At 46.6% G+C, this 71,415-nt stretch overlaps 1 protein-coding gene across 3 annotated transcripts; it reads left to right on the forward strand.

Moving 5' to 3' along the window:
- Window positions 1–2,499: 2,499 nt before the first annotated feature.
- On the forward strand, window positions 2,500–47,148 carry NTN4 (netrin 4). 3 transcript variants are annotated; one of them, XM_062015273.1, is made up of 10 exons: window positions 2,500–2,580; window positions 6,051–6,580; window positions 22,639–22,926; window positions 32,391–32,517; window positions 33,742–33,930; window positions 40,183–40,399; window positions 41,107–41,222; window positions 42,403–42,471; window positions 43,871–44,041; window positions 45,408–47,148. In XM_062015273.1, exons 1-10 carry the CDS (start codon window positions 2,526–2,528, stop codon window positions 45,542–45,544), a joined length of 1,899 nt encoding a protein of 632 aa, XP_061871257.1. In that variant the 5' UTR covers window positions 2,500–2,525; the 3' UTR covers window positions 45,545–47,148. The 3 variants fall into 3 exon arrangements, with proteins under 3 accessions (XP_061871257.1, XP_061871265.1, XP_061871273.1); XM_062015281.1 differs by having other exon boundaries at window positions 41,110–41,222; XM_062015289.1 differs by lacking the exon at window positions 2,500–2,580 and adding an exon at window positions 3,257–3,433.
- Window positions 47,149–71,415: the final 24,267 nt, after the last annotated feature.

Raw genomic sequence — 71,415 nt, forward strand, 5'->3', positions numbered from 1 at the left:
CTGAGGAGACAGAGGGCAACCCCCAGGCCTGCCAACCCTGCTTGTTCTCCTCTAATTTACTAGGCAGAGAACATCATCACTCTTTAAAGACTTTTTCAGTGTAATTGAGAAATGCAAGCACCAAAGACAGGTGATCTTCACATTTCTGGGCCTTTCTGTCTACCTGGCTACCTACAACTACCTTGCAGGAATGACGGCTGGAAACATCCCACGAGCTTCCTTAACCAGCACTACTGTATGAACCCAAAAGCCTATGATTCTGAGGAAAGTTTAGGGCGAGGTGAACACTCCCCTCCTTGCAACTATGGAATTTTTCTCCTCCTGCACCTCAAGAGACAATACTGACAGACAAAATAAAACTGTGCTAAAACCTCTCTGCATGGTTCCTATCCTCTGGTGAACTCCTGCTAGCCGTGCAGAGCAGTGGGCAGCCATGACTGCCCTGGGGAGATGCCCACAGCTTGTGGCCATGCTCAGCTCCGTGGGGGCATTCACTGAGCCACCAACTTGGTTGCACTCATGGATGCATGTTCATGCCAGTGACCGAGAGCCAGGAAGAGGATGTCAGGTGGATCTGAGCTGCCTATGGACAGAGTTGCAGACAGTGGAGCCTCCAACAAGTAAACCAAATTCATCTAGGAAGAGCAAAGAGATTTTGTCAGGTTGCAGGGCATGAAAAAAGATGCAGATCAATTTTTCAGCTTATGAGGACGAAGGCACGTGAACCAGCAATATCACGAAGGACCAGGCTTGCGCTACAAAGGTGAGGGCAGTTCATCAGCACTCAAATCTTTGGATATTCAAGCTGACTTTTGGATGTTCTGCCTGAGGTTATCTGGAAATTTTCATTTGTTCTCTCCATTTTTCTATGCAATATATCTGTTTTGGCAATATCTTGATTTTGTTTTACAGTTTTCCAGCCCATATCATCTCCTTCTCTCCTGCCTCAGGGACTTACTTCTCCAGAGCTGTCCTCTGCCCCAGCCAGCCCCATCTCTCCTTTCAAGGCAATTAGTCCTCCTGCTCATGAACCTCAACCTGCCCTATGCTCCTGATACCAAGCTGGTTGACACAGTAGTCTGAGCTCTTTCTCTGGGCCACCCAGACTTGTCACTCCATGACAGACTTATCACTTGGCAATTTTGATGTAGGAGGAGCTATGAGTGATGAGTTAGAGTGGAGAAAATTCCTCATCTGTGACTTGCACTTTTCCTTTCCTAGCCCTGCTGCAATCTGGCTGTAACAACACAACCCCCCTTGTGATTCCTCAGCAACACATCACCCTGTCACGAGACACGAGGCAGAAGTCCTCCAGGACATCTTTTCCCTCCATGGCTACTGCTGTGAGGAGGCTCAGAAGCGTGGATGCAGCCCTCGACATGACAGGCAGGCCACAGGACAAACTCCTGAGTAGCCTTCAGGTAGCTGTGGGGGCTCTACGGGTGCCTGAGGGCTGGAAGTCCGTGTCTAGACGCATTCATCTGGAGGGCAGAGAAAATGACAGTGGTGACGCAAGCAAAGTGCTTCTCTGTACCTTTTAAGGTATAGCTATAAGGATAAAACCGCTCCGTGAGTCACATCTTTGACTGCTATCAGTAGATTATGGACTAAATACCTCTCATGCAGCATTCTGGTGATGACATAACGCTGAGCAGCCCCAAATGTGCAGAGTGCTCTTGAAAAGCACTGCAGAAGGCAGCATGATGGCGTTGAGATACCATTACGCTGAGTTTTTTAAAAGAGAAGTTCTGATGTTGTCAAAGTTCAAAGTGCAGAGAAAGAAGTACGAAGCATTCGGTAACACAGCCTCCTTCCCTCCCAGGTTAGGTGCAGCTAAGTGAAAATAAAAACACGGCTGCTCAGAAGCGCACCACCGTGTTCTCCTCAAAGGGTCACCTCTGACACACGTAACCGCACCTTTTCCTAGTTTGAGAGCCCCAAACTTCTGTTAGAGTAGGGTGGCAAGTTCTGTGGAACCGATCAGACTACAGGGGACTTGCCGGCTCTCCAAAACCGTGGCTCACTGTGGGCTGAGCCAAGGACTGCCGAGCAGCAGCCGAGAAGGGAAAACCTTTCACGCTTACGTGTGGCTGCCGGCACAGTCAGCAAAGCCCGAGACACGTTCCAAGCTCTGCGCGACCCGGTGCCGCTCTCCGTGCGGAGGACGGCTGCGTTGCTCCCACCCGCTCCGCTCCGCCAGGGCGCGGGTGTCTCTCCCCGTCACCGGGCTGCGGGGGTGCGTGAGGCGCCCTCGGCTGCAGTACCGCGCCCGGCCGCGCACCGGCGGCCGCCCCCCGCGGCGGGGCCGCCCCGGCGGGGATGGCGGGGGGAGCGGAGGGCGGGGCGGCGGCGCGGCGGGGCGGGGCGCGGGGCGCCGCGCGGCGGGCGGCGGGCGGCGGGGCGGCGCGGTGCGCGGCGGGCGGCGGGGCGGCGCGCGCCCGCCCGCCGGTGCCGCGCGTGGCGCTGATGCCGCGCGGGGCCGGTCGCGCCGCGGGGCGGCGGGGCGGGCGGCGGGGCGCGCGGCCATGGGGCGCGGGACGTGGCTGGCGTTGCTGCTGGGCGCCGCCGCCGCCGCTGCAGGTGGGTCGCGACCGGGCGGCGCGCGGCGCGTTGCGGCGCGGTGGGCGCGGGGCCGAGCGTGCCCGCGCGGACGTGGGTGCGGCTCGCGTGTCTGTGCGGGCAGGGGTGCCCGTGGGTGTCAGGCAGCGGCGTGCGCACCGCACGCACACCCGAACGCCTCTGAACGCGCGTGTCCGTGCACACGCACATAGGCAGTGCGTGCGCCTGCATGTCCGTACGCGCCCTGCACGCGTGTGTCCGCGCGTGCCCCGCGCGCCGGTGTGCGGCACAAGCACGCGTACGGGGACGGGCCGGGGCTGCGCCCCCCGGCCCGCCAAAGACAAAGGGGGTCCAGCCGCGTCGCGCCGCGCCGAAGCCGCCTCTGCCCGCCGGGGCTCCGGCGGGATGCGCGGCGTGGTCGAGGAGGCTCGTCCCCGAGACAGGGGAGCCGGGGGATGCCGTGGGAGAGCGGGGCTCGGGCGCTGAGCGCTGCGGGGACAGCGGAGGAAAGACACCGCGGGCTCCGCGAGCGCTGTCCCGGGCGGCGATGCCCCGACACGTCGGGAGGCAGCGGGCAAGGCGGGTTTCAAAGCCTCTTCCCTCAGCATAAACACTTTGCGCTCGGATCTGCCGGTAACGGGGTCCTGCCGCGCCGCTGCGGGGACGATTTGGCATAAATATTTTGCATAACGCTTCCATGGCCGGGTGCAAGCCCAGTGCCAATTTTCTTCTTTAAAAAGAAAGAAGAAGAAAAAAAAAACCACATTGGAAACAAACATTTAATCAGACACCAGATAGAAATGAAACATCACAAGGCAAGTGTTGCTCATGAGCTTAAGCAGGAAGCATATGATTTTCCATGGATGTTTTACAGGTGAGTCATGGTATTCGTTGCATGCTCTTACTCATTTGTGAAGATCCCAGTCTGGTGGCCTGTACAGTAGATAGGATGGGAGTACTGAGTTAGGCAGGTTTGCTAAGTGCAACTAAGGAAAAGCATCTTTTCCCAGACTGCAGCAAAGCAGTCAAGAGCTTGTGGCTGACGGCATGGAGACCTTTGTGCTCTCATTTATCCTTTTCCTGAATTCCTGGGGCAGCCAGCATTAAGGCTAGAAAGCTGTCTCTTTTCATAACAGGCAATGCTCTGCATCCCTCCTGCAACTGTTTCCAAATCAAGTGAAAACAAACACCCTTTCAAAGAGGGTTTCCTCTCTCCCCTTCCCATTCCCGGGACAGGAAGCGGGATCTGTGCCAGCAGCATTTCTTAAAGCCTACGGAAGCCAAGGTCCCTGGCCTCAGGTGAGGAAGGGACCCTCTGTCCGTGGCCTGAAGACAACTGCAGCCCGTAACTGTCTGTGACTCGAGCTGGAAGCAATTGAAGACTCTCAGCTCCCAGCATCTCACATGAGAATTTGGTAGTCCCAACCCCTCCTGGCTGGACTTAGGCAGAGGTTTGCCCAGGGACAGCTATGCTCATCCCTGCTGCCACCACAATCCCCAGTCATCAGGAAACCTCCCATTGACTGGATCTTCCTCCACTGCCTCCCCGGGAGCAGTCATCAGTGGTGTGCAAAAACCAACGGGATTTGATGAACACAAACATTCATCTTGACCTGTCTCAGGGAGCTGACTGAACCCTGCTCTTTTTACCTCTTCCCAAATCTGCTTTGCAATCCAGCAATTGAGGGAACCACAGTTAGTGTTCATCTATTTGTTTAGCAGCTGACTGTGCTGTGTTACACGTAGCCAAAGAATCCAGGAAAGCAGCCAAAGACATAAATTAGGCCGACTTGTGGCAAGCCTAACTGATAATATGATAATAGCGCTTACTTACCTACCCCTCAGGAGAGCTGTGTAGGTTAGTTAATGTTTATACAATGCTTTGAAAAGGATGTTCAGGAGATGTAAGTGATATTACATGAATTTTACAGTTACATTTGTTTACTTTTTCAGAGTAAAAGTGTTCTGCACAGTTAATATAGATTATCTCAGACAGTGTTACCAGGTCCCTGTGGGAAGCTAACTTGACTGAGAATTTCTTGTTCACTAAAAATTTCCCAAGGCTACTTCCAAGGATTCAGAAGTGCTTTGTAATGGGTGTGTAACAAGCACTTATGCACCCATAACAAACATCTGTTCCAAATAGTAGGTGTAGAAAACCTGTATAGACCTTGGGTGGTAGAAACATTTTCTTTCCAGACTGTTTCTTGAGGAACAGAAAGAGTGGGAAATGCTGTCAGACTCCAAAAGCTTAACCTTTGCTAGTGCATAGTATAGGTTAATTGCAGCTATGACACAGTAGACAAAAGCTGAATAAACCCCAAATAAAAGATTTATTGGATGGTAACCTGAAATGACCTTTGGACGTAACAAAAATGCCAAGAAGAAGCCATAATAATCGGTGCACAAAGCTAACTATGTATGACTGGCCTGGTGATAAAGAAGACATTATGCACCTCAAATGGTTTGGCCTGTCCACATCCAAGTCATCAGAGTTTTGGGGTTTTTTTTAATGTTAAACAGATACAGTTCATCAAATACAGCCTTGACCTACTGCTACATTTATTAATAAAGAGATGGAGAGCCCCTAATCAAACATTCCTGCACCAGAAGAGTTACATTGCAGATGGTTTCACACCAAACCCCGTGGTGATTTTCTTTTCCTTTGACACTTAAACTGTGGCTTTTTAAATTGTCATGGCTTCCAGAGAAACTTGAACAAAACCCACAGAGCCTCAGCTGCAAGGCAGCTTGCCAGCATCATTTCAACGAAGGATTGTTTTATTTTTTTTCCCATTTACACACATCAGTGACAGCTTTCCCAAACTTCAGCAGTGCTTTGATTCAACCCTGACCTCGGCAGCAATTTGGGACCATGGAGAGGTTTGGGGTAGGGATGAAGGGATAGTAAAAGGTGTGAAGATTTGTGGAGGTATTCCTACCAACTCTCACACCTCTGACACCAAATCTGCTGCATGGTGAGTTCGGCTCAGCAATGTTCTTCCTCTGTGGCCATCTTCAATGGCATGCTACCTCAGCTGTCCCAGTGTCATCAGCAGCCCATCTTTCTTGTGCTTTCTTCCCCTTCCCCAGGACCGTCTGGATACCCTTGGAGGCCTTGGGGCAAGGGTGGCACACCCATGGTCACTGCTCCCAAACCTTCAGCTCTGCTGTGGGTCCCGTGGAGCACAAGGCATCTCTCCTGCCTGCAGCCTTTCTCTGCAGCTCTTGGTAGGGTTTTTCCCAAGTGCAAGGAAGCCCTGAGGGTTTCTTCATTTGTTTTGCTGTTACAGACATGCTGAGCTCCACAGAGGGGGAAGCAGTGCCACGCTCTCCCCCAGCCCCTCTGGGGCTTGGAAGGTAGTGGCAGCACATGGTCTTGGCAGGGGCAGCATCCCCTAAAAGCGTTCAGTGAGGCACATCTGCTTCTGACAGGGCAGTGTGCCTGCACCTCGGGAGCCAGCTTCAGCCTCCCCATCTCTGCCTTGCAGGTCTGGGTGGCGCAGCAGGAGTGGGCAGCCCCTGTGAGAAGGCTTGCAACCCCCGCATGGGCAACCTGGCGCATGGACGAGCACTGCACACCAAGACAGCCTGCGGGCTCCATGCCACTGAGCCCTTCTGCACCCACACCGAGGACGCCCAGCGCCGCTGCCGGCGTCCCACCTGCGGCCGGTGCAGCCAGGCCCACGCGGGGCTGGCCCACCCGCCTGCCGCCATGGCCGACTCCCCGTTCCGACTGCCCCGCACCTGGTGGCAGGCGGCCCAAGACGCTCCCAGTGAGACCATCCAGCTGGACCTGGAAGCTGCCTTCTACTTCACCCACTTGATTTTGGTCTTCAAGTCGCCCAGGCCGGCCGCCATGGTGCTGGAGCGCTCCCAGGACTTCGGCAAGACGTGGAAGCCTTACAAATACTTTGCTGCTAACTGCTCGTCCACCTTCGGGCTGGAGGATGACGTGAGACAGAGAGGAGCCATTTGCACTTCCAGATATTCAGGTCCCTTCCCCTGTACCGGAGGAGAGGTAGGTCTGCCAGGGTTGGGAAAAGAAAGCCCTTGCTTCAGATCCCCTTTTCCTCTGCAATCTCTGTTCTGGCATTTACACTTCATATTTTACCAAACCAGCCTCCTTTGTCACCTAATTTATTTCACCAGGTCAATTAACACAGTTCATTCCTAGGTGATTTAGGCACCGCTCTGCCCCTCACTTTGCTGAGCTCATTAACATCTCTTTCCTGAAAAACTCTTCTCCCCTCACCTGATGAGACCTCACCTGTGACTGCAAACAGGGTGGATGCTGCCGGTTCCTTGGGAAAGCCAAAGGAAACACTCTAGATGGTCTTCTTCAATCCTTGCACTTATGTGGTTTTGAGGTGATGCAAATCCCTCTGACTTTAACCAAAATGCAAGTGTGTTTAATGTTATGGCCATCAGATTCACTTTATATAGTGACTGCCTTCACTGAGAAGTGTGTAACCGTTGAAAATAGCTACTGACCACATTGAAGTACTGTTCCCAGGAGACACATTAGCCAGGTAATTAAAAAACCTTCCCTCTGTACACACTTATTTGCATGGGAAACAAGCATGAAAAAATGAAGACGAGCATCATGTTTGCTAAGAGGAAAAAATAAATGTGAAAAGTAGGTGTGCAAAAGACTGTTTACAATAACTGAAATAGCAGAAGATGCACTTAGAGGTGCTGCCAACAATACTCTTCCCTTTGATACCTAAATCTGTTCCGTGGCACTGAAGCCCTCCCTCCCCTGGGAGCCACAGCTGCAGGGCTGCCTTCCAGGTCCCCACTCTTGGGGAGGCATTTCCATTGGGCCCCAGAGACCAACTCTGGCCTTTAAAAGATGCTCCCTCTAGTGGCCTAATTTAATGAGCTGGTCTGAAAGTTTCATCAAAGTTTGAATTCCCCTCTGAACTAGCACAGAGCAAGTCCAATTAGTGAATCAGGGGTTCGGTTATATCACTGTAGTTCTGATGAGAACTGGTTTTGAGCTGAAAGCCCTGTCCTTGGAGACAAACATTCCTGTTTGAGAAAAGTCACCTGTTCAGGCCCCTGTGCAATCATTTGGGGTCGCTTCTCTGGCTAGAAAGCCATTCTCTGTAGAAACACCAAGAGCTGTTTGTTCACCAAAGTGCATCTGTTAGCTGTGTCTCGGGAGGCAGACAATGTCCTGCTTTAGGAGAAGCTTCTCCATACTCTCGTCAGCTCAGAAACAAGGATCTCCAAACCTGCCAGCCAGACACAGGATGGTTGTTTTGTTAGCCCAACAAAGGGTTTACATTAGATGTCTGGAGAGAGAAAGAGCTCTCTTTCTCTTGTCTCCTGCCTTCTTTTGTTTGTGCTCCCAAAACACTGCCTGAACTTCCTTTCACAGTGAAATATTTAAAGGGACTTTTAAGAAAGATGGATGAAGACTTTTCACAAAGTCCTGTTCTGGAAGAACAAAGGACAACATTTTCAAACTGAAATTTATTTAGACTGGATATAAGGAGGACATTTTTCACAATGAGAGTGGTGAGATATTGGAGAGAGGTGCCCAGAGAAGCTATGGCTGCTCCATCTCTGAAAGTGTTTAAGGCCAGGTTGGATGGGGCTTTGAGCAATATGGTCTAGTGGAAAGTGTACCTCCTCACAGCAGGGAAATTGGAACTAGATGGTCTTTGAAGGTCTTTTGCAACCTAAACCATTCTGTGGTTCTAAACTGGGGCTAACCACAAAGTGAGACCTACAAAAGAAAGGATGGATGTACCCCACTGGGAATTTTCCAGGCACTCAGCCTCTTATATCCCACCCCCTGAATCATAAGGCTGTGCTAGCCTGTGATACAAGGCAAGGACTGAAATCTATAGCTTTTAGGCCAGCCTGTGGTGCTCTGATTTGCACACTTTCTTTTTCTACTATCGCAGGGATGAGAAACCCAGAGCATCATTCAGGGCAGCGTTCACCTTGTTTGTGCTGGGTCCCAAGGTAGGTAACACCCTGGTGCAATTTTCACTGTGGTCACCCCCATGATGAGGGCTGTGCCCAGTGAGAACCTGTTCAAGTCCTGACTTTGGGCTGGCTCCTCTACAGGTTGGTGCAGTGCTTGAGGAGAGCAGGATCAATATTTTATGTGTCTCAAGAAGAAAAGGATTGTGGTGTCATTTTGTGCATTTGAAGTATCATGCTCCAAAACCAGACCATTTAACAAGCTTGCTTCTGTGGGATCTCTTTTTTTTTGGCATAGCTTTGGTCTGTTATCGTGAAGAAGCTATAAAAGTTAAGATCATTTAAGTTAAGATTATTACAGATTTTAAACAAATGTTGAGTCCAAGAGACTGGAGCTTATAAGATTTTATTTATATGGCACACTTCAGCGCCCTTCACTTAACCACCACTTTTACCTGGAAAGTAATAACAGCAGCTCTCTGGTGACCAGATGGCAAGCCTGCATGCTTAGCAAATATCACATTTAATTTATTACAGTGTGCTACATTCCAGCAATTACTTGTAACTGCCAATAGCAACATGTATCTCACCTAAAGAAACATCAGAGTTTTGTGTTCTGTTTGGAGTTCTGCTGTGCTTTACTCCCACTTCTGGTAACATCTAATTTCAGACATATGGAAACCGTAATTTTGCTTGAAACAGTGGTTTCAAATATGCAGTCATCTGAAATGGCCAAGTCTGAAGGATATTATTTGATTGCAGCTTGGTTGTTGCAGTTTTACTTAAAGCACAAACACAAATTCCTCCAGCACTACTGGATTTCTCTTTTAACTTTGTTCAGAGGTTTTTGACTATGACGTAAGGACTGTAACCTGTGATTCAAACTGCATATCACACTGTCTGTGCACCACTTTATCCTGCTTCAAACATTTCAAGGCCACATGTGGGTTTGCAGGCACAGAGCCAGGGCTTGCAGAACGTAGCAGGATGGTAGGGGATGGTGGGATGTCTTGATCCTGGCTACCCATCCCCTTGGATGAGCAGTTTGCTTCAGGGGAGGCCTCGGGAGATGGTGGCTCACCCCAGATGGCAGCAGAGCTTGGCACAGACCTGTGTCTGGTTGGGCTCTTGGCTTCTGGCTTTGTCAGTGATGCTGATCTACCTACATTTCTACCCATCACTATGAAGCCTATGAGCCCTATTTCAAGGCAGCAGCATGCAGAAGCTCACAGTGCTCGGGCTTAAAGCCTCTTTTCTATAAATCACCTGTGTTAATTTGGAGCAGAGGTGTATCTGCTTCCATTTTTATTGAAAAGAGAGATCAATCTTTTTCAGTTTTTTTCTGCCATTGTCATCACGAGTCATTCCTTAAATGCCTAGTTCAACTCTTAAGACAAAAATCCTTCCTCATCACAACTTGCCATGATTTTGATCTTGAGGAGAGTTATGATAGCCCAGAAAGCAAGCTGGCAAGCCTCTGGGTTCATTTCAAAGATCCAGAGCTCAAAGCTGATAGTGAGAGACGTTGAAATGGCTCTGTGAGATGCCTTTTGTCATTTTTCTGTAGTAGGGAGGTTCTGGGCTTCCCTTTGCAGTGATGAGACTGGAGTAGTGGAGAGCACTGGTGGAGTGATCTGAGCTTGGAGCGTGGCACTGTGCCATGATCATGAAATCATGAAATCATGAAGTCATAGAATCATTACAGTTGGAAAAGACCTTTAAGATCATCGAGACCAACCACCAACCTCACCCTGCCAAGTCCATCACTAAACTAAACTATGTTCCTCAGCACCTTATCTATGCATCTTTTGAATATCTCTAGGGATGGTGAGTCCACCACTTCCCTGGGCAGCCTGTTCCAGTGCTTAATAACCCTCTCAGTGGAAACCCTCTTCCTAATGTCCGATCTAAACCTCCACTGGTGCAGCTTGAGCCCATTTCCTCTTGTCCTATCATTCATTACACCAAGCTGGGTACCATCACAGCAGCAGGAGCCAGAAGATGTAATCTCACATGCCAAGCATGACATTTGGCAGGTCTCCTGATGGGCAGAGTTGCCTTGGCAAGGATTTGGCAGGTCTCTCCTCTTCTTTGCTACCTGTCCCTGATGCTACAAAACCACTGGGCGTGATTTTGCTCTGCTTTGGATGCATCTGAGTCCTCCACTCTGAAACAGGCATAAACTGGAGGATCAACAGCCCAATGGTGGGAAGGAAAGGACAGATATGGACAGAACTGTAGAGGAAAGAGGTTGAGGGCTGCATGGCATGGTCCTGATGTCAGGAGCACTGCAGTGACGCCTCGGGTTTTGTCTTCAATGATTCATAGCCAGCACGTGCTCAGAGATTTTGCCAAGCTAAGCCCCATGCCAGACAAGCAGCCTGGCTGTAGTCTGGCCTCATGCAAAGAAGAACCACCCTTTCAGCAGCCAGGAAAGCAATTACTTCTCTGCAGGGATCTAGGAGCCAAACAAAACAACTGAGCCCCTCTTGGGTAGAGAATGGAGGAAAAGGGGCAGATGGTGGGCGCCCGCCTCCTGCCCTGGCATCCCCAAGCACTCACTGCATCCAGCTTTGAAATCCACCCGCAGGCTGGCACTGCTTTCAAGAGCTCTCACTGTCCAACACCCAGGGCCAGGCTGGCCCCAATCCTGGGACCAGTCCAGTACAGGGGAAGGAGAAGGAAACCTCAGTACAACTAGTCTGGGTTTCTAGCAAACTTGAAACATCTGCAGCACTCTGGGTTTGCAGCACTCTGAAGGCGATGAGAAGCTCCTTCCCTGTCAGGGAATAATTTTGGATTAGCTGTATGCAGAGGATTCACTAAAGACTTTACTCATGCTTAATTTAGTGAATATATTATTTCAGAGCAGCAGTTTGTTTAGCATGGGCAGAAGCCTTTAAATGCTGGCCTTGTATCATCAGTGTTTTAAGAGAAAGGCTAAGGCCAATTTTAGCCTGGATCATATGAATGTGCTACAAATCCAGAGTATTTCCACTGTTTTCCAGGGTGTAACCCTTCAGCCATGTTACTGCAAGGAAAATCAGAACTGGATTTATCAGCCAAACCTAATCTGATATAAGTAAACAAGATGCAGAAACAAACTCTTTCAGCTTCATGCTCAGACAGGAATGCCAATTTTATTAGTATGCATAAAAGGTATCTTCCATCCCATAGTTCAGCTCATATTAATATTGCTTCTTCAACACTCTAATCTCAAAATTATCCTCGGCTAGAGTTCACTGTTAAGGGCTCATTGACAAGGGGCCCTTAGCAGATGTTAATTCCTTAACCGTGAGCGAGAGTGACTGTCCACTCTGCAATGCAATTATCTCATTCACTTTACATTCCCATCTGCGGTCAATTCAGATTAGCTCGCCTGAGTGTCACCATTTTGACAAGCTCCAGGATAAAAGGACTTACTGAAGCAGAGTCTCCATGACAGAATTGTAGTACATTGGTTACTTAGAGTGTTCGTCTGTTCAGAATACTGCTAATAAATCACTTGTAGACCTCAGCTATTGTTGCTGTTTGCTATTAATAGGAGAGACGTATTTGCAGCTTGACTATATTCCAGCAGCAAATTCTAATGTGCTTTTAACTTTTGAAACATTGCATACCACTGTTTTACTGGGGGGGGTGAGGGGTGTCTTACTGAGCATTTTATTGATCTCATGTGCTTTCTGTAGAAGAAAAATGTTCAAATGTTTTGCCTTGCAGAGTTACTGAATGCAGCCTGCCTCTGATCCTTAAGGATTTGGACACCAGTCCTACTGGTTCTACCTGAAATTAGCTGTGTAGAGAAGTAAATTGTGTCCTGCTGCTCACAAGTCCTGCCCTGGTAGATAGTGTGGAATTGTGATACTCGATCACACAACCATAAGTTAAAGATGCTCAATGATCTTTATTTTGGAGCTCTTCTTTTGGGTTGTACACACACTCTGTTGCAGCCTAGAAGCTTTTTGCCTGTCTTTTAGGCCTAGATAAGCTTGGCTTTTAAAGTTATTATTGCTGTCTTTAGCTAAAGCTACATCTTCTTTGCTCTGAGATGTTCCAAGGACCTCATGGGTCACAGGAGATTTGAGTTCAGTCACTCGGCAGTTCTTTGGAGTGCACGAAGAACCTGGACAAATATGCAAGAATAACCTCAAAACAGCCTGCAACATTGGCCCATTAGAGGGTTGCAATGGCTTTTTTAATCGTCCTGTGCCACTGACGCCTGCACAGACACAAAACAAAGGCCCAAGCTGACAAGAAAGAAAGAGGGATCCTGGTTGCCATTCAGCAGTGCTCAGAACATGTGAGGACATGGCTAGGAAAGTATGTTTTAAAGTTCTATCTCTACACTTTGTAAAAGTGCATTTTGTAGGGGGAAAAAACCCTCTTTAATAGCATTTTCCTGATCATTTTGTCTTTAGAAAAAGGTGAATTATCTGGCTCTGTACAGAAATGTCACTTGCAAAGAAAAGACACAGCCCAGCTCTTTGCACTGTATCAGTGAATTTAGCAAGATACGGGAACCATTATTTCATAAGCACAAGAATAATGATTTGTAGGGGACTAGTTAATGAGACAAAGTAAACAAAGCCAGTAATCAACAAAATGGTGTAGGAAACTAGAAATGGCAGGCTGTGGAGCTGGGTATTCAGTGTGGGGTGGCTGGGGAGGGTTTGAGAGGGCTGAGCGGGACACACACTCACCAGCCAGCACTGCATGGGGCTTGTTGCTTGTGACAGTGGTGGCAGTAGTGACACACTGACAGGATGCTGTCCTCCCACCCACCAGCTTGCTGACACCTGTGGCAAGGTGCATCTTTTGGCTTTGGGCCCTGAGCTTTCCTTCCCACCGGGGAAGCCTGTCTTTCCAAGCCCTGTGTTGGGCTTCCACTGGCTTTAACATAGTGGGGTGAGAGAGAGCTTCTCCCCTTAAATAATGGGGCAGCAAAAAGAGGATTTGTGGAAAAGGGGAAACCTGAGCTTAGTTTTCACCTGCTCCTGGGAAAGACAGGAACTGAGGGCAATTCTGGGCACATTTGGAGACAAACCTTTGATCTTCAGGGAATCTTACCTCATGCTAAAGATTCTTTCCCTCTGGAGTTTGATCTCCATCAGCACACAACTACTGCTTTCTGGACACCGGTACCTGTTTTAAGTGTTCCATACTTGGAACAGCAGGGAAGGTACTGCCAGATACCTGGGCCAGGTTGGGACAAATTGCTCCCCTTCTCCTGTGGCCAGTCCCGGAGGAGTGATGTGTCCCTTTTCCAGACCTCCCAGGTGCTCCTGGAGGACCAGGGTATATGATGAGCAAGACTCTTCTCCACCCTGCCCGGTGATTCTCCACATGATTCCCCCATTGCAGCTAGCCCACAGGAAGGTCTCATTGTCTCCTTTTCTCCCTGGCTTTCCCAGTGTTTTTACCACTTGGAGATTAGCCCTCTGCTCAGCCAGCTCTTGAAATGCAGCTGCTTCTGGGATGGAGCATAGCCAGTGTTTAACAGTGCGTATCAGCAGTCCCCTGTTCAGAACAGCAAGTTGCTAACAACTGCAAACTGGGGCTTCCTGATCGGCCTCCAATTGTGGCTAAAGCAAATTCCTCTGAGGGAGCTTGACCAGCCTATGAAAGGGAATATATTGTAGGCTGCCAACAGCAGGAGGGAATGGGTCCCAGGGCTCCTGGAGACCTTTTCCAAACTTCTTATGTAGGAAGTGAAGAGCACTGTACCCTCCTGAAACAAGGGGAATTTGGGTAAGGAGAATTTAATTCTCTAAATTGGCATCTGGCTTTGTCAGGAGGATTATTGCTTCCCTTGAGAAAAGTGCCACAGGATTTTAGTGGTGTAGCCTGAGCCTGTCTTCAGGCACTGCACCCCATTGCTTTCATCTCACACTTCGTTTTTGGCATGACGCGAAGACTGGCTCACTTATTCAACTCCCAGTTTGCTGGCTGGAAAGTAGGGCTGCCATGTTTCTCTGTAGAATTCCTGGATACAACCAGTTACATGGGAAGTGTGTAACCTAAAGCACTGAATTGACACGTCTCAGAAGTTTTGGATCAAAAGCTTATGGGGACTTCATCTAAGATTAATCGCCATGCACAGTGGCTCTCAGCATGACATATCTGGTCTACCAACGTTCAAAATCCTACATAGATGATGAAGGCCTCAAATTCTCCCTGGGCAATATTTCCAGGAAGGAAAGAGGTTAATGTCCAAACCCAAACTTACTAGACATGTATGCCACGGCTTACTATCAACAGTCTCTCCATACTGTCCCTTTTTGCTGTGGTCAAAATCTATAGCCACGAGTTGGAAGAGGTAGGGACTGAGAGGTTGCTGTTTCTCATGAAATTTTTGGTGGTGCTTATTTGCATATAATTCAAAAAGGTGTTCTTTTTCCTAAAATTAAGTGTAGCTCATGGTAACTGGATGAATTAAGCAGCCAGTTCTATAGACACAAAGCCTTTTCATTGTAGACAAGACCAACTGAAAAGTATTCATGAAATGGAGTTAATCTTAGGCTAAAAATAGTCACCTTGATCCTTAGTACTGTTGCAGCTGCTGAAATGCTAACTTGTTACCTTGCAGGTTCTTGCAGTCCTGTGTCTTGCACTGAAGCTGTTAAAATAGTTATTTTGCAGCTCTGAGGAATGAGCCAGCTTTTCTTACAGCCCTGCCCACTAACAAGCAATTCCAGTTCACAGGCTCTTTGGAGGTAGCTCCAGGTTTTCATGGTCTTCCAAACATGCAACAGGTACTGCTGGCAGGCCAAGGCTAAGAACATAAATCTTTGTGTGGATAGGGAAAGGAGGGGAATTGCTGGAGGGAAGAGCATTTAAATACCATCTTTCTTACTGATGGGTCAAAGGACCTGTTTTCATCAGCTGAAATGTGCTGGTTCATTTTTTCTGTGCAGGATAGTGTAGCCTTGGAAATGGTGATTTCGAAGATGAGGAAAAAAGCAGTAGTCATTTTCCTTGATTGTGCATAGCCAATGATATTGTGCATTTGGAGGGTTTTTTGAAACAAGAAACTGAGCATTTTAGTCTGTTTGATGAACAAAAGTGATGATTAGGCAAAATAAAGCCATTTTTAAAGCCACTATCAATTCTTAGAGTAGTATTGTTAAGTGAAGGTGAAGAAATTCACAAGTTTTGAGCTATTTATTGCTGAAGAGAGATTTTTCTGGTAAGACTATTACTTCCATAATTGTTGTCTGCATGAAGACAGGCATGATCTAGAAGTTTTATTATCATCTAATGAAGTTTTGTGAGGGAATGTTGAAGGGGAGCTGAGAAGATGTTTCTCTTCTGATTATTGCCAGAGGTGCCAAGGATCCTGGAGAAATCCTGAGACTCTTATATAGGTCTCTTCATGACATTTCTAGCCCCACACCGTCTGGCTGCTGCATGTGAGTAGAAGCTCTTTCCATACAGCTTCTTCCTTTTGAGAACAGCAGAAGAATGCCTCGAGTTTCCCAAAAGATAAAAGTTGCATTGACATAAATTAATTTACCAAGGTCCCCACAAGAGGCAGTTATTTGAAATAGCTGGATTTTTCTATTTAAGTCTTTATAAGATTGCATAGCTTTTTGATGGTGAGACAAGGGTTTATTTGCCCTGTTTAACATGATGTAAAAGACTGCAGAAGGGCTGTAGGCACAGACCAACCGCTGTCTTCTGTCAAAATCTATGGAAGAGCAGTAAAAGCTGCAGGAGTGCCATTTCTCCAGCTTCTCGAGCTCAGGGGCTGCTGGTGGTGATACAAAGTGAGTTTCTGTCACCATTGCTTGGGGATGTGGTCATAGTGCTTCACACTGTGGCCTGAAAGATGGGCTCCACTGCCCACTGTGATCTTAGTGTCTCTGAAGGCCACCTCTCTGCAGTGGCAAGGCAGGTTTCCCAGTTTCTATTGGTGTTTCATCTGATTTGGGTGATGTTGAAGTGTGCACCATGAATGTGGTCAGACGTGAGACAAAGAGAGGCTCTTCTTCCCTTCAGCCCACTTGCTGTGACAGGCAGAAAAACAAAGTGTATCAGAGGAGCTGGTGTGTCATACCTGTTCAGTTTAGGCTGATGAACTTCACACGTGATTTGAATTATTTACAATATCTGCCAAAAAGTCCTTTTTAGCCTAGGATCATTGTAATGAACATAGCACAGACATGTACATGGCTTTCTCTCTTAAAAACTGTTTTACTTGGTGTGGTAATACATCAAATAAGTCTGTTTTGTCAATAGAAGGTACCAGCATCATGGCTCTAGCAGCTTTCTTCATAGAAGGTGTCCACTGCACTTGATTTTTTGAAGGAACAAGATTGTTTAATAGAACTTTTAGGAACTTAAAGCCTTTAAGATATTTCTCCCAAATGTGATTGAAGGCAATAGGATGAGGTCCTGGACACACAGTCAGAACTCCACCACCACCTTTCCAGCTGGCATTTTCAGAGCATTAAATAAACCAAATAGCTTCCAGTGACGTGGAGATTCAACAGGGCCCCATAATACAGGGCAATTAGCCACGTGTGTTTAGTGCCTGCATACCAAGAGACACTGCAGACTCCTACTGAAAACCTTAACTTTTCTGTCAAACACTGACCTAGATATCACATGCCCGTTTATAAGGTGGTGCACATCCCCCATTGCTTTTGCTGTCTCTCTATTTGGAGAAGACAACAAACTTTACATTCTTTTTATTCCTGTGATATCTTTTTCCTATCTTCCTGTAAAATACTTTGAGAAGAATAAAACCACCAGCAAAAATAAAATAAAGCAATACTGAATTTGTCAAATTCCCATAAGCCAAATAGGTGAACCCCTAATATGGGTGGGTCGTTATGATAGAGTGAATTTTCATGCATCCAGGTCAGGTGTTAAGGCATAGAGTCCTGTAGTCTCTTTTGGAAAAAAACACAGATCACTTCATGCAGCATCACCACCTTGGTTTCCATTTTGTGATTATGTTTTTAATATTTGTTTATTGCTTTTACTTCTGATGTATTCCCGTTTGTTGTCTTGTTCCCATGTGAACACACTTTTGGAGTCTCCCATGCATGTATTCCCTCTCTTTGTATCCTACTGGTGTTGCCATTTTGTCAACTATCTCCTGATGCCTTCCAGGGCTGAGAGGAGAAACTGTACTTGAGGCCAGGCTCTAGCTGGAGGTTGGAGTGGGCACAGGGACTGGAGAAGGGGCACATGCACAAGGATTATATGTCCCTGTCCACAGCCTCTGTGGCTGTGCCTGTTTCTGAAGTTACGTGAGGAGGAAGCTTTTTGTGGATCATTCATGTCTTCAGTGTGTCATGGTTTAGGCCCAAGGGCAGGGAGAGCTTAATTGCCGCTTAAGGTTCAGGATAAAACAGACCAGGCCACTCGGTTTGGGGAAGAAAACAGAAAATAATTTAATGCAACATCAACTAAAACATACCCCAAAAACCCAAAATATAACCAAAATGAAACAACCCAGAGTAATACCTCAATGAAGAGTCCAACCAGCCTTTTTAAGAACACCTTCTTGCCACCCCTCCCCTCTTCCCGGGCTCAGAGCCCTGATCCCGGGGTTTTTACCCTGTCCCCTCCTGAACAGTTCGGAGGGGCAGGCAGTGGGGGTTTCAGTTAGTCTGTTCCCGATAGCTTCTGCCGTCTGTCCCTCCTCAGGACGGGTGAACTCCACTCCAGTCCTCCCTGCAAGTCCGTGGGGTAACTCACACGCATGGCAGCCCTGCACGGGCTGCTCCGACGTGCACTCATTCCAAAGGCTGCAGCTCGTCTCTGCCTCTCGTGTGGGGCTGCTCTGCGGCACACAGGCTCTCCAGCACGGCCTGGGCCATGGCCGTCTCCCCACACAGTCCCTCGCCCGTCCGGGCTCACTCACACGGAGCTGCTGGTGACTCTCGGTCCTGCCACGGATCTCCATAGGTTGCAGGGGCATAGCTTGCATTCTCGCCACGGCTTGCAGAGGGGTCTCTGGTCTATTGCTTCTCCTTCCTTCCTCCTTCTCTGGCTGAAGGGTCCGCGTGGTCGCCTCCATCTTGTATCACTCTTACACCTCCCGCCTCGCATTCCAATTCCCGTCCCCTAAATAGTGATGGCAGAGGCGCCAGATTGGCCCAGCCGGGCCGGAGGTGGGTGTGAACCCAGGAGCCGGGGGAGGGTCCGCAAACTCTTTACCGGGTCTTCACTGCAACCCGCTCCCCCTGTTACTAAGCCAAAAGCTGCTCCTTGCTAAACCAGAACACAGTGTTGTGGGCATTTGCGTCCCAACGGACCCCATTTTATCGCTGTGGATACTTGTATTTTGACAAAGATCCAGGGCCTTGCAGCTGTGGCAGGTGGAGGCTGCAGTGGGCCGAGATGCGCCCATGACTCATCGAGAAGCCTTTGCTGTTGGCAAATCTTTCATTGGCTTCGTTGACTTCCTCAGGCAATGTTGACTTCAGAGCCTATTTCATTGCTCTCAGCATCATTCATTAGCATTTTCCTTCCCACTGTGGAGATATATATAAAGATGTCCTTTCATTGCCTCTCGCCTGTAAACAGACTGGGGTACTTCTTGCAAAGGGACTTTTATGTATTTATAAATCAAGGTCATTGTGGTACAAGCGGTTACTTGAGTGCACCACACTCAGGGCTGCTGTTTTATTTATATACAGGGCTACATTATTGCCTCTGCAGAATGGGAAGTAGCTAAGGCTTCTTGCACCACGGAGACAAAAAGACGTGTGAAGTAATCAACAGAGCAAGAGTTGCTCATGACAGCCTGTAAGGAAGTTGAAACGCTGTGGAAATTGATGAGAGGATGTATATGTAATGATGTGCCCAAACTGCAGGCAGCTCAAGTGGTCTGTCTGAAGAGCAGAGTATATTTACTCTGTGGCATGTGCGAGGTCCTGCAGGGCACCAGGAAGATGACGGGCTTACAAAACTCCATCACCAAATCTATGCATGCATATTGGCAGAGCATTCTCATATCCTGCCTACATGCTTCCCCTGCACCATTAAAAGCAAACAATATTTTATCTGAGGAGGCTTCTGACTGTGATGGCCTCTGCCAGCAGAACTGTAGTTGTGAAAACCTGGTGAGGTTTGCTGTACAAACCCTGGCTTGCTCATAGATGGGACAATGCAGACCAGGGCTGATCCTATCAGTGGGGCAATTGCATAAGCAGAGGTAAAAACAGGAAAGCTGGCACCTGTGCACATGGGGCTGGGGTACTAGGCAGCACAGAGGTGCCAACCTAAAGCAGATGTGCAACGGCAGTGTGGCCCCAGCAGCTTGATTACTCCGGAGATGGACTGGGATAGATCGGTGAGGTTAACAACTGGACAGGGAAATCCTGCTGGGAAACACATCCTTGACCTTTTCATCCAGCCTTTGGGGGGGTCCAGCTCAATCTGCTGGGGCAGAGCAAAGAATTGCTATTTGTATGGTGTACTACATGTTATAATGACTGGTTTGTATTTTATTAAAGCAGAGCTACTTGCGTCTGGGACGGGGAAGAGGATGTTTACTGTCTTGGCAGTGCTGAGACCAGGCTCACCCTGTTACTTTGCACTGTTGCAGTGCTCACTCCATTTTGTTGCAGTGCCACAGGGTGCAGCACAGCTCTGAAGCCAGGGCTGGGACTGCTGGGCACAGCCAGAGAGATACAGGGCAGCTGGGGCAGTGACTGAGAGCCTGCAGCCCCTGGGAATTACAGATAGGGCTCATGTTTAGCATCACTGTTTTCAAGTAGCCAGATAAAGATGTGTTTGTAACATTTTAGGGACTGAGCAGGAATACTGGCTCCATTGAAATCAGCAGCATAACTCCCCCTGAATTCCACACAGGCAAGATTTGACTCTCTTGGCGCAAAGACTTTCAGGATTATTGATTTCCTTGCTGTAATTGTCTTTGCTAGAACTCTAAGCAGCAGTCATGTGCATTAATCAGGGACAGATAAACAGGAAAGACTGGAAATTATGAGAAGAAAGCCTACAGCTGTATCTAGCATAAGTTGTTCCCATTTTTGTGTTTCCTTCACTGTTTTTATCTATCGGGATGAACAAGGAGTTATCTGAGATGTAATTGGTGTAATCACAAGGAACTCAAAATGCTAGTTTTTATTGTAAATTCCCAGCCTGGCATTTTTCATCACCTCCACTATAAGGAAATCAATGCCTCCAGTTTGGATGTTTCCCAAGGAACTTTATTTCCGTATCTGAAAGCATCTCGTGTTCACAAAGCCACTAATGAGTAAATGTGGTCAGAATAGCAATTTAAATTTGGTGAAAAACAAGCGCTGGGGAGAGGTGCAGGACCTGATAGTTGGGTTCACTTGGGTTTCTGTTTATATCTGCTTGGTATTTTTATTTTAGGAAAGCAGAAAAACACACTGTATGTTCCTGAAAGAGAGGGAAAAACCTCCTCACTTCTGAAATGTGTTACTGGTTATTAATATCCCTCATCAGGCTTAACACTTAGGTACAAGGGGTATGCAGCTCACCAGCCTTACCCTCTGACCACCTCTCTTGGTTAACCTTCTCCTTTATCAACGCCTTTCCAATAGAAGCTGCTGGAACAACTTTGGGAGGCAGTATCTGGAGGATGGTGGCATGGAACTGAAGCTGTCATGTGCTTGCCAGTGCTTGGTGCCCAATGCCAGCATGCCCAAGACCCGCTGTCACCCGCCACTGGTAGTGACCATGCTTGGCAAGCTGACGAGACGTGCAAAAGCACACTGCTGCCATTCAGCTACAAAATGAGCAATAAATCTCCTTCCAGGCTGGAACAAAGCTTCCTCTGGCTGGATCCTGGCAGCTCTGGGAAGAAGCCAGGTCTCGGCCAGGAGCAGTGCCAACAGTGGTGGGGCTGGCAGAGGTAGCAGCCAGCAGACAAAGCTCATGGGTAGACAGGCTAGCAGCACCAGAGTGGTTATTTCCAGGATCCCTGAATCCCCTGAATAAAAGGAAAGCGTTCATCAACTGAAGCCTATCAGCTGCTTCCTTTGGGAGGATAGGATTTAGGGAGAGAAGGCTGTGATCACCATGAGCCGTGCTGGGAAGCTTACATACTGTATCTCATGGGGCATCCTGCAACACCTCCTGGCAAGAAATGATGATTGCCTATCACTGCCACACACCTCCTTGCTGCTATAGGAGGCTGGCCAGCCCTCCAGAGGCATGGGTGGTTATCCACAGGGCAGCTGAGCGGTTTGAGAAGGCTTTAAGCTGCCGAGGAGGTTTGAGGAGGTTTTTGAGCCATTAGCCTGTGTCACACGCGCAAACACTTGTCAAGTGACTGCTTGAATGTTGCTAGTTCATCAAACCTTCAGTGGCTGTTCAGTGAAGAGCTAATTAACTATTTAGAAAGTGTCACTGTAAATTGAATGTACTGGTAACTAGTACATATGGTGTAAATGTGTCTTTTCATGCCAATGGTAGTTATATGAAGTATATACTGCTTCTGATGTCTCACTGTAGGCAGTAACACCACCAACTTTAAAATAAACCTCTTCAAGAAAATTGGTTACTTCTGTCTAGTGCTCTCAATTTCCAACTTGAGCCAATATTTAGCTATTCAATCAGACCCAAGTTAAAATAAAGTCTGACTGGTAAGTATTTGTTTAAACTTCAAAACCCCCCACGTTTCTTTCCCTCTTATCTCGCTTTTCTGAACTATCAGCTTGCTGTCACCATATGCCACATCCAATCACTTTTCCACTGGGAAGCAGCCTGGGACTGATAGAAGCTAAATATTTGGAAAACTGAACTTTATTTGTTAAAGAATATACCCTTTCTTGAGGAAGGAAGGCTAAAGAAGAGTCCCCCACCTGAGTGGGACTGCTGGTCCCTGTGCTGGGCCACTCCACGTACCAGCAGCACTGACCTCTGCTTTCTGTTAATGCTGAAATGTCACTTGACACCCATAGAGTCTGGACTTTATATGCAAAGGGACATAGGGGATCACAGGAGGGGTCACTGTGCACACTGGAGTGGAGGTAAATGTGCTGCTCCCAGTGCTTGAGTAAGTGGAAGAGCATCATGAGAGGCTGATATGTGTTCACTGGTGATACTGCCATTGCCACTCCAGGCTCCAGCCCACCATGGGGCTGCTTGATATCATCCTTTCTGCTTCCCTTACTGTGTGTCTCTGCCCAGGTGATATTCCGAGCCCTGTCGCCACCCCACACCATGGAGGACCCATACAGCGCAGAAGCTCAAGCGCAGCTCAAGATCACCAACCTGCGTGTGCGGCTGCTGGAGCGGCAGGGCTGCCCCTGCCTCCCGCCCGGCCCGGCCTCCCGGCCTCTGACGGCCCCAATGCCCCTACACTATGCCATCTACGACTTCATCGTGAAGGGCAGCTGCTTCTGCAACGGCCACGCTGACCACTGCGTCCCTGTCGCTGGGTTCAAGCCCGTCAAAGCTGCTGGTGTTTTCCATGTGGTATGTACATGCAGTAAACAACATCTGCACCGTAGGAAAGCAGGGTTTTAAAAATAGTAGAGATGGTATAGAATATGGTGTACATCCAAGTATGTGGTATTTGACATGTGATGCCCTTAATTCCAAGCACGGTGAGCAAAAGGTCTCCACAACAGAGGTGGTCTCCATGTTGCAATGAAGCACTGGACTTCCCTTGTGCCTTGGTGTGGGGTCCAGCAGGACTCTCGTCCTTCAAGGGTGTTCCACAGTAATTTATTTCTTTCAACTGGATCCTTTAAAAAACCTCAAATGGCTGACTCTCTTCTTCCCCCAGACAGTGACTTGCAATAATGCAGTATCTAAAAAATAATAAATGCAGAGCATTTGATAATGAAGAAGGGCCAGCAATGTGCCCTCGTGGCCAAGAAGGCCAATGGCATTCTGGGATGCATCAAGAAGAGTGTGGCCAGCAGGTCAAGGGAGGTTCTTCTCCCTCTCCACTCTGCCCTGGTGACGCCTCATCTGGAGTCCTGTGTCCAGTTCTGGGCTCCTCAGCTCAAGAGGGACAGGGAAGTGCTGGAGAGAGTCCAGCGCAGGGCCACCAAGATGATCAGGAGACCGGAACATCTTTCATATGAGGAAAGGCTGCGGGAACTGGGGCTGTTTAGTCTGGAGGAGATTGAGGGGAGATCTTATTAACATTTATAAATATCTAAAGGGTGGGTGTCAGGAGGTTGGGACATCCCTTTTTTCTATAGTAGATAGTAACAGGACAAGGGGTAATGGGATGAAGCTGGAACACAAAAAGTTCCACTTAAACATAACAAAAAAACTATTTCACCGTGAGAGTGACAGAGCAGTGGCACAGGCTGCCCAGAGGGGTTGTGGAGTCTCCTTCCTTGGAGGTCTTCAAGACCCACCTGGACATGTTCCTATGTGACCTGATCTAGGTGAACCTGCTTCTGCAGGGGGGTTGGAATAGATGATCTCTAAAGGTCCCTTCCAACCCTACCATTCTATGATTCTATGATTCTAAGAAGGAGGAGAGCTTCTAGGAAGGTACTGAGCATTTTGTGGTTTCTGTTGCTTCTGGGGGATCCTCAGATATTGGGTTGTGTCCTGAGCCAAGAGGACGGAGAACTGGGATTTGACTCTCACTCCCAGGCTGTCCATTGCACTTTGCAATACCTTTCTCCAGGTAAAACCCCTGTGCTTAGGTTTTGAGGGAGCTCCTATCACAGGAGCTCTGAGCTGAATTTCCCTGGGACCCACTAAGACCTAAACCCCAGTCCTTCTATGTCCCAAAGAAATAAGAGCCGCTAACCCCTTGGGGAGGTGATGGGCATAGCAGGAGCTAACCCATCAGATGCCTGCAGCATGGTATGCCTGTATCCTGCCAGTCTGGGGACAACCACTGCCCCCAGCATGTCCTTTCTCCCTGTTTTGGCTGGCTCTGCAAGTCCTGGCTTTGTTGGCAGAGGAGCAGTAGGGAAAGTTGAGGTAGTGAAACATACTGCCCTGAATGATGTTAGAAAGGGAAAGATCATTAAAAAACCCCATAAGGCAGTCACTTGAGTTAAGGAGGTATGGCATCTGCCCAGCTCTTCTCATTTTACTTAAATTATGGTCCCAGGCTTGAAGCAGACAACGTGTTTCCCTTCTAATAGACCTAGTCTTGCAACATTTTGAAAATATACTGATTTGAAAGCATACAGTGCTATGATTGATAAGACTTTTTCAAGTAGCACCACTCTGCCTCCCACAGAACAAATCTTTGAAAGGAGCTGTTTGCTCAGGATTGTTTTGGTGGGGTACAATTGCACTGGATCATGCCCCAGAGCATCACTGAGACTTGTAACAGAGCCTGCAGCCAAACACATTTCTGGTAGGGCTATAGCCTATGGAAACCACAGTGTGCAGGTAACAGGCGGTGCTTTGGGAAGGAGTCGAGTGCCAAAATTGCACTGAAAACCAAAGCAAGAAATAGCAACAAGTTCTTGTGCTGGCCCTGAGGGGACTGGAAATTCAACTCCAGTTATAACCGTGTGTGTGGCAGGAGTCCCAAAGGTGATGTTTCTGCAGTGAGGCTGACTCATTATATCATGCCTTACAGTTTTTTCTGCGTGTCCCATAAGGGATGTGCTGGTGTAGGGGTGACATAGCCCCATGGTTTACAGGGAGAATCAGGGAGTGGTAAGATGTTTCCTCTCCCAATACCACTTTTTTTCATCATAGGACTGGGGCACCTGGGGCTAAACCTGGTCTGTGCCAGGCTCCTACCTGGACTTGAGTAGTCAAACCAAAGGTGGATTTTATAGAGTCCAAACATTCACCCTGAGAAAAAAAAATATTTCATGTTAGCACCAACAGCAAAAAGCAATAGCCAGAGCCTGATAAGAGAAGAAGTTTGTTTCTGTGCCCTCACCACCCTCCAGCTGCAAAACTCACCGTGATGCTTCTCCCTGTGGCAGTCACTGTGGGTACCACACAACAAAGCTTGCCAGCAATTCTGCCACTCACTCTTTCTCTAAAGGAGAAAGAAATTCATAGAAGAAAGCTCTGGGTTCATTTGAGCATCAGAAAATGCCGTTTCAGCCTTTAGATGAATTCTGGATATAGAAGTGGAGCTCCTGCTTTAGGGGAGGATGTTTCTCCATGTGTGGCAGAGAAAGACTACAAAAAAGACCTGTCTGCCTTCCAATGATGGCAAGGGCTGCTCCTCCTGGGTGGCGTGATTATGACTGCCTCTTGTTATACAATTGTGTGCAGCAGGAAGCTGTCAGGGTGATACAGATATTCTTACGTCTCTTCCCTGCTCCTCTCATGTTTATTCAACAAGTCACTACCCAAATCTCATCAACAACAGCTCAATGGATGCCCAGGAAAAAAAAAGTGCATGAACCAACACACCTTACACTGTACCATGCAAAGCACTTGAATCAGTTTATGAGCTGCATGACATGGTGAAATGGATTCACATACACTGGATATCTCTCCTGATCTTAGTGGCCATAAGAAGACTGGTTTTTTGGTTGATGTGTTGCATAGGATCTTCTCACTCCTTGGCAGTACTCCTACACATGGAGCTGTTGCAGTGCGTACTTGAAAGATAAAGCATTTCTGTGGCCTGCTTACAACTGTGGCAAGGGTTATGAAGAAGGAGAGCAACCTGGAGATAAGTAGGATCTTGCAGTTTAGGACTTCGGAGTGGGGAAAGCAAACCCAGAGATACCTCACCTGTGCAGTTCTGTCTTGAGGTGAGAGCAGGTGTTCATCCATCTCAGAGTCCCTGGCCCTCCCTGGCTACAGAATCCTGCAACAGCTGAGTAGTTTTCACAGTTGGCCTGAGGAATCAGTCTTAGAGGACTGTATCCTTGCTGAAGCTTGTTGAAGATTGATTGACCCCCACTGATTCTTTTACCCAATGAGATGAGATTCCACTGTGAACTGATGACTTTATTATCTCATTGATAATCTCATGTTACCAACCGTCTAATGTGTCTTTCTCCGTCCTTCCTTTCCTCTCCTGCACTCCCGCTAGTGCAGTCCTGTCTGCCCCTCTTTCATCCACATTGAACAGAGCAAGAACAAATGAAGTTAACTGGTTATGTTCATCCTCTTCTCTTTTTCCCTCAATAACAGTTTTGATAATGTGATACAGCAGCTATCTATGCTTGAAGAAAGGAACAGGGAAACTAGAACATAGGGATGCTAAGTGGTTTGGTGTGGTGCTGCTGCCATACTGAAATGGTATTGTGACAATTATGCTGCTTTAGTAGTTCAAGGTGCCGTGTCAGTGTAAGTCAAGGACTTTTCCAGGAACTATGCTTGATTTTCTAGGCTGAACCTGATCAGTGAATGCATCAGAACTTCATTTCTAGCAGCTGCACCACAATTAGGCACCAAATCTCAAATATCTTACTTAATATTAGGCATGTATTTGATGTACTCGAGTTAGCCAGCTGATCTCCCCAGGCTCTTTCCGTAGTTATAGAGTTGTCGGGGGACACAGTATGGTTGGGATCTGGGATAGACCAAGCTACCATGCTAAAGCACTTCTGTATAGTCAGGCTGGGCGAATATTCCTCCCCCTTCCCATGTAGCCAGCCCAGTGGCTGTTGTAAATTGTTATTGTGCTACTGACATCAAAAGATGCTGAAGGTCTTCTCTAGCAGCGCTGACAGAAGCCTATTGTACAAGGAATTAAAAAAACCAGAATCCTCACCAGACAGCCCCCACACCCTGGACAACAGGCTTTGTATTCTTTCACAGGAACGAGATAGGATATGAGAATTTTCTCATGCATAAATTTGGTTGTCTGGTGCTTTGTGAAAGAATACCTCCCCGTGTGCTGACAGCAGCCAGTAGGCATTGGTTCTACAATTGGCACAGCGGCTTGAGCACAACAGAGTCGCTATCGTTAGAAACTCGCTGTGGATGCCCTGATTTTCCTTTAGGCTGGTATCTTCCCCATTTTCCATCAGAGTGAAAACGAAACAAAACAATTTTAGCAGTTCCAAGAAAGAAAGTCTATTAAAAGCACTTCTCCCTCCCAGCTATTTAGCCTATTTACACTAGTGGGTCTTTGGGACAGTCATCTCCTTTTCGTGTGCATCTGAGTTGGACTCTATATAGCAGGTGAGTTCTTGTAATAGAAATCGATTCATAACAGGTGACTGAAAGCATTTTTCCATCAACACAGCGTTTCTTTCTCACTGCACAACATTTTAGGACATGATAAATAGGGAAGTATTTAATAGGATTCGACTAAAGAAAAAGACTCTATGTATTTGCAACCTGAAAGGAGGCGCTGGAAAGTTATAATTCAGCAACAAAAGGCTCTGGGAGGAAGCATGCCCTAGCAACTGTCTTTGTATGGAGAAATCAGTCGCTCGTTTATCTTACAGAAGTCAACTTTTGTAACACTGTTTGCATTGTGCCCTCTAATGACTGACACTGCGACCGGGCTGTTGAGCTAAGAAGGGAAACAGTGTGAAAGTGAACTGGGATGTAAAGACCCTATGCCAAAATGAAAAATGGTATGAGAAGGCTTTGCTGCTTAAATGAGTCAAGAGCCGTGTGAATGCTTAACGGGGTGAGATGTACTGGGAATTGTGTTTGTGTATTTAGTGATGCTCCAGAGTGACCCAAGTGGGTATGCCTTGCTGTTAAATGTAAATCAAGGTGAATGAAAAGAGAGGAAAAAATGTGCTCTTTTGCTTGTTAGTGCATTGAGAGGAGTCACATTCTGCCTTCACAAAGGTGCTGAGGTGCCACAGAAATCCCCAAGGCCAAGTACATCACTTCCCCACTCTACCTTGGGTCCCAGCAGAGCCATTGGTTTCACAGTCCTGGCTCCCAGCTGCTCTGTGGCACGATGGAGAGTTTACAGGCCACCACAGGCTTCCATCTGGCCTTTCTACTGCTCTTACAGGCATTAATTTTGCCCAGTGTAGTCAGTCCATTGGCTGTTTTTCACCTGCCATCCCTTACCTTTCTTTCCTGTTACCCCTTCTTCTTGTCCTGGCTTTCTCCTGTTTTCAGCTGTCACAGCTAAAAAACCCTACCTGTCAGTCTAAGGGCTACAGGAAAGGGCTTGCTAACATTCACCTTCTTTTGTTGTTTCCAAGGCATCAAGTAAAATTATGGAGAAGGAAAAAAAAGTTCTTTTCTTCAATGGGATAAAGCTAGGATGGTAATACTTTTTTTAAGGCAGAGCTGTTTTGAGGGGGGAAACATTATTAATTAATATATCAGCCCAAGGCAAGGTTTTAGAAACACTTAGGTCCAACTTTCATTAAATTTATGGGAAAAAAAAAGGAATAGGGAAAAGAGATTGTTACCCAAACTCTCATGCTGAGAAACAAGATATTAAAGACCCCATTTCTCTCCCCTCACTTGATTGAGGCTGGCCATTAGCTGGTTAACTTGTTCGTTAGCTCTACTCTGCCTGGACAAGAGGGGCCAGGGCTACCAGGGAACCTGAGGGGAACTCCAAGAGGTAGGGTTTTCTCAGAGTCCAGCCCGATTGAGTAGCACTGCTGTAAAGGCTCGGCACTGTGGGAACTGGGAACCCCGCTGCCTTTTCCAAAGCTTGCTCCCACAGCCCAGCCTGTGTGGCTACATTGGATGCAGAAGTGGGACCGGCTGGGCTGACACATCCCAGTGCCTCTGTGGGTGCTCATCCAGATGCGAATCCTGATGAGATTATGTGTGCCCAGCCAGGCAGTGAGCAGGGACACACAGGTTTCCAAAGTGTGCATGGCAGGCTGGGCTCCTGAATGGCCAGCCCAACCCAGCCTGCTCCAAGGTGTGCAGAGGAAGTGCAGGATCCACAGTGGGATCTGAGCTTGGTAAGGAGCACCTGAGGAAGGTGCTAATGCATCTGGTTGTGGTAAACCCTGGAGGAAAGGAGACTGCAAAGCATAGTCCTTACAATAAGGGCTGGGGATATGTGGTTCCTCCTGACTCAGGCTGCAACAACACTCACCTACATGAGAGTTTAGGAGCCCAAATCTGTGTTGGTCCTGTGCTTGCTTTTGCACAGAAGTCAGAATCATGCTATTCTGTTATTTTTTTAAGTTTTCAGACAGGCCATTCATTTCTTTCCTTCCAGGTGCATCACAGCTTTACAAGCAATCAACATCAGGAGCATCATACCCTATCTGCCTTGACGTCTATTTAAACAGTAGCTGCCTTGATTTGAACCATCTCCAAATTTGGCTCTTTTGCAGCACTCCTTACCACAGCATCTGAGAGCCCTTAAGCCTGCTGTTGCTGCAGCAGTTTTTCAAGTTTATAAAACCTCTTTTCTTTAGAATTCACATGCAGATGAATATTAATAAGTTGCTGCACAGCCATTCAGGGGTTTACTTATTAGCTCCGCGTGCCAAGTTAATGGCTGTGCATTAGGTTCTTGGGCTCCCCATCCTCTTCTGTTTGATTTTCACCCACCTCCCCCTATTCTGGCAAAACTACATCCTCTATTATACAGTACTTGGGCTTTGAGAAAATGAGGCTGTGAATGCTCCTCAGCGGGGAGTTTTGCCTCACTCTCTTGGGATGCTTAATCCTTTGAGGGTTTCTTAGGTGCTGCGGAGTTTCAGAGTGGGATGTTATTAATGCTGAGTAGCAGTTGGCTGATTGATTGAGCCCCCACTGATTCTTTGTGCAGCTTTGGCAAGTGGGGAGCTGAATTTGAGGGGTGAGGCTGAAGGTCATGGACACAGGTTGGGGGAGGGGGGCATGTGTCTCCACAGTAATCCCAAGAGTCCTCATGCCTGAGACATAGCCCTGTTTGTAAATCTTCTCCCATGCCCTCGTAACTCTGCCATCATGATTGCCAAAGCACCAAGAGACCTCCTAGTTTTCCCCATGGCACTCTCTGGGTTCCTCAAGTCACCTTCCCCTCCTGATCACACATGTCCCAGGCCTGATGGGTCTCTAACAGCTGTGACAGTCCTTTGAGGAACAAGCTGAAGGATTTCTCTGGTCACAGATATGGTTCAGGCTACCACAACCTGTTTAGCCCTAACCACTCAGCCAAAGGGCTTGCAAGAAGCCCCTACCAAAAAATGGCATCAAAGCACCCAAAAATGGCCACATGGCCAATACAGGTTTAAGCAATTTCCGTGGATGCCTTTAAATGTGTGTGAAGTAGTTTTGTAACATTGGTGTGTGTATGTCAACATTGCCTAAAAAAATACATGAGAGAAGTTTTACTGAAGAGTGATAACTTTAGGAAAGCAAAGCATCTGACAGTGTGAGGAACATTTTGTAGATGGTAGCAAAAATGAAAATATCAAAACACAAGGCGTGCTTTGAGAACTAGATATTCCCTCTGCAAATTTGTTTTGTTTCTTTTCTATATTTGCTTCTCATTCTTTTCTAACATTAGCACACATTTAAGCATATAACAATGTGATAAGCCAGACAGACCAACTAGTATGTGAGGTGAGACCAGCTGATACCCACAGTGGGGCCAAGTAGCACAGAAAGTGATGTTGTCTATTTGCACTGTAGCTTAGATGCTTGTGCATTCTGCCTGACTCTGTCTGTGTCTGTCCATTGCTTATGCAGTTCAGTTGCTGTACTGCATTTTGCTTATTCCTGTTTCGATGATCCAGACATGTTAATAAGGCAGGAAAGGATCACTTGAGAAGTTTGTGATAGTTTTTGCTATTTGCATTGCTGCCGAAAAGTCTTCTAAGGACTTTCAAGGTCAGTTTTGAAGTTTCATCTGTACTGGTTACATCTGACCCTTGTAAGAGAGCAGCTGAAATGTATTATTTAGAAATAAATAAATCAAAGCCATCATTAGCCAGGAGTGTGTGTGGGAGCATGTGTGTCTGTACCTACGTAACAAGCAGGAGCTGTTTACAGCATGTTCAAGGTCCTCTTCGGTTTTGTTTACTGTTCAGGTTTTTCACAGGAACCCTTTTTGCAGCAGGTCTCGGCAGCCAGTCATACAGATAGTGACAGCACACTTAAAAAAGAACATAAGTTAAACAGAGTGAAAGGTGGCATTTTCCAGGAGCAGTTGAAGACATGCCCCAGCTTCGGGCCAGATAACCAGGATGCCTCTAGGTTAGACTTGCAGTTGAAATGCTCTTAGTAAAAACTGTGTATTTATGTACAGTTTTCTACACAGCAAAACTTTGAGCAGGGTAAAGCTACAAGGGCAGACAGCCACTGAAATAGCTGTGATAGGTAGCTGCCTGCCATGCTCCAAAGGAAAACGCAGGGCTTTCAGCCTTGCCAGCAGAGTCATGCTGTTTCAGAGCTTAATTTCATTGCATCTAGGGGCTGCCGGGCTGCTCCTGCCCTCCAGCTACGTCCTGTTTTCTTTGCATTTGCCAACAGTGTGAGTAATGCCAGCGGCTGAGAGGGCAGCTGGCACCAAGTATGCTACGCTGGCTTTTCATCTCTAATTACCCCCTTACGCTAGGCTGTCTAGCTGTTAAATTATCTGTCATGAACATATCCCAGTATAGTCACTCATAGTCCTTGTGCTATCTTTGGTTCTTCCTTTCTGGGGCAAAAATTCTGCCTAGGATGAGTAGATATCTACATTTCAGGGGTTTCAATTTCATTTTTCTCATACTTTGTGATGGCTGGGCACACAGAGCTGGATGCTGAGGTTGTGGGTGCTATTCCTGAAGTATTGCAAGAGTATCTTTGTGTTTGGGAGGGAGAAAATATGAAAGGTTCTACAGAGTTTCCCAAGGATGCTTTGAATCTTGGCTTTTTTTTTTAATCTCTCCTGGAAAATCGTGCTGCAGCTGGAATACTAATCTAATTGACAGTGTGAATGAAGAATGTTTGCCTTTGAACTGGAAATCAAGGCAGACATCAGGCTAGCCCTCTTTCTAGCCTATGCAATGGCAAATAGCTCGCATAATATCTCCTGTATGTGGGTGTCGCTTCTGCCTCAGAGACAATTTGGGCTTTGCTGTGGGTGACCCCTGCTCTCTGTCCTCTAACAGGTCCATGGGAAATGCATGTGCAAGCACAACACAGCAGGATCCCACTGCGAGCACTGTGCCCCGCTCTACAACGACCAGCCTTGGCAGGCGGCCGATGGCAAAACCGGAGCCCCCAAAGAGTGTCAGTGTAAGTATCCAGCAGGAACAGAGTCTCCAGGGCCTCTGCCAGAGTGAAACATTTCCTCCTTGTGTGCCTTTCTCCTGTGTTTCCAAGAGGCAGCAGGTACTGGGGAGGTAGACATGTGCTCGTGAAGCAGCTCAGAGAGTGCAGAGACAATGCCATGCTCCTGCCCAGCACCCACTTCATGTTTGTGTGGTAGGGATGGCCCTGTCTGCACAGCCCCTCACTTGGAAATCCTTACAAGACTGTGTTGTCTGTTGGTGTGGCCTCTCATCTCCTTGAGATACAGTCTTCTGCTGTGAGCACACTGTGGCTTGCCAGGGTGCCTTGGAGGTGGCATGGGGCCATCATTGTCCCCTCTGTGGGCACTGCTGACACAGACATTTGCAAGAGGTGTGGCCTTCTGCTGCTGGAGGTGGGCTCTGGGGACTGGAGGATCTGCAGGCTCTGGGAAGGTTTGAGGATTACTTCTGAGGTGCTGGGGAGGAATGCTCAGGTAGAGTGCAGGCTGCAGGAGACCGCAGAAGTGATGGAGCGATCTGCTTCAGTGACAGCAGCAGTCTAGAAGGGAGCACTGAGGCCGGAGCACATCACCCCAGGCAGGTTTGCAGATGAGCCAAATGTCATTCTGCTGCTGCTTAACGTGAGCTGTGGTCACACTCACTGCAGTATGGATGTTCCCCAAGGCAATGGCAGTGAATCCCTGTTTCCACCAGCAGCCTTTGATGAACTATGGCTAGGACAGATCTCACTTTGCCCTTGACTTCAGATTTGTGGGCATCCAGACTTCCTCCACTGCCAGTGCAGGGAAAGCTCGCTCTCTCACACACCTCCCTTGACCTGCCTTTTCCCTCTGCTGGATGCCAGAAACATCCTGGCAGCACTAACATGGCAGATGCTGGTTTCTAAAGCAGGGAGGGAAAGATCGTGCCCAGGCAGGACCACTGAGTATGGGAACCTGACCGTGTTGCTCTCCTTGTACTAGGACACTCACACTGGAAATAAAAGAGTTAAAGAATTTTTTAGAGCTCTTTTTTTCTTAAATGGCACCTCTAGAGGTTGGGGAGCGTGAATGACGTGATGATACTACATGCATTTGGATGAATAATGGGCTCATACGTCAGGTTTGCCATTCCAAAACACAGTTTGGGATTTTGTGTCTCTTTTTCTATAAATCAGCATCTTTCACTGCCTTAATGAGTCTTTCTGTTGCCTTTGGCTTCATCTCAGCGTGCAAGTGTAATGGGCATGCCGACACTTGTCATTTTGACATGGATGCGTGGCTGGCATCAGGCAATCGCAGCGGCGGCGTCTGTGACAACTGTCAGCACAACACAGAAGGGCAGCACTGCCAACGCTGCAAACCAGGCTTCTACCGAGACCTCAGGAAGCCTTTCTCTGCCCCAGATGCCTGCAAACGTAAGTCACTGACCTTTTGCTAGCAAAGTGCTTCTGAAGTGCAAGGGTGTCAAAGGAAAGGTGAGATCTTCCTGCCCCTCTTTTGAGCAACCTTCTTGCTTCATTGAAGGACGGGGAGCTCTTTTAATTCCCTTTTTGATGCTGTTTGCAAAAAGCAATGGTGTGGTTTGCAGGGTGAAAGCCTGAAGATGCTGTTGACAAATCTGTCCCAAGGATCCCTGTAGCTTGGGGGCAGGAGAAGAGAGATGATTCATTGACTTTCTCCTGCTATTTTTGGAGAGGAAAAGCTGCATCATGTTTGCTTGTTCTGTTCTCCTTCTTTGGTGATTCCACAACTTTAGAAGCAGGGTGCCTCAGCCAAGATGGGTGCAGCTGATAAATAGCATCGCCCACCAGTGCGTGTTGGCAGCAGCAGCAGGTGGGCATGGAGGGAGAGACAGGAACACGAGTTAAATGATATTCCAGAAGTCCTGACACCAAGGAGGCCAGGCCAAAGGTAATGACTCGACTGCATGTGAAATGAAAGATTTCCCAAGCACAAGCAGTGATCCAGAAGCCGTGCTCTCTGAGGACTACAGTGAGGATGGTCACTCACTGTGGAGGATTATGGGTCCCCAGACCTCGCTGAGCATATTGCACTAGTCAGCTAAATACAGGGTGCAGCATGCTCTCTACTCTGTGCCTGCAACCACCCCCTGGCTTCATCAGATTTCTCCTCAGTGAATCAAATCTGGAGGAGGACCTGCATGAGTGGCAGAGGAAAATCCAGCTGACCCCCTTCTTGTGTAATTTGAGGATACACTGAGCACATCTCTCTCCACCAAAGAAGTACCTGCATTTAAAGAAAGATGAACCTTTCTTGGCTGGGTAGGATGTGTGCAGTTTTACTTTCGTCTGTGAGGTCAGGTGAGGAACAACCACTTTTGTCCCCCTCCTTTGACATTCATCATCCTTGTGAGACTCCCGGCAGCCCTGCCAGCCTGTTTCAGAAGTCCTTCTCCTCTTTGCCTTTCACTCATTGCAAGGAGAAGCAGTAACAGCTGAACTGCCTGGTTTACAACCCTAATTCTCTTTATGAAAACAAAATTGACCACAGTTCTCCATTACTTGTGTAAATAATTATTTCATTGCTGTAGTATGTACACAAATTTGGTTTTTAAACAGTGAATTCAATGACTTTAAAGCTCCTTCACCTCCTTGTGTACATCCAAGTTCCAAGTCTCCTCCTCTAAAACATCAGATACTTTCCCTCTGTAATTATCGCCAGAACTTAAGCAATGAAGAGTCTCATTAGTAAGAAAACAGGTTTGAAACTTGCACTTAGAGGCTTGAGGGTTTTTTTCTAACTCATAGGTTCAGCCTTGTTAATTAAAAAACCCCAGTTGCATTCATTGACTCCTGATAGATAATGCAGGACAAAAGACTGAGGTAAATGTTGTATGTGACCCTCAAGCTCCAAAATGGGCATTTAGTGGGGTTGTGCTACCTTTACTGAGATTTTAGTTCTTGATCTTTACATGCCAGCTCCCACCAGGGAAAGGCATGCATTTTCCAAAGACATTGAAGCCAAGTCAAGCTTTGGCACCAGTTTGAGTGCAGTCTTCTGAGCACCTAAAAATAACCTTCCCCTTGGAGGTGAGAGGAATGGCCACCATCTCCTGTGATGTCTCATGCACCCATCGAGGAGGTGAAGTTTCACAAGGGACTCATTGTAGAGTTTTCCTGGTGTGAAAATGCCCAGTCCGAATCCTGAGGCTGTTTGGAGGGTCTTCAAGGGAGTCAAATGGCACCTCCTGGGCTAGCCAGCACAGAGCATCCTTCCTTGCAAAAGCAGACAGAAACAGAGGTCTTGGGATGTATGGCTGCACAACAGCTATGGCTCAAAGGGAAGGCTGCCAACAGCATGCATGTGCCTGTGTGCAAGTTAGACCAGCACTAATGAAGTCAGGCATTGCATCACGTCATTAGCTATATGTCAGCCAGATCCCAGGAGACTTGATTAAAACATTTCTCCCAGCCCTTCTGGGCAGGAAGAAGCTGTGGAGATGAGATGATTAATGGGTGTTTTTGTTGACGTATGCCAGTGCTTGGTCCTCTTGGCTTTCTGCATTCATCTTGAAATCACTGGCCCATGGCATTCCATTCTCCACCCTTTTTTCCCTCCCCAAAAAATGTTCCTGACATAAAGACTACAGATTTGTTTCTTCTACTCTTTAAGGCAACAATCCAGCCTCTTTATGGACCACTATGTATTCGTGAACTCCGGTATTTAAAGGCCAAAGGTAAAATACTTGACAGGAACTGTAAGATAGCTTTGAACACAGTGAGAAAAAGTCTGTGTTTCCACCTTCTGCATTAAGTGCATCTACTTTGTTGGCTTTTTTTCCTTTTTTTTGTATTTATGAATTACAAAGCACATAGTGCTCAAGTACCTCAGGGAGGCATCTTTCCTCAGCGTGAACTGGATTCCACGAAAATGTAGGGATTATCTGAATGCTCTCCTTTCAGAGATCTTATTGCTACAAACACACAGGTCTTTTTTTCTGTCGCTTTGCTTCTCAAACCCTCACAGTACTTTCTTCCCTAACACCCATTCATTGTTTCCTTTCTGGTCTCCTGCTGCTGGGGTTGCTCCCTGCACCTGGGAACCCAACAGCTCACAGGAGAACCTGGCAGCTAATGACTAATGACTGTTAAATTAAATTATATAAGATTGATTACAGCTTATGCCTGGCACATTTCCAAGGACTGTGCCATGGTCTACAATAACAAGGGATGTGCGTGGTGCCCTGTTATTCTTTCTGGAGAAGCCACAGCATTGCCTGCTCACTTCTGGCTCAAAGTACCATTGTTGCTCAACCACAGGGTAGCACTGAAAAATTAAAAATACCAAGGTCAAAGTAAATAAAGGAGTTGTTAAGCCATAATCTTTAAGGATACTTTAAAGCATCTTGTAGGCGAAGAGCGGATATAATATTTACTCAGGAGTAGGTGTGTACCTGATAAAATGAGACGTTGTGCTGTTTAAAACAGCAATCTGATGGCTCTTTCCCCCGCCATACCTATCGGTCCTTTTCTTTACATCCCTCATGAGTTTTTAAGCCTCAGCTACAGTATAATTGCAGACAATAAATAAGGTTTCATAATTGCCGGGGGGTTTTTTTGCTTTTCAACTGTAGGTTTTGGAGGGCAAATATTTGTCATTTGCAAAGGTTAGCTGGCAGCTGAAAAAAACACAACAATGTCACCTGCTCTGCTGGAGTCCCACTCACTGGCTTTTGATCCCAGTCGGCACATGTGACACCAGGACAGGTGGCTGTTAGTTCCTATGTGTATGGAAGTCACGGGCAAAATAGTACTATGTAGTACAGGGTGGTAAATCAGCATTTTAACAGTGCTGCTTACAAACCTTTACAGAAAAGAAGTCAAACTGATTGAGTATGTGGAAGGTATCTCTTGGTCCCCGGCTAGTAGCACCCAGCAAGACCTTCTCTCACTGGAGCTCCCTTAGCTATGGAAACCCCCAGCCTCCCTGTTGGGATGGCCACAGCACAGACAGGTGTCCTGAAGTTTTGAGCGCTGAGAGTTTTGCATTCTGTGCCCTTGTATTCCAATACATCCAACACTGTCTGTAGCTTCTTTATCTGCTATTTGGCTGCTCCTCTCACCTTCCTCCAGTGGGTCTCCTACTACCTGTGCTACAGTGAGTTGAAGATTGAGTGGAAGAAGGAAAGTGTGGTCTAAAAACAACACAGCACAGCAGCCCCATGAGGGAGCAGTAGCTGAAGCTGCCAAATGTTGTATAAGTCCTGCAGTCCTTTCCTTCCTGCCATTGCCCTAGTATGGAAGCACTTGGTCCTATTTTCATGCGTTTCTTTCAAAGTTGGTTCAATACACTCACATTTGAGCCCTAGAGTTTCATTTCTATGCTTGGTGCTTAGTGATGGGCTGACCTTTACATCTCTGCACTGCTCAGCACGTCCCTACTGCAGCACGTCACAAACATTTCTCCTGTTGTAAATTTGCCACCCAAAACATTGGGATTAACGCCACTCAGCCACCCAAGGTACAAGACCAAAAAGCTTTAATTCACCAGCCAGCAATGGAAAGCAGGCCAGTGTCTTGGTAGCTCACAGGGAAGCAGCCAGGAAGGACATGGTTCATGGGGGCGAGTTCATAGCCCTTGTAGAAATGACAAACCTTTACAACACATCTCTTTGCAGCTCTGACTGAAAAGTATAGTCAACTTCATGCTCATTTTTAATTGGCTTTTGAATTGCCTATGAGCTTGCTGACGTATTTTTCATAACAGCCTTTGTAAATTTCATATTCTTGCCTCACCGTGGTGTGGCCATTGCTGTTAAATTTTGGGTTAGGAAAAGCTTTTTGCAAAAGCATTGTCTAAAACATAAAAACCGCCAAACCCAAGAGGGTTGGGTGTAAATCTCACATGAAACCCAACCAAAACATGACCAAATCTCTCTCTAAGCAGTGGATTTAGCTTATTGACTGCAGGAGAACAGAAGAGCTTTAAGTGCTTGATATTTCCCCTGAAGGGGCTGAGGAATGCCAGAAATACCCACCACATCTAGTAGGAAAAGTGAGCATTTGGCTACATGTGTCAGGTGTAAAACACTTCACAGACTTCAGGAGAAAGGTATGCAAGTCTCAGTAGGCGCTGTTGAAAACTATGCTATTAAAGGTACCAGAGTACACTGCCTGCAGCTAGTTATGCAGTTTGTGGAGAGGTTTTCTAATCTTTTAATTTTATGTAATTATATTTGTTTGGGAATGAGAAGGGTGGGGAAAATTTGGGGATTACTTTGGCAGAGATTTTGGAATCATAGTCGCCTCTAAGTTAACTGCCAATATTAACCTATCCTTTAATATTTTGAAGGGACACTCCAGGTACGTCAAATCCCTGAAACCACAAAAATGTTGTGCAGCAGTAAGTGTTTTAAGAGAAAGAAAGGTTGTGTTGCATGCAGCAGCTTTTCTGTTTTATTGCCTTTACAGTTGCAAAATAAAAGTATTTCTTTTAGAATTTGGTGGAAAAATTTTCCTCCAAATTAAATTTTCTTGGAAAATCAGATTTTAACATAAACAGAGTTTTAGAGAAAAGCCTTTGGGCAGGGAATTTTTTTACATAATGCACATGGTAACACATCCTGGTCAGAGAATCAAACCCCAAGAGAAGGAGAACACGAGTCATCCGACTACTGGTCTCATGAAGCACCATGTTGCCTGCTGGCTGGGTCATGGGATCAGAGGTGTGGCTCACACTTTCTGATTTTAGAAAATATTAACATCTGTGGGGGAAAAAAAGACTGTAGTCTTGCAACAGACACAAATCACATTTCTGCAAAACAAGAATCCTAAGAAGTAATCAAAGAAAGCTTCACACCACCTATTTTAAGGCATCCTTTCTGATTTTTGGTCATATCCTGGTATGCTTCCAGCTCATCGTTCTGCTACAAGGGGCTGTGGGGTAGGGAAGAAAGGCAGAGGGCAGACAGAGTTTCTGACGTGTTCTGCAAACCCATGTCATGGATATATGCAAAAGTACATCTCTGATCTGTTGTTCTTTTAATATTTTGAAATCACAGAATCACAGAATGATAGGAGTTGGAAGGGACCTCTAGAGACCATCCAGTCCAACCCCCTGCTAAGCAGATTCACCAAGATCAGGTCACACAAGAACATGTCCAGGCAGGTTTTAAAAACCTCCAGAGAAGGAGACTCCACACTTTCCCTGGGCAGATGGCTTTAAAAGAAAATCAGAGTCAGAGAGGTATTTTTTTATTAGCCTTCACTTTAATTAAAATGACCATTCTGAAGAGTTTTTTTAACCCCCTGGATGCAAGACAGTTGTTATTACTTCAGAAGGCAATTATGCTCTGATTCATTTTTGCAATGAAGCAGCCACAGCTGCTTAAACATCGTTGTGAACTAGGCACACCCCCAAGTACTGGGCTGGGCTGGAGTCCGGATACTATAAGGAAAGATACAAAGGCCTGTTTGGCAAAACATAACAAGACACCAGGATAAGCTGGCTAATTAATATAGCTAACAAAAGTTATAATCATACAAATTCCAAAGAGACATTCTGTGCAGATTTAGATGGGTTAGGGGAAAAAAAATCCAGTGTCTGTATGCAGAGCGGGGGGTTTGCTGGCACCTCCCACACTGTCATCCTGCAGAGTTTTCTCACCCATGGATGCCCTCTCCCCCCTGCCCCCGTATCTCCCACAGCCTGCTCCTGCCACCCGCTGGGATCAGCCACACTCCCGCTGGGCCCCCGCACCTTCTGCGACCCCAGCACCGGAGACTGCCCCTGCAAGCCTGGCGTGGCGGGGCCCCACTGTGACCGCTGCCTGCCCGGGTACTGGGGCTTCGGGGCCTACGGCTGCCGTCCCTGCGACTGTGCCCGCAGCTGTGACCCCCGCACTGGCGACTGCCGCAGCAGCAGGTGAGTTGGGGAGTCCTGCCTGCATCTCCCAGCCTTCATGATAACCTCTGTCATGTCTGTCCCAGGGAAGGCACTGTACTGACTCTGTTGATGCATGGGCACACGAGATGAAAAATAGGCATTAATAGTAAGGATTTGGGGTTTGGTACGGTCAGGAACTGGGGATAGAGAGGGAGATGAGGCTGTGATTCACCTGGATGCCTGGCACACTTGCAAGGCACTGGTGATGTTGGATTATTTGCTCTTGGTGCTGGTGTTAGTGTATCAGATGTTTTCCATAACCTGCACAGTTGTTTTCTATCCTCAGTATTTGGCCTCAGGAACATGTGAACGAGAGGAGCCCACAGGCTTGATATTATTGCTGTTACAACTCAGCTTGCATGGACTGTGTTGGACTTGAAGTCAAGCTCTGAATTTTAGAAGGCAGTGCTTTTTAATAATACCCCACCTTCCAGATCTTATATTTTGGTTTTTTTCTTACCACACAGGGGATATTTATAGCATATAAATCCCTACAATATACTTTAAACCCAAAATGGATTCATGACCCACTCTGGCAACACTCAACCTGTTCACTTTCCAAAACCACGCTTTGCATTTACCATCATCATGCTGTACAGTCATGTTGCACCCAGAGGACAGGTGGATGTTGGCCCTGCTTTCCACTGGCTCCCAGAGAAAGGCTGACCATCTCCTTTTCCCCCCAGCAGCTCAGATGTGACCTGGCACAACGAAGCACCTCCTTTCCAGGCCATGCTCAATGAGAGCGAGCCTGCCTGGGGCTGGGAGGACGAGCAGGGCTTCTCGGCTCTCCGGCACTCTGGTAGGACAAAAGCTTCACACATGTTTCCCTGCCCCATCCCTCCTGCTAGCAGCCAGTATGGGTACAACCTTCTGCACTGGCTTGTAATTAGCACTCTGGCAATTTCAGGAAGGCATGGACATTATACCGTTAACATCCTATGCAACCACCTCCTTTCCCTCCATGAGCTAGAGGAGACTTACAGCTCATCCCATCAATGTGAAGAAGTGCAAACTCTTTAGGCAGTTGCTCCATGCTGAAAGCCTGCACTCAGCATTAACTGTTGGTAAGGCAAGAGTCAGCTGCCTAAATTTGCAATCCCAGCTTTGAATTTCAAGGCTCAATACTCTCATGTTTTACCTGGCCATCGTGTTTTGAATGTGCCTTCATATTCACCAGAACTACTACATGCTGGACAAACCAGCACCATTATTTAGTGTGTGGGTTTTCACAGGCAGAGAATTGGAAACTTCCAAATAAACGTATAATTCCCTGATACTCACAACAATTTTGGCATCAATTGCAGCTTACGATGCAATTCGAGGTGACTTGGAATTTCAGCTATTGGCTTCAGCTGGGGAAGTTATTTCCCTCCTATTCCCCGCAGCGTGGAGGAGGCGGGTGCTGCATGAGGTTGCTGCGAAGCAGATTGGCCCCACGGCGCAGCGTCAGGCCGTTCTCCCTCGCAGTTGCTGCATGCAAGCGGGCAAGCGTAATTTCCTCCATCTGCAGCAAGCGGCGTGATAAAATCTCAAAGATACAATAATTGAGTTAATTGAGGGGAAAACTCCATCGTTTGTCTGGGCAACTTCATTTTGAACGTAAATAAGTATATCATGTTATTCTTTGTTCTGAGATCACGGAAGTCATTAATCTGCCTTAACCTCTGCAACGTTTCCTTTGAAAATTTTTGTCTGGTACATTGCGGCGTGGAAAATACCATGGGGGGAAAACATGTGTGTTATTTGCATCCTCGGTCAAAATAATAAGGCCTTTGTTTCCCTTCTCTTCAAATTGTAAACAAGGAATAATTGCCCTTGGACTAAGGTTGTATATTCAGCCTGGAACTGAAAATAGGGAGTTTTGTTGCACGGGGTTTATGAACCACGTGAAAACCTCTGCCAGGTCCCAGGCTCTGCCCACAAAGGCTCCCGTCTTTGAAGCACAAGCCACAGCCATTTACCTCCTTCTCTTTCCCCAGGTAAATGCGAATGCAAAGAGCAAGTTTTAGGGAATCCCAAGGTCTTCTGCGGGATGAAGTACACCTACGGTGAGTTGTTGGTGAGGTTGTTGCAGCATAAAGGGAGGTACTGTGAAGCATTGCAAGAGTGTGTAAAGTGTGAGAGATGCTGCTGTGTGTATCTCACTGTCCTGCCAAATCCATGGGCCATTTAGTCTAAGTGTAGATCTTGGACCTTTCCGAAATGTATATATACCATGGTGCCAAGTCAAAGTGAGTGAAGCATCTTGCTCAATTAAGCACCTCTCTAGCTGCCCAAATATCCTTGTGCCAAAATCACCAAGAGGACAAGAGCTGGAAATGTCTCTGAGAGATTGTCTAGGTCCCAGACAGACTATAAAGCATTGTTACTAAAAATGGGTCACTGAACCTCTGTGTGTAGACCAGGTGCCTCAAGAACAGTCAAGAAGTAACTAAGTCTGGATTACAGTGAATGCAAGGAGTACAGTCATCACACAAGACACTACACAGAGAAAACAGCTCTGGCAGCCACGGAGAGCTTCCCCCTGTCAGCAAAGCTCAGCTGTTACAGTGGGGTGATGTATATTGTCTATGTGTCTATTGGATTCGAATGAATGAGAGGAGGCACTTTGTTTCCCAACACCTTCCCAGTGTGCGCTGGTGAACCATCTCCTTCATACCATGGCAGAGCAAGGAATGCTGTGTGTGGCACTCCCTTCCTTCACAGTCTTCCAGGGGTCTCTTGCACCTGTTTCGTCTTGCACTGAAGTTGATAACGCACAGAGATAACCACTACCTCTGCAGGCTGTGGAGCAATCCACAAAGGGAGGTTCAAAGGGCCGCCAGCTGTTGAAATATAGCCCTGGCTTAGCAATATTAGGAAAAAATCTGATTCTGCTTTGCTTTGCTCCCTGGCTGCGATAGTGACCCTGTTTAATCTTGCAAAAGATAAGAAATTTCAAAAAACAAAAAAAAGGTCGCAAAACCCCCAGGTTCATAAATCTTATCTAAAGTGCACTCAGGTTTCCCACCCTTTCGTCACTCAACATGCAAAGATGTCAGCTAAACTGGAGACACAGGTGAATTATAGGGCTCATCATAAGGTTTGGGAGGCCATACTGCAGGAGGAAAGGTTTCCCTGAGCTTCTTAACACATAGTGCTGAAGAAAACATCACCATATGGTGATATCTACCAGTGTAGGCGTCAGAATCATTCATGGGAGGCTCACGCATGATACTGAGCCCTAAGTGTCCATTGTGCAGGAGAACATATGCGCTCCCCTGATGTCCACGCTGACCCTGGGCTCCTTGGCAAGGAGCACCAGGCTAACTCCTCTGTAACAAATTAATTGTCCTAATTGCTTCGCCCAGACACCTGCATTAGACAAAAAAAACCCAAAACCCAAAACAAAAGAGAGCACTGTAAACTTTTTAATATGTTCCTGGATTTGAATTTATGTCTTCTCAGTGATCAAGACAAAGATCTTGTCAGCTCATGACAAAGGCTCCCATGCAGAAGTCAATGTGAAGATCAAGAAAGTCTTGAAATCTACAAAGCTGAAGATCCTTCGGGGCAAGAGGACACTCTATCCTGAATCCTGGACTAACAGAGGCTGCACTTGTCCCATCCTCAATCCTGGTAGGTTTGACTCCCTGAGCAGTACAATCTCCACCATGTTTACACAGATTTCATCCCCTCATGCCCATGAGCTGAGATTACAGTCCAGTGTTAATTAAAAGATCATTAGCTATCACATCATTTAGATTCCAGCAGCAGTCTCCTGCAATCATTGAATTGCCAGCTTCAGTGCTGAGACATCCCTTACACGTATAGCACTCAAAACTTCCTCTAGGGGAAAGGGCTGTCTGCAGGGCTAGAGCACACAGAAACATTATTCATTGATGGGGTGTTGCAGTTTTCTTTCATCTCCACTGGCATGACTGTCTTTGGCTTTGAAGGCAAGCTGCCCTGATAGCACAGCTTTAGTCAGGAAGTCTTGTCGGGTGCAAGGGTCAGATGAAGCAGTATTGTTAGGCCAGACTTTACAGTTTAAGTATATTAAGACATTGGATACGGCTAAAACACCATAAATCTATAATTAAAGAGATACATCTGTTTCATTTTACAATATGCAATACAAATGCAAGTAATAAAGCCCCGATGCAGCTGCCTTATTACGAACCTGGAAGAATGCCATGGAAGCTGCCAGACACTGAGTGTGCAGGGCAGCCCCACACTCAAGTACTAGGTTTCTCTGGGTTAGAGCTAGTTTTCTTCATAGTACCCCAAATAATGCACAATGCACTTGCTCACCACCCTCTTATACCCACCCAGTTCCCAAGCAGCCATCTGCCCCTCCCTGCAACACCCTCCAGTTTCTATACTGGGCATGATGTCCCATGGAATAGAATAACCTTGTAGCTAGTTTGGATCAGCTGTCATGGCCATGCTTCCTCCCAGCCTCTTGTGCACCTGCTTTCTGGTAGAGCGTGGGAAACTGGCAAATCATTGACCTAGGATAAGTGCTACTCAGCAATATTGTTCTGGTTTTGACTGTGATATAGCTAATCTACTTCCTAGCAGCTGGTACAGTGCTGTGTTTTGGATTTAGTATGAGAATACTGTTGATAACACTGATGCTTTAGTTGTTGCCACGCATAATGGTTACTTGAGCATCTTTAAGATTCAATCCCACATATTTTTTCTAAATCTCATTATTTTCTTTAGCTACCACATTCATTTCTGAATGGTTGGCAATACTATATCAGCAGATTTAACCTGCTCTCAGAGTAAGAGCTTCTGACCTTCAGATGAATAAATCAACAACAGCTGGATAAAAAGTCAAGCTCACACAAAATAATTTCCTGGTTCATAGCCATAATGGAAATCAATATGTATGAATATTCCTTTGCATACATGCTTTTATACATGGGACTAGATATCTAGGTTGACTTTGCAGCCTCTTCAGTGCTGTGCAGTCCCTGACTGCTTTGCTGATTTGCAGGCTCAGAGTACCTCGTGGCAGGACATGAGGACGTCCGAACAGGCAGACTCGTCGTCAACATGAAAAGCTTTGTCCATCAGTGGAAGTCGGCTCTTGGAAGAAAGGTCCTGGAGATTTTGAAAAGAGACTGCAACTAGATGTGCGTGACTGTTTAGGGCATTTATGCACAAAATGCAACAGCCTTCACAGAGAGAAGACCTCTAGGATGAAAACTGGAATGTAAGGAAATAGTGCCAAAATGTGTAGCGAGGCATTCAGAGTTCTAGGCACTGTCTAATTTAACCCTTTCTGGCCGATGTTCATTCACTCACCTGTAGCTTATTTGCCAGGGGCTCACCTGAGCCCAGCTCATCATTACATTGAGGGAAACAAAAGGAAGGGCAGACGCTTGTCTCACTCCAGTTGGAGCAACTCTTATGAAGCCACCAATTGCCCCATACTAAATTGCCACCCTAGAAAAGCAAAGCGTGCCCACAAGCTACAGCTGAGAAGCAAAACACCGCTGCCAGTGCCACCAACGTGGATCCTGAGTGACTTCCAGAGGCTCCTGGGAGATGCTGTGGGGAAGGCAACGGTCGCAGCAGTGGGCAGGACCTGGCAGCAGTGTGACAGTCACGACCGCTCTCTAGAAACATCCCCTTAGGTTAGGACATGGCACCCATCAAAGAGAATCAGGCACCACTTGCTTTTAACCTGAGCACCTCGCTGAAGGTTTTGGGGGCTAAATTCTCTGCTAGTCCTGGCCAAGACAGCTGCCAGAGTGGATCAAATCCCTCTGCCTTGGCACAAGCGGGACATGGGGCAGAGGCCAGCTGTTCCCCCACCGCACAGCCACAGAGAAGAGCCAGCTCCAGAGGGTGTAGCAGCTCCGAGCTTTTGTCCTTGAAGTGTTAAAATAATGAACCTAGCCCTAGTGTAAATATTTCGTAGTATAAAGCACTTTAATACCTGCCACTTCACGGTGTGGGAAGTCTGATTCTGTTGGGGAAAGAAAAGGTTGAAGGTGGCACATGAAAAATACTCCCTGAAACTGAAGCACTCCTGAAGACCCCCCTCCCCAAGCTGGACGGCATTAATGGTATAAAGGGAACGGCCAGCCTGGCACTGGCTACTCTGTATCTGAGGATGCAATCTGAAAGATAAAGTATTTGCACTGAAGTCCCAGCTTCAGACCAGCACTTGGACCCCGTGGGCAGGACTCCAGAGAGACTTCACAGCATGAGAAGAAGAAGAGACTTTGAGATAAAAAATGCAATTGCCAGAGGAGAAAAACTCTGCCTGTAAGAAGAGGAGTGGATGCAGAGAAATGGAAAGGACTCTCGTTCACGTATCACAACCCAGTGATTCATGGTGGGCCTGGAGTTTATTTTATTTTTATGTTAGTATTTAAAACAGAACATTCTATTTGTTTTCTCCTATGTTACTGTTTGCAATATATACAGCCATTATACTTCCTCTTTAACACCAGTATAGAATATAGCACAGTTTACTGCAGTTTTCAGCACTAAAATGTATCTTTTCTGTAAAGCATCTTTAAACCACACTGCATAGAGTGTATTTTGTTCATGAGTGCGAGGGGAAAGAAAAGGAAAACGTACAACAGCAGAAAAGTTACGAGTCTACCAATCCACTTTACGTATGTATTTTTCTTTCAAGGTCCTGTGGACTCACGAGAAAATGATGCTATTTTGGTAATTTGTTTTTATATCCTGCGTATGTAATAAATATATTATGATTTCAATGTCTTTGTCTCTTGTTACTGCCTACACCACTGGCAATGTGGTCTTCATGGTCTGTGCTAAAGAGCACAGCGAAGATGGACATCGGTGGGGAGAATCGTAAAAAAATTGGTTTGGTTGGAAAAGACTTTTAAGATCAAGTACAACCACTAACAAAATACTACCGAGCCCTCCACTAAACTATATCCCTGTCATGGGGGATATTTTCTGCTCAGGGAAGTAAAATTCACCATGTGGTAAAAAAGAAATGCCACGTGGAGGCTTATAAGCTCTTCTTATAAGAAAGGGAATTGTACCTAAGTATTTTCATAGCTAGCTAGATCCTTGCATCCGCACAGGCCTGATGGCTGAGCTGCAGAGCAGTTACCTGTGAAAAGCAAGCTGGAGATGGGAGAAGTCAGGTTCACTCCCTCCATTTGAAATTGTAAAGGGAGGGGAAAAATAAAAAGCTATGGGAAAGGAGTGCTGTGGCAAAAGGTCTATAAAACCAGCCAGAGTGAAGTCAAGCATCAGAAATGAGTGGCCAGGGGGTGAAGGCACAAGCCGCAGTGTGGGCAGCAGCTCCCTGGGCGGGTGGTTAATCAGTGACTGCTGAGGCACTGTGCTGTGGCAGCTCCCAGCTCCCCAGTGGAGCAGAGGGCAGGGACAGACTCCTCCTGTGGAGACACTTGGAGACCAAGAGCTTCCAAAATCTCCATTTTGATTTAAAATGTCACAGTTTTAATTGCTTGAGATGCTTTTAGCTTCATTTTAGTTTAATGCCATTAAAACTAAATTTGCAGTAAGTAGTTGGTTCATGTGGCATTGTGAAAGCTGGAGATGTGATCAGAGAGGTCTGCAGTCCCAGACAACTTGAGCATCCCATAGAACTGGGATGTCTCTGGTGGACACCTGTCCTAGCCTTAGGACTGGGTACTGATGATTTTATGAAGAAAATTGATTAGCTACCATAGGGTAAATCTGCCCATGGGAGATTCCTGTGAGGGTATTTTGGCTACAAGGCAAAATGTCCCTTTACTGATAGTGGGTGAGCTGGATTTCCCTTCATCCATACGAGAACACTCCACAGTGACAAGATGGCCAGGCAAGCCCCTCTCAACAAGAAACGCTTGTTTGGGCAGTAAACTTTTGCAATTGAGTGAGTTCATGGAAGCAGCCTGCCTGGTTCAGCTGTTTAATCCTATGTTACATGTATGAGAACAGGATATCTGTCCCTGTCCACCTGAAGAGTAGATTTATTGCTTGACAACTCCAGAAGTAGCAATACCTTGACCGGTCCTGCTGTGTGACAAAAATCAGTGTCAGGAAAATCAACCTGGTCGTAATCAGAACGTGCAGCAGCATCCACAAAAGGGTATTTTCTTCTGAAAGTATCTGTCTGGCCTTACAGGCAAAGCTAGCAGCTTCTCAGAGGCACCTCTCTGGACCATGTTGCTGCTTGCAAGAGGAGAGCAGAGGTTAATGCTTGGGTTTCAGGGACCAACATCGTGGCAGAGGCACTGGGACATGCAGTAGTTCTTCCCACAGCATCTCCATGCTGTCCTCATGCATCACCTCTGTCTAAATAACAAGTACTTCTCCACTGCAGAAGGAAGCATGGTGGAGTCTTCAACCATCCATTTTCCAATGCAGGAGGCTAGATGTAAGCAGTGGCTGGGAGTCAGTGATAGAGGCTAGGGCTAGCTGCCAGAGACCCTGCACTCCTGGGTGTCTGTCAGAACTGCAGGAGTGATTCTCAGCTGGTGACAAGCACTTGGACTGGAGGAGATAAAGCAAGTGTGTTGAAGCCAGCTGCCACCACAACACAGACACATGGCAATACCTACATATGATCAGTATACCTACATATGATCCAAACCTGTGTTCCTATGCAGCCTCAACAAGTTTTCAGTTCCTATTTGCACTCCCCAAGCCTAAATCCTGAGGGCTGACAGGACGAGGCACTAAGCCAAATGCATACACTGCTGTGCAAGTGAAGCTTTTATTCTGCTCATTATTCTTCACTAACGTGAAGTTGGACAACACTGCAGTCAGAGATGTGCCACATCCTCTCTCAGAAAGGTCCCCTTACACACCTGACTGCTCATTAATAAGCATCTGCAGTGGGAGAAGCATTCTTCAGCTCCGCAGGGCCTGCAGTACCCCTGGCCAGCCTATTCACCAGGAAGCAGGAGATGACAAGACAGAGGTGTTTAAGTGAAACATCTGCTTTCATTCTGTTTAAAAGCATTTTTCTCTTCAGACCAACTCAACAGACACCAACCGTGCCTACAGGCTGTGAGTGCAAGGAGGGACAAAGAGAAGCTGCCCACAGCACCAGCTATACTCTTCCCCACAGCAGCAGCTGGCTGCAGGGTGACTGGGCAGCCCGTGAACCCCAGCAGCATCTTCTCCACTTCTCAGGGGGTGCTACTGATGAGGACTTCCTCTGTCCATGACACCTCCCAGACCCAGCTCTGGCAGGCTGTAGAAGTGGTGTCCCCTCCTGCCATGACATGAGCTGGGAGAGGGCCCAAGGCTGCACTGGCTGCACGTGCATGAGGACTGTTGGGACAGATTTTGCTCTCCCCAGAGGACTACGACCTTCCAGTCACAGTGGAAAATTACAGTTGTGTTTAATATAGCTGCTCCAGTGGACTAAATCTTCTGGGATATGACCATGTTGCTGAAAATGACTGAACATCTGGTACTACCGGCCTGCCTAAATGGAAAGCTGGGCTGGTATGGGTAAACATAACAACTCAGGAACAAATAGCTGCAGTATATATTTTTTAAAAAAATCTTTATTTTTAGTTGTTGTGTTGACTTCAGTATCAACACTGGATAGAATAAACATCTCAGAAATGTCCAGTGGCTGCTACCCCAGCATCCAGAGGAGCCCTGTCTCTGATAAGGCAGGAGAAGATCAGCTGTCTGTGTGCCTTTGGGGCTGATGTGTTGATTTTTCAATGACAGTGTTTCCAAAGCATGCCCTTGCCCAGGGGGCACAGCATCTTGCCGCTTGTTTCCCACAGTTCAACACAGAAACATCATGAACGCTTTCTGTTTCTTCAAGGGAAGGCAACGAAGCCTCGGTAAGGCTCACAGGCCGGGAAAGATACTATATATGGGAAACTTTGTTGGCATATGAAAATGTTAGCATGGCCCAGAGATGCTCTCCATGCCCAGCTCAGGTCCAAGCAGAGCCACTCTCCTCACTTCTCCATCACTCCACTGCATCCTTTGGAGTAAAAATAATGCAGTGCTGATTGCAGATGTTATGTGCTCACAGGTGTGATGTGCTCATAGATACACAAGCCCAACAGGTGCATATAGTCCAAGGAAAAATTTGTCTTGCTCAAGCCTTGTTCCTGTAATACAATCTGCAGTTCAAGACATCTCCAAGACTTCTGGATACTTTCTCAGCAGCAGAAGATGTGTAGAAGTTTATCAGGCTGCTGAGAGGTCTAGGGAGAGTGTATGTGTGGGCAAAGGAGTGTGTGTGCGCATCTCCATGGATCTCCTCACTGCCTTATTTTTCAGACAATGTTTTCTCTACTTAGGTCTCTAAGCATCCCCTGACTGGGCAGACTGGTCACGCTGCTAGCAACACTTTCTCTGGTCTCTCAGTCTTATACATACAAGTCATATACACTGATTGAGCACAGAGATTTTAAGCCATCTGGAAATCAAGGCTTAAAAGGCCCTCAAATCTGTATGAAAATTGCTGAAAAGAATAAAATTGCTTCCTAAACCTAACATTAGTGAGGTTTTTCTGAACTGACTTGCTGTGGATGTGGATATGCACCCCTTTCACAGGTGCAAAATGCAGTCCAAATGCAGGCTCAGAACACATGCCAAGGTACTGAAACTCAGAAATAAACAACTAAAACCAAGCAACCATCCATTAGGCTAGCATTAACCTGGAGTAAAGAACCTTCCCCACTGTATTTCTCATGCCTGATATACATCCATCATCCCTATCTGTCTCAGTAGGAGACATTTCTAACATTATCACCTTTTTAAAGAGTAGACCTGTAAAAAGCACGGTTGCTCTCTGTCTCTGCTCTCCATCAGACCTTTCCTTTGTTTGTACAAAGTGCAATTTGTGTCTGGACCTTGAGCATTTGTGCAGTCTGCCTGCTGCAATATCTCTACTTGGGCTTTATCTGAATAACACCTGTAGAAGGTAGGGAAACTTTATTTCAGGTACACGAACAAGGACTGGAGATTTGCCCCACCTAACATGGGATGTCAGTGGCGAGTGGCAGTCATGCAAGGATCCTCTGATTCCCCTCAGGGTTGAGGAGGAGAGCCAGGAGCACCCTGAGGGGGCCATTACAACTGTCCAACTGCCCCACAGGGGCAGGGTGGGGGGCGGCAAGATGCATAGGTACTTTTGTAGCTCAAAGAGCTTCACCAAGATGTTCTTGGCAGAAGAGCAGAGGATTAAATCCACCCTTTGTAAGGGCAGAGAAGGTAAAGAGAGCAGAGGCCTAAGCAGGGACACCACCACTTTGGCAGCTGCGGGTAATGCAGGGACAAGGGACCCCAGTCACAGATGAGGAAGCCTCAGTCGTCACTGCCATTGCCCCTTGCTTGGCATGGCTGCCCAGATCTGCAGACCCTTCCTCCAGAGAGCTACAAGGAGTGGTCATTTCTTGACCTGCAAAGCAGGTCCTTGAAAAGGCCCCCAGGGCTGCTGGCAGAGGCAGCAGGGAGGCTGCCAAGGAGGCCGATTTGAGAGAGCCCAAGCCTGATCACTGCAACTCATGCAGCTGGCAGCCACCTAAGCAGGTTGAAAATGCTCACACGGAGCTGTGTGCGCAAACTAAACACAGCCAGAGCCACTCAGCAGAGCAAACAGTCCCCATCCACACCACCAAACATCTCCAAAACAGATATCTCAGGAGGGACACTCACCCTCGGCAGCCCTTGGGCCGGGAAGTTGAGAGGAGATGAAGTGGCGCAGGCCAGAGCCATGCCCAGAGTTGTGCTAACAACTTGTTGATAAAGATGATCACCTCCCAGCACCCGGAAAAGTTCCTGAAGACTATGTAATACATTCACATGTCTGTATCTCTGGAGAAGCTGCACATCCTGCCCCGTGACTTGGCCCAGGCCACAGCCAGCATCTACAAAGGCAGGAGAACAAAAACAACAACAAGAAAACAGAAGCCAAGTTATGCAGCAGAGGGGGAAAAAATATTTCCCTGGTCACGGTGGGTGACCGGCAGAAACCCTGAAAGGCTCTGTAAATATAATACAAAGCAGTCTGGACAAACAGCTGGACCTCAGCCCTCCAGGGAGCCCGAGGCCCTGCGGCAGCGCTCTGGGGACCCAGAACGGTAGTGGTGCCAGTGGGACGGGCCAGCACTCCCAGTCCTGCTCTGGGACATAAACAGGACGTCCCACCCCAGAGTGATACTGATCAGCTGGACAGGGCAGAAGAGGGAAGAGGATGGGCCCCTGCTGCGACCCGGTCACCTCTGAAATGACAAAGTGCTGTTGCAAATGACAAAATATTGCAAAGAACTGGGAGATAGAAGAATGAGGGGAGACGGTCTGAGGGATTTCTGCTGCAGACTGCAGCAGGGTCTGCTCTCCTACCCATGCTCTATGCTGGGGACTATTTAACACATTAAAAGCAATAACGACTGAATTCTTCTGAGCAAAAAAGCACTTATAATTGGATAATGTCCATGGAGCATCAATAGCTGTGTTGTCTAATGCCTGAAGGAAAGCAGGAGATTTTTTTTTTCTACCCACAAACCTATTATGAAGCTGACAAGGTCCTGATCTCTGCAATTCCCATTAATTTTACTGCTGGACTTTAAGATTTATGGCAGCTTTGTCTGACATTCATGGGGCAGACAGGTATTGTTACATGCCGGCATAATCCAGGTAGTAGGCATGGGTTGTTCTCCACAAATGACTGTGCTTTGGTCAGCTTTGGAAAGCTCCTAGATTTTGTACAGGGAAATACTAAATGAATGAGAATCACTTTAAATTCCAGTCTCCTTTTCCACCCTTAGGGAAGCTCTACACATGCCAGAGAACTGGGATGGTTGCTCATTCTGTATTCAAACAGCAGACAAGCTTAAATCCTTAGAAATCCTTGAATACCCAGCAGATGATGACATACAACGAGGACATACCATACCTGTCATTTAAACTCTCTGTGATTTGGAAAAAATCAGCTGGCATGTTCCTTCTTCTCCTTCCAGGAATCTGTTTTCTCTAGCTGTGCAGAGTTTGGTTGGTTTTTTTTTTCTCTTTCCAACATTGAAAATAAAGAGAAAACAAATAGAACTAAAATAGCAGCAGTACAAGAGAAAATACCATCAGGAGTTCCTGTTCACAAGGCTATCCTGGCATTTATCTGAGGCTGTTGACATGTTTAACAGCCATCCGGTCTCTGCCAGTTGGATGCCAACTTCAATCTCGAATCCACAACTGAGATAACTTTTCACTTCATGCTACGCTTTCTGCACTGTTGTTTTTCCTGTTGGTGTGAATTAGTAGTGTGGCATATTCTCAAGGACAGCTTATCCAAAGGCATCCTGAAAAATAAACCTACATGGCACATCCCTGAGTTTCCCTCACCTGGGGAAGCGACAATTTTGCTTTCACGTTATGTTGAGGATGTTTATTTTAAAGTGAATTGCAATGAAAAAGAAAAAGGCTATTGCTTTGCTGGTAAAGGACTGCAAGTGTTACCATTATTTTAGTACAGTTTCTGAAAATTTCTGAAATCATCAGTAAAATGAAGAAACATTTTCATTATCGTTTTCTGTAGACCATGGAGATACATCCATGGAAAAAGAATAGGGAGTAACAAGGGCGATGGTCTTCCCAATCACCCCTTCCCAGTGGGTGCAGCGGTTGCACCCAGCTTCTTGGCCGAGACCGATGCTGATTTCTATTCAGTGCTGCCCAAAGAGGTTTTGCCCCAAAGACTGCAGGGTCTGAGGTCTCCAGAGAGACCAGAGCTTCGAGGAGAAGCACTATCCCCCTTATCTTGATTAGAGGATTTTGTTTTCCTTCCCTGTCATTACTCAGGACTGGAGCAGGGCTGGACTTTCAAGGCTAGCCGTGCTCTCAGGGTCAGACCACCAGACCTCTCACTTGCCACTATCCCAACACAGGTTTGGCAGAAAGTGGGACAGCCGGTCCCCTTCACCAGCAGGCCACCATCTGCAGCTGACCAGCTGACACTGCAGGAATAGAGGCAGAGTCCACTGTGTGGCTGCAGGAACCTGGGTCCCGGTGACTCTATGTGCTAGCACTCAGCTTGCTGGTGACAGATTAGCTGCTATGAAATAAGACTGATAAGAACCAGTAATATATGCACCTAAGGCACTCAAACTCTATAGTGTTGAAGTCCACCCACCTTTTGTTTTCCAGAGCACAGGAAAGCCGTGGCAAAATGTAAGGAGTGGATTTGGAGCCCACCACAGTCCACTTCTCTTAGGCTTGGTGCAGGGGGGATCTCTCACTGAGACAACACAGAGGACTGAGATCAAGGATCTCAGCAAGGATTACCTGTTGGAAACCAGAGGTGCTGCAGGTCTTGATGCAAACAAGTGGTTTTACCTTAATGATTTGCAAGCTGCTGAGCACTGACCTCCACTCCAATTTTTTCCTGCAGGTTCTTGAATAAACACTGTTCTAATAATAATGGTCCATTAAGCTTATTGACTCATCCTTTCTTTTCCACTTAAGGAAATGAATTGGTCAATTATCTTAAGCGTCACTGAACTCAAAAACACAAAGATTCCTGTCAAGGAATCCGCTGTGCTACCTCTTATAAATTGAGAAACAACCTTCAGATATTAGCTCCTAGCCAACAGAACATTTGTGTGTGTTAGATATTGGTTTTACTGCTGCCCAGTCCTGGTGCTTTATGGTGCTTTCCACTGTAAACCCACTTGAACTGTGTGATTTGGCCAATGACTCTCACCTTCTCTCTCTTGCTGATCTGGTGGCAGCTCTGACCAGGCCAACGGTGAATTGTGTGTCTGTATGCTGTACCTGTCCCTTCAGCAGCCCTGGGAAGGTCCCTGTGGTATTGGTCACTGTCATATCTGTCATGTGGGAGCACCACAAGGGGATCTTAAAGCTGATTGTCTGTCACATTTGGAGGGCAGATGTTTGAAGCCAGCTTTGCACAGGCAGCAGTCCTGCTGTGGGCCATGATAGCAGGCAGCGGGGACTGCTGGCAGCCACAGTACCCAGGTGCAAGGTCAACACTTGTGTTGAGGGCAAGCATGGGACACTCTACTTTTACTGGGTTTTGGGGTGCCAGAGTGCTTCTATAAAGCTGTGACTGCAAGAAACAGAGACAGGGAAGGAGATGAAGGGAAAATAATGTCCAAATGGGACAGAGCTGATTGCTGAAGGCAGAAATGTCCCCTCTGTGCGTGAGTGCCATGTTTGATCATTGTTAGCTTCTCAGAAGAGACCATCTAAAATATCCTTTAAAAAGAGAAGAAAAGTGGCAGACATTGCTTGGTGGCAAGGACGAATCTATAGGAAGACATCAAGTATGGCGAAAAAACTGGAAGTGAGAAAAAAAGACAACTGCTCAAAAAAGACACCTCTAAATAACCTAGTAGAAGCTGGTATCCAAGGGCTTGAACACTTAAAAGAGCTGAATATCCATAAATCCTGTTTTACTTTCCATTACAAACATCCACTCACATTACAAAATGATGAAAACTTGCAGCTTCTGTATAGTGAGCACTTTCCTTGGCAAATCTGAGAGGTGCATACCTGTAGGGCAAACTGAGCAGCAGTCTCAGCACAGGTGTCCCAATGACTTGCCTCTTTCAGCTCTCCCTAGACCTAGATTAGTAAAAGGTGTCACTCCTTGACGAGTACCTTCTTTCACCTCTATCCCTAGACCATCAATGACACAATGTTGCCAGGCAAACTACAGTTCCCCAAAGGCAGAAATGATTTTGCCCCCATTACAAGCCAAACCCTGTAGGGTCAGGGGCCTGTTCCTGCCCGCAGCCATTTGGGTGCTGGCAATGGGAGCAGTGGGCTGGCTGGCATGGCACTGGCACCAGTGGGAGCAGCAGCCTGGCTGGCATGGCACTGGTACTGGTGCTGGGAGCAGTGAGCTGGCTGGCATGGCACTGGCACTGGTGCTGGGAGCAGTGGGCTGGCTGGCATGGCACTGGCACCAGTGGGAGCAGTGGCCTGGCTGGCATGGCACTGGTACTGGTGCTGGGAGCAGTGGGCTGGCTGGCATGGCACTGGCACCAGTGGGAGCAGCGGCCTGGCTGGCATGGCACTGGTACTGGTGCTGGGAGCAGTGGGCTGGCTGGCATGGCATTGGCACCAGTGGGAGCAGCGGCCTGGCTGGCATGGCACTGGCACTAGTGGGAGCAGTGGCCTGGCTGGCATGGCACCAGTTCTGCTCCCGGGCAGCTGAGGGCACAGCTCAGCTCCTGGGACCGAGAGCTGTGCCAAAAGCACCATGCTACCTGGTGTTCGGCGGGAGGCATGGATGGGCAGCCGTGGGCCTGCCATTTACATTTAAAGAATTCATAAAAATTCCAGGCCAGAGAGCTTCTGTGCAGTTTATAGCCTTGACATTTTTTTAATCACCCCCTGGCTTGTTTCTTTTTCCCTTTATAACCAAACAAACCCATATAAATTAGTATTTGAAAGTATGCCATTAGCAAGCTGGTCCTGCAGCTATGCAGTTCTCCTGCCACCCAGTTTCCCAATGGGGGGAAATCAACAATAAAGAACAAAGAAAAGAATTTGCTGCCTCATATTAATGACTGCTGTTTGAGGACAGCATTTGTATTTTAAATGAATAGCTAGCCGAGGACAAAAAGGTCAGAACTGCATTTTATGGTAGTGATAGAATAGCAGGAGAACACAAGAAAGGCGAAAGCTGTGAGCAGACAGGCGGAACACCACGCTCTGCTTGCTAGAGAGGTTGGGACCAGCGCCCAGCCATGCTGAGGCCACACGTTCAGGAGTCAAAATACAGGCATAGTCCTGCAAGATGGTGAGGTCAGTGGTGGGAGCAGAGAACCCTCACCTCCCAGACAAGTCAATGAATTCTGTGGTGCACAGCATGGTTTGGGAACCATCAGCTCAACCTAGTGAACCCCTCCAAAATCCTTCCCTTCTGCAAAACCATATAGATCAAACTCCTTGCACGTGGAATTTTTTCATCAGCTCTGATGCACTGAGTGTGCTCTGTCCTCTAGGATGCTGCCTGAGGATATGTGATAAGACCCTGCCAACATCCAGTGAGAAGACCTGTGCTTACATGTTGAGTGCAGCTACCTGGGAATGTGCCCGTTGCTACCTTAACATCTTCAAATTGCCTAAAGTTAAATCTAAATCAAGAAATCCAAATGGAATCTGATGCTGGTTCAAGTTTTCCTGCAAAACTTCAATGTTTATCCATGGGTACTGATCAATACCTTCAGGAGAACTCAGTCTGCTGGCCCTCTGAGGCTTCAGGATAAAGATAAGCCAGCATGGGACTATTTTAACCAATACTATGCAATGAGAATTAGATAGACACACCACAACTGATGATAAAGCTAGCCAGAAAGGAAAGCCAAAGCCTCCAAAAGAGCCCTGGAATCCCTGAGGTGGATGCCACATCAAGGTATTACCTGATCAGAGCAGCCATACTTATGGCCAACTTCTGCAAAGTTGCAAGAGGTTTGTGCAAGCACAAAGGCTTGTGCCACTAACCTGGTGTGCAGGAGGCCCATCACTCCCCTGGGCCACGAGGACTGATTGGATCCCCCTCCCAGGGCTGTGTCTGTGAGCTATGGCTCACTGTTGGGGTGCCAGGTCCCTGGGTGAGAGGAGCCATGCATAGCCCTGACACTCGCAGGCCATCTGCCCTCCCATGAATGTTTTGCTGCCAGGCTTTGCCCTTGGATGTCCTTTGACCTCCTTGCTGCTCTGGACTGTGGCACTGGCTCTGTGCAGCTTCAGCAAGGACTAGGTTGTCAGCAAAATCCCACTGGTACACTGCCAGAGAGAGGGTAAAATCTGGCACCCTGCCTCCACTCTCCCTTTCTATTTCCTGAGGTGCCCTTCAGTGCCCTCTCCTCCTCCTTTGTGGGCTCCTTTCCTGTTTCTGCTGTTACCTCCTGCTCATGGCACATCTCCTGGCTGCTTTCCCACGTGCTTACAGTGTCATGGTAGGTTCCTGGTGTGTTTGCACCCACTCAGGGCCTTCCTCGGAGGAGACATGTCATCCTCACCTCAGCTTTGCTGCAGCTCTGTCTCCGGGGCAAAGCTTTTTGAGGAAGAAGTAGGATACATTAAAGCTGAGTGACTGCTGAGCTCTCTTATTGACTATAATAAGAGAGAGAATAACATTTCATTAAGTGCATGTTTCTGCCAGTGTAACAAGCCCTTACCTGCAATTGTGTGTGAAGCACAAATGGCCTAAAGGCATCACACCTGAAGGGAAAATTCCAGTCCCTTCAATAACGTATTAACATTTTTAGCATGCATTCAAAATGTTTAATGCAGTAGGAAAAACACATGTTCTGGTCTCAACAGCCTTGATAATCCATAAGAGACATGAAAGAAGGTTGCAGACTTCCAGCAGTGACTCCCTGGCATGCATCTTTTTTTGAAATGTTCAAGCCAGGAGAGAAATCAGCAAATCAGCTGGAAAACAAGGATGGCTGAGCAAAGAAACATACCTTTTGAACCAGAGTAGTGCTGAACATATTCCTGGAAAGACTGACTGTATATCTGTGAGCTGGATAAAACCAGCCCTCTGCCATCCTGACCCCAACCCCCCCGTGCTTCTACTACAGCTGAATTAGCCAGCAGTTCAGAGATGCCTGAGAATTACTCTTGGCTTCTCTCCACGTCCTTTGGCTATGAAAAGGAGTAGCCAAAAAAAGTATCTCTTTAAATAGGTGTTCCCATGGTACAGGTTAGTCCTTCTGCTGAGTATAGCTGACAAATAACTCTGCTCCAGGCAGGGAGGGGTAGGAAAATGTGCTATTTCAGGAATCCTCATCCAGTGAGACTGGCAGGTTGTTAATAATGTCTGTGACAGAGCTGGAGGCAAAGTGGTGCTGCTGTTGGAGAAGGTGCAGGAGAGAGAAAGGTGACAGTCCTTCACCGTTTTGTTCACCCATGGTGGCATTCAACAGGCTGTGAAAAGCCTTGGCTCCAGTGTTGGACTGGTGCTAGCTGTATGGAGCACCAAATGCACCTGCAAGAATAGCTGGATGGCTGTCACAGCTTCAGGAGCATTTGCTGGGTGTCCTCATGTGCTATGGGTGACCGGTGATATCTGGGCATGATCTCTGGTCAGAGTCCACATGTCCCTTCCAGCTGCTGGAGACCCCCTGAGAGTAGGTGGCATCTTGTTACACAGCTCTCCTCTCCTTTACAAGCCCTGACATTGGCTTCTGGAAGCAAAGCAGATACTTTGGCCTTGATTTTTCACTTCTTAATTTAAAATATCAGTCAGTTTCTGACTTACAGATATCAATAGGAGAAAGGTGCATGGGTACAGTTAAACCACTTCAGGGATGCAACTTGCAAAGATGACTTAGGCTTTTGCCTTTTTTGCTGTGCTTATGCCTAGGTTTCACCAACCGACAGCCCAAAGGTCTGCCTATAACATCTTGAAATATTCCATATAAACTGTGCCAAAGTCCAGCAAAACTGATTTGCCTGGCACAAGCAAGAGGCTGGAAGCAGGAACTCTTGAAAAATGATAATAATGTCTCAAACTGTTTTTCCCTTAGCTGGGAAATCATTCTGCTTAAAATAGAACAGGTAGAGAATACAGAGAATTTTTTTAGCATTCCTTGAGCCTAAGCACACCAGCAAATTTTGTTCTGTTTTGGGGTGGGTGACTTGGAAAATCCTTTCAGCTCCATAGGTGAGTATAGGTAAGCTTTCCATTTTGCAGAAGGGAAAACACCAAGATTGCTGGCCCCTGGTTGCCCTTTCAGACTCTGTATCACTGTTGAGATGGAGACACACGATTTGCATCCATTTTCCTCAATGTTGCATTAATATGAATGAAATACATTTGCAGTGTGTAAATAGTGGACTTAACACAGCAGCCTCACTTGCATGAATAAGTCTTTTAAGTTCCTCTGACCTTTCTGCCCCACAGCCGCATAGATAAATAAAGAAAAGGCCTTATTATATTTGCAGTGGCTAAAATTAAAGGTCTGTGCTAAACCAAGTAAACGAAGCCTTCACACTTGTGCCCTATCACTTGCTGTTCATTAAATCCCTTGGCTTAGGCTCTGTAACCTGGTGGGAGAAGGCTATTCTGGGAGCATTAAAGCTGGAGAAGCAGTTACGTACTAACAATGGAGGGGGTTTTGCCAGATACAAAGACCAAAGGCTTGTAGCTGAAATGCTGCAGCCCCCTGACTCACATGAATAGTCAGAGAACACTTTATCCAGGGCTTTTTTTTTAGCTGTTGAGATGTTGATAAAGGAGAGAGAGAATCTGTGACAAATTCTAACAAGAAAACCCTTGGAAGCCCACCTGGTTTGAATATGGTCAGTTGGGATATAATGGTTTGAGAAGTAGTCCTGAGAGAGGACAAGATAGTCCTCTCTTGCCATCCATCCATCCATCCATCCATCCATCCGTCCGTGTGATGGTTGCCATGTTTTTTGGATAGAAATTAAAAAGATAGGAAAGAGAGGGGAAAAAACTACTCCACTACCTTCCTCCTCCCAAATTCCACAACTTTCTTGCCCCAAAGCTCCTGGTCCCTATCCTGCATGCTGCAGAGCTCAGACTTGACCCTCCTGTGCATCTCTGTTCTCTTAAGGCATGATTCCAGTCTCATCCACAGCCACCAGCTGGAGCACTGCACTGTGTAACCCCTCTTCCCCAAAGCCCTCTCACCTCCTGAGTCTGTGTCGGAGCTGCCCTCCACCCTAGAGCTCCCTACATCTCCTCCCTCAGGTTGCAGCAGTCACTCTCCTTTCTCCCCCCAAACCCCTTCAGTCCTCCTGTCCTCTATCCCAACCTTACTCCCCAGGCATTTGGAGAGCATGGCTGTTGTGCCCTCCTTCTCTTGTTGTCCCCTAACGCCATTTTCTCCATGGCTTGTGGAGTCACCAGCCTGCCCTTTGGTGGGCTCACAGACCCTGTCCCATGTCAGAGGATAAAATCCCAATCTGTGGCCCTGTGCATCCTTCAGGCAGCTCCACCAAAGCATGGTCTTACCATTCTATGATTCTAAGTAGAGCTAAAGTTCACAGGAGATGAAGACTAGAGCTGGGACATCAAAGTGCCAAATTGCTAACACCTACCTGCCTACACAAAAGACCTTGTCTCTCACTTGTCCTGACCTCCTTACTGCCCTCTGGACTCCACTCCACTGTGCTGGTCCTCTCCTCAAAAAAGCATTTTGCTTTACTTTAAGGAGTGAGAGAAATTGCAGGGCCTGGGCCCCCAGTCCTGTGCCCTCAGTCACTTGTAGTCAAAATTAGGAGCTGAAGAGCATGGTGGGGAAAGTGCTGGGGATGAGTGGGTTGAACACCCTCAGCATCCCTCATAAACTCTCTGAGAAACATGGAGCTTCCTGGAATGTTTCAAAGGCTCCTCTTCAAAGAGATTTAGGTACCTAATGGCTAAATCAGCTCTTGGTGGTTTTGGCAGAAGACAGGTGCCCAGTGCCACCCCCAGGTGGCTATCAGCTTCTTCCTCTCCTTACAACTTCTGGTGCTTTTTGGCTTAGTGCCTGCTCCCAGCAGACTCTCTCACCTGGCAAACTTTTGGGTTTGCAGACTCAGAGCAACTAAAATTTACTGTTCACACCTGGCTCGTAGCACACTCCTCCTCACAGAAATAACTCTGTGGCCACAACTCTTACCATGCCCTCACTGTGCTCAGCTCCCCATCAAACCAGAGTGTGCAGCCCAAAATAAATTCAGTCAAATTTTTTATATCATTCCAGTAATTCCTTAGGGGATGAGACTGTCTCAGCGTGGGGGCAGACAAAGAGCCAGCACTAATGCAGGGCTTCATCTTTTCCATGCTTGCTGTCCTTATGGCAGAAATAAGGAATATTTAGCTGAGCTAATGGGATTAAAAAGATGGGTATCCAGGTACTAAGAATTAAGGGAATTTGGGTTCAGAATGCTGTTGAGCTTTCTTTTGAAATGGCTGTGTAAATACACAGATGATTAGCAGATAGAGAACAAACTTCCACATTAGTAAATACAAAAATGGACTTGGCACTTTTCCTCAAACTAAAATGTTATGAATGTAGTGAAGTTTATTTGTAGGCAGGGCATTATCATAAAAGAACATAAACTTTTAGGACAGCCAGTTATCTGACATAATAATTCTGTCTTTACTCATTAACAAACATCAGCAAATCCATGCTGTAGGCACCAGTATTGGGAAGTGTTGGGTACAGTGGCTTCTTTGTGAACGAACAGTCTTTCTCTGAGAACTGGACCGCTGGTAATTAATTATCTCAATGTCTTTGATCTATTTACTTTGCACATATTTCATCTGTTTTGGTTTGTTACTTGCATTTCAATGATCTCTTACATTATGGAGCAATTCCTTTGGTTGGGAAAATTGCCTTTCCCTTTCCCATGGGAGCATAGCAGTGGCCGAACAGCTCCTCAGAGATGACAGGTCCATTTTTTACTTCTGTGAGCATGACTGCACTGATCTAAGGAATCTGCCCGTATACAGATGAGGAATTCAGTTTACTCTTATTGAAGCCTCTGAGTGCATTTATAGCAAAGTGCAAACTCTCCTTGGCCTGCAAAGCTATTTGCCTGCTCTCTCAGTTTTAAAGGCAAAATGGTAGGCAGGGATGGCAAAGGATCACTGTCATTAAAGATCTGTCTCTCATTCATCAAAAGAAAGATCATATCTATTTCTAACTACTGGTTAAACATTTGGTTGTATTTAACACAATAATTACAGTAAGATCGAGTGTGTATTTGATCTCAGATTTTTCCAAGAACAATTTTATTAACTATTACATGTTGTGAACTTGAGCCCTGAAGAGAAGAATCACTCTTTCTTTTGTTTTTTGCCATGACAGATAACAAACCCATGCCAATAGCATGGGATTTGAATACCACATTCCTTCTATCCTCTTCCCTCCAAATAATCTCAGTGTGGCTCGCTCTTTTCGGATTACTGGGAGTGGAACAGATTGGGAAGTTTTCAGCTCCTTCCCTGGCTGTTTTTTCCAAGTATCTGGTGGTTTATCTTTAACAATTTCTGTTATTCCATTATACATGACAGTAAAATCAGACTCAGGGATGGAATAGCAAATATTTTATGTATTTCTGGTTTCTATTCTAGAAAAAGGGTCAGCAAACGACTTTTGACTGGAACTATTAAAGTCGAATCAGAGCTAAATCAGAAAGTTATGTCACAGTGCAGTTTTAACTTACTACAACCCTGCCTGTTCCTGTGCAAAGCAGAACCCCATCTCAGACAAAATTGGCTCTAAATTGACCTGTACCAGAGAGATTCTGCTCAAGACAAAGAGCAGCTATGAACATGTTACCAGAAGATAAGTTTTGTCACCTGGTGACTGCAGGAGAGGAACAGCAGGACTCTGTTGAGGACATGGGAGCACAGGGTGAGCAAGCACAGGGAGCAGTGTGCTCACCCAAGTGTGCATGACCTGTGTGGGGAACATGATGGGGCTCCACATTCTCCCCATGCTGGAGCGAGGGAAAGCTCATGCATCTCTGAGGTTCATTCCTAAGTATTGGTAAAACAGTGCAAATCCAGAATCAGCAACTTAAACTAGCACCAGCCCTGACTCAAAGCTCCCTTCTGATTTTCACCAAGCTTGAAGTAAAATTTCACAGCCCCTAATAAAGCACATCTAATTTACTCAGAGGCACTTATCTAGCAAACCCCTAAGGCTGTAGTGATTGTGGGAGGTTCAGGAGAACTTTATTTTCTTTAAATCTAAACAATATCCAACGATATTTTGCAGTACATTAGGTGCATGGATGTTTTTCTCCAATACCAGAGGACAAATCTTCCCAGTGCACACTTGAACCTCTTTGCTTGGTATCTCCAGTAACATCAGAAAGAGCTTTTGGAGTTCTATGTCGGTCTGATGGTCTGTTACAGCAGGGCTGGGAGAGCACAGCTCTTTGATTTCTATGAGCACAATTCACACCCAACAGCTGGAGGCCAGGGGTTTCAAAGTGACTCCACATCACACTGTCACCACTTGGCTCTGCTGTTTATCTCCCTTTGTGCTTCTTCTTCCAGGAGAGGCCAACACTGATTATTTTTCCAGTATCCAGTACTGTATTCCAGTATTCTTCCAGGGTGATACTGGAACACAAACATTTGCTCTCTCCTCATTTTTTTATTGACTGAACAGCTGCCCTTGAGCTGTGTCATGAAGCAAACGTATTTGTCTGAGCTAATGAAAGCATGAAATCTGCCCTGTATTGAAGGAAGAGCATAGCAAAAGGATATTTTCACCAAAAAAAGAGAGATGTTTTGGGCTTGCTTTGAGCCACTGTAATGCAAAGCAAAGGAGGGAAGAAGAGGTGACATGCCATCAGCTCTCCCAGCTATGCAGCTGAAGCTTGCAGCCAGTTTTGGGGTTCTCTCCCCAGCTGCCCCACTGGTCCCTCAGCAGTTCCTTGGGAGGCATAAGCCTCCACAGCTCTGATCCTTTTTTTCCCCTGGACCTACCTTTTCTGCCAGCAAATGGCCAAGAGCAGCAACCAGGAGCTGCAATGGCAGCTCATTATATGTCTGATGCAGGTGGTGGTGGCATTTTAAGGCACACTGCAAGAGGCAGCCAGTAAACCACGCTGTGAGAGGTATCCTGCATCTATTCATCACTGGCTTAGGCTTAGGGGATGCAAGTGCCTTGGTCAGCACCACAGGAAGACAAGTTTGAGCTTACAAAGGAGAGATTTTCTCTTCCAGACCCCAGCAATCAGGCTAGCAGCAAAGCCCTTGCATCAGGTTGCCTTTTTCAACACTAGAGATTACATATACTGCGAAAAACTCAGCAGGAACTGGGAGGGTCACGGTTGCCAGTCCCCTTTTGGCAGGACCTAGTCTCTTCAACTGGGAGCAAGACCTGAGAGCTCCTTATAAACTCTTCTCTGAGGATGCTGTAGTGCCTTGTCCCTGCCTATCAATAGCTCTGCTCCTTCACCATGAACGTGTTGCAATGGTCTGCTTCCCACGTTACAGACCACATCGTTTTTCCTCTGAAGGAAAAATTCAAACCCAACGTTCCTAGTAGGAGGGTACAGCTGTACAAAGTTGAACCTCATCCCTCTGACTTCAGAGTTGGGGACTCAGACATCATTTTACATCTCTTCCAGGAAAGTGGGAATTCAATTGCATTTACTGTAAATGCTCTCCTTTCATCCTCATTCTATGCCACCAATTGCAAAAATCCCTTACAAAGTTAAATATGAGACTTTGATTTCAAACAAGTAATTTATTCCTATCAATCTTTTTTTTTCACTTTTTGTTTTTTTAAATAACTCAGGGCTGTGCAAGATAACTTATGTGGTTATCTCAGACTGCCCCCTTATGGCAAATTTTTTAACTGTGGGTTTTCTTAGGCCTTCCAAAGGTTTTGTAAGGTCACTTACTGAAAATTCTAGTCTTAAAAAATTACCGAATGAAACAGATGTCATGGTTACCTGATTCATTTGTGCCCCATATAAGTCCTGTCAACAATTAATCCTACCATGCCCAGGCATTATTTTTAGCAGCTTGACCGCCATGAGGAACTCTTGTACTCAACCACCCCTCCTCTGGCTTGGATGTATGTGTTTGGGAAGTTTTCTACCAACCTCATGCCTGTACACACACATATACACTGCTCCTCATACATTTAGAGAAGGATTGACTTCATGAAAGTGTATCTTTAATGCAGAAAGAAGACTGTTGATGGTCTCCAAATCCTGGCAAACTGAAGGAGTTTCTCGAATCCAAGGGCCAGAGGCCAACAAGGCTTTGCTGAAGCCGTGAGTGAGTATTCCCTTGCTGCAGAAAGCTCCAGAAAACCAAGATGGCAAAATTGCTGGCCACCAAAATTATCCTAGATGACATTTCAACTGGCTGTAAATAAGCATGTGGATGTGGGAGGGCTCTGCGTGAATCAGCAACCCCAACCATGGCTGGAAAAGAGTAAGCAGAGGCTGCAATCTGTAGCCACCTCCCCAGCCCTTCAAAGCCACTCTGTCTACTGTGGTCCTGGCAGCTCATCCCCAGTGAACTCATCTTGCCCCACACAGGCTGGCTAGAGTGGAGCTGTGAGCAAAGAGGGTCACATGTAATGGAGTTTCTCACCATTTTAGTGCAGGGGTGGGGAGGAATCAATCTAATCTGTGGATTCACTATGTCCATTCCATGTGAAAATGCTTTAAAAAAACAGCAGTCACTTAGTTCAGACGTAGTCTAGAGCAATGACAGGCAGGGGACCGGTGAGTGTGCTTTCACTGTCACTTAAGCCTTCATGGTGCCTGCTGCAGTGGCTGCCTGGGCACTCAAAGCTTTAGGGGAGAAGCACTGACATCTCATGTCCTGCAGTTCTCAGAACTGTTTCTCTTGACTCAGGACGTTTCCAGCAGAGATGGATACCCGAGCTCTTCTAAATGCACCCGCTAGAGGACAGCAGGAGGGTATTCACGGAGTCAGCTGTTGAAAGCAGAAAGTAGCTTGGACACATGACTGCAAGGAACTGGCGGCTGCAGTAACATTTTGGCAGCAAGATCTGGCTCAGGAAAGCAGCCAAAAAAACTCTGCTGCCCCAAAGTACAGGCAGCTCAAGCCATCACTGGTTTCTTTCAGGACAGTTCCCTGGGTCTTCTGTAGGTTTATGACCAAGAAAAAGACCAAGGATGTTATCTGCAGCATACAGATCCTTGAAAATTGCTCAAATGCCAGGCAGGGAAAGGAAACACGGCATTACTTGCACTAGAAGTGACCTAGAGGTAAACTTTCATTTCCAGTCTTAAGGAGACAGAGATTGTTTACTACAAGAACTACAGTTCTCTCCTGACTGCAACAGCTTACAGATTGGTGAAGGGATGTACATCACCTGCAAGTCAGAACAGCCCTCTGGAAGGAGTTACTTCCTCTTATAGATTTATAGATAATGAGGCGGTTGGAGAACGTGAACACAGATTTGACTTATCAGTTTTGTTTTCAGTCTCATTTGGCTCACAGCCCTTAGTGTATGTTGCCTGAGTTATGAAATCTCGACGTGACTTCTTTTATTTAGATATTCAATCTGGAAAGGCAATATCCTAGGCTTTCAATTTCTAAACCAGAAGTCACACCTGGTTTATGCATTACAGTCTTGAATGGAGTGAGGAGGGAGCCCATTTATAACTTCCTTTGAAATTAGAAGAATATAAACAAGAAAACACCAAGTTACCAGACAGCCAAAATTTGAAGCATGAAACCAATGAGGAAGCAAAAGAAACTAAGACCTGATACGTCCAAACACGGCTTTGCACAGCCTTATCCAGCAATGCCCAGCCCTGTTCAACTTTCTCATGCATGCTGACATCCAAGACACCTCAGCCATTACATGTTTGAGAACCCCAAAGGAAAGCACACCAGAAAGATGGCATCCTTTCCCAGAGTGAGCCTGCACAGATCTGGCATCCCTGGGGCACACACCAGGGAGCAGGCGTAGTAGCTACAGTTGTGGACCCACAGGGGTCAGGTCATACCCAAAAAAGAAAGAGTAAAGTCACGATTTCATAAAGAGTCATAGAATCATAGAATGGTAGGGGTTGGAAGGGACCTTTAGAGATCATCTAGTCCAACCCCCCTGCAGAAGCAGGGTCACCTAGATCAGGTCACATAGGAACATGTCCAGGCAGGTCTTGAAGACCTCCAAGGAAGGAGACTCCACAACCTCTCTGGGCAGCCTGTGCCACTGCTCCATCACTTAAACAGTGAAATAGTTTTTTCTTATGTTTAAGTGGAACTTTCTGTGTTCCAGCTTCATCCCATTACACTTTGTCCTGTTACTATCTACTATAGAAAAAAGGGATGTCCAAACCTCCTGACACCCACCCTTTAGATATTTATAAATGTTAATAAGATCACCCCTCAGTCTCCTCTTCTCCAGACTAAACAGCCCCAGTTCCTGCAGCCTTTCCTTGTATTGAAAGATGTTCCATTCCCCTGATTATCTTGGTGGCCCTGTGCTGGACTCTCTCCAGCACTTCCCTGTCCCTCTTGAGATGAATGTTGATCAGTGTTTAACAAAATTACATGGGAAAAAAAACCCCATAATAATCACAAGTATTTTTAGTTGTAAAAATAGTTCTGTTGACTGAGGACACTGGAAAAAAACAGACACTTTCTGCAGACTCAGTGACTGCTTTGTTTATCATACAACAGCCTGGATGTCTTTGCAAATGCCCACAGACTCCTGTTTGTTTTACCTTTCACTGCTTTTGCTGCAGTTGTCATCCTTCCAACCACAAGCTACCTCCAGCGGTCACCACTGGAAAGCTTCAGTGCTTATCACCAGTACCCACACCATTTAAGGCCTGTATGCAACTTGGCTGCACAGCAGCAGTCCAGCAAGCCTGTGTGATGCCCCTAATGTCTTGCCCAAGATACCACAACATCTATAATTAGAGCAGGAAATGTCTGTGGCATTGTGGGAACACTACTGACAATTTCCTTTCTGCTGCTCCTTGCAAGAGGTTGCTGCTGACATACCCAAGGAATCATGAGCCTACTTGAGTGGCAAGAGCAGTGTTATTTTCTCCATCTTTCTTCCCATCTTCCTGTCTGTACTGATGGGGAAATTTTTTTCCTCGCTTTTCTTTCAGCTTAAGTGTCTCAGTGGAAGGATCATCTTTTCATCCTACAGTTAGGGCATCCATGACAGTGAGGCCCTGATTAGCAATGGACACAATGGCAAGATAACTGTTATGTGTAAGGAATGTGCATCCTGCCTGTGAGGCTGAAGAATGAGCGCTAGTCATTCAACATAACATGGCTCTGATATATAGAGGCCTCTGATGCACACTGATAGGCCCTGGGCAGATTGCACTGGTATGAAAGGAAGAGGTTATACAGGAGCACAACCTCATAGTGCAAAGTTTATCTCTCTGTTTCCTAGTTTAAAATCTAGAAAAAGAAGATTCTTTAAAATATCTCATCATGTGCCCTTTTCATAAAGATTATTAAGCTGGAGCACAAAAAGTTCCATTTAAATATAAGACAAAACTATTTCACCATTCAGGTGAGGGAGCCCTGGCACAGGCTGCCCAGGGAGGGTGTGCAGTCTCCTGCTCTGGAGATCTTCAAGACCCACCTGGACACATTCCTATGCAACCTGATCTAGGTGGACCTGCATCTGCAGGGGGGTTGGACTAGATGATCTCTAAAGGTCCCTTCCAACCCCTACCATTCTATGATTCTATGATTAAGGCACTGCAGTGTGAGAGTAGCAGTGTCTTCTTCTTTTACTTTACTTAGTTTTTCCCTGTGTATAATCTACATCATCTGTGTTGAAAATTGTGCATAATTTCTGTTTTCTTATTCCAAGTAGCTGTCAAGGACAAGTGACCACCACATGCAATATAATAAACCTCTACCCATTAGAAGACCTCTGTTACCATTTCCCCTCACTCCTATTCTACCCACACCCCATTCATTTCCATCTTAAGCAAATCTAGATCCTTCAACCTTTCCTAACAGATCAATTTTCATCTTTTTTGTTGCCCTCTGCACCCACCCATCCATCATGTTTCTTAAAAGACAGTGCCCACAGCTGAATGCAGTGGCCAGACAAGGCCCTTGTTGGCAGCAGGGAGCGTGGGACAAGCACACATCACACCTCAATTCCTGCTTGTTAGGCCAGCCTGGAAGGAGGCATAGGACTTATGTATCTGCTTCATGAGGAGAGGCTGAGGGAGGTGGCCTGGCTCAGCTTTGAGCTAAGACAGCTTTGGAGTGACCCAACAGCAGCCCCTAACAAGAGGGTTACAGAGAGGGAGCCAGGCTGCTCACAGCCTGCTGGGGGGATGGGAGCCAATACACATGAGGCTGAAAGACAAGAGTTTCAGACAGGATATCAGGATACAGTCTTTCTCCATGAGGACACCCAAGCAGTTGTCCAGCCTTCCTCCTTGCAGGTTTTCAAGTCCTAATTGGATGAAATCCTGAACTACCTGGCCTGACCTCACAGCTGCTTCTGCTTTTTCTAGAATATTGAGCCAGAGACCTCATCGCATCCCTTCCAACACAAAGTAACCTGTGGTTCTGTGATCTTATGTTTTTCCAGATGACAAAATCTGATACATATGCTGTATAAGCTACTGCTCATAGAGAATATACACTTAAAGCTAAAGAAGAAAGATGTTAGACATAGGGCTCAAGGTTTATAGGAGGACCTAGCTGTATTGTCAGGTCAGTATATACTTTAAGGAGAGGCCTGCAAAAAAGATTCTTTTTGGTGAAAAGTTTGGGAAGCCAGAAAGATGTCATGGCTTTGAAATCTAGTGAATTTAAAAAATCAAAGTGGTTTCAAAAGTCATGCTTGCCAGATGCCCTTTGCCACCATCGTTGCTTTTACAATCCCATCCTCCCATTTTATTGCATTATTTTCTCACCTTTATTGCATAAAAGACTCTTGTGTGGTTGAGCACCAAAAACCTCCAAACAGCTAGAGAAAGGAGATAAGCAGTGAACCTCATTAAGCCCACAATGTTGTTGAGGGTTTGAAGAAAACAAACAGGAAAGACGTTTCCTTGAATTGCTTCAAGTTCTAGTACACTGAGGAGGTAGTTTTACCCATATTAGGTGAAATATTTTCAGAACAGGGGTTTCAAGTGATGTTTCTTAAAGTGACATCTTGAATTTCTCACTGCCTATAAAGAGCACATCAAAGCCTGCACCAAGCCCTGGTTCCTGACTATCTTGGCAGCAGAATCACAAATATTACACCACCGCCTCCTCTGCATAAACTAGAGTGTCTGATCTGTTTTGTAACTGCAGTTCTACGAAACTCTGCTGCAATAGCACTGAGTGACTGTGCAGTAAACTGTGCTAAATGTCAGCATTGGACAACTAGAAGTTGTCCAAATCCTAGATTGGGCTCAAAAGTCGTTGCTTTCATTTTACATTTCTCCCTATGAGCAACAAATGGTAGAGGAAAGAGAAGCCTTCAAAAAGTTTTTTTAAAGTGAAAAAATGTAAAATATTCTAACATCAATATTATTAAAATAGCATCAGGTGTGTCTTTAAAAAATAAAGTTGTTGCAGGCAGGAAGGTGTG

The sequence above is a fragment of the Colius striatus genome, chromosome 1, assembly GCF_028858725.1.
Source record: "Colius striatus isolate bColStr4 chromosome 1, bColStr4.1.hap1, whole genome shotgun sequence".
Classification (NCBI taxonomy): Eukaryota; Metazoa; Chordata; class Aves; order Coliiformes; family Coliidae; genus Colius; species Colius striatus.

What these genes read in the sequence shown, in the direction of transcription:
- NTN4 (XM_062015273.1), top strand. Translation starts at nt 2,526, where the DNA reads ATGGGGCGCGGGACGTGGCTGGCGTTGCTGCTGGGCGCCGCCGCCGCC. An exon ending in CTGCTGGTGTTTTCCATGTG is followed by an intron (nt 22,927 to 32,390) that starts GTATGTACATGC and finishes GTCCTCTAACAG; the next exon opens with GTCCATGGGAAATGCATGTG. An exon ending in TTGTCCCATCCTCAATCCTG is followed by an intron (nt 44,042 to 45,407) that starts GTAGGTTTGACT and finishes GCTGATTTGCAG; the next exon opens with GCTCAGAGTACCTCGTGGCA.